This window comes from Hakea prostrata, chromosome 6 (genome assembly GCF_041222555.1).
Source record: "Hakea prostrata isolate BN-2017 chromosome 6, UWA_Hpros_2, whole genome shotgun sequence".
Classification (NCBI taxonomy): Eukaryota; Viridiplantae; Streptophyta; class Magnoliopsida; order Proteales; family Proteaceae; genus Hakea; species Hakea prostrata.
Window position 1 is genome coordinate 15,942,741 of NC_142605.1, and position 72,089 is coordinate 16,014,829.

Consider the following 72,089-nt stretch of genomic DNA (forward strand, 5'->3'; position numbering starts at 1 on the left):
TTTAAAATATTTAACTTACTTATATTAGTAACTGTGATTTACTAACAGTAAGGCGCTTACACCATGCATGCATCTGCTAGATAAATTGAATAACTCAAGAGATGGTACTTTCATTTTAGAGGTAACTCAATCGAGGGGGGCTTTGAAAATCTTTCCTTTTTTCCCCTCTTCGGTGGGAGTCCAGATCCTCACCCCGTCGGGGGAGCACAGACTGCTCCCCGACGGCTTCCCAACCACACAAATACGTGGGGCCCACAGGTGAAAAACACTTTTTTTTTTTAAATCAAATTTTCACATGTGGGCCCCACGTGTTTGTGTGGTTGGGAAGCCGTCAGCGAGCAGTCTGTGCTCCCCCGATGGGGTGAGGATCCGGACTCCTTGGGTGGAGGATTGAGGAGGAAGAAGCATATTTATCATGGCCTCAATACCCATTAGCCTTGTGTTCAGACATTCTGATAATATCTACCCCTAAATTCTGGGGATTCTCTGCCCATGAATGTAGATGAGAGTAGCTCTTCATCTAAGACCTCTAAAATGGGGGAGTCTATACCCTAAACTAAGAAGGGTTGTTGCCTAAACATATAACTAGAAAGAAGAGAGAAAGAAAGAGAGAGGTTTAGAACATCCAGAAAAACACTTCTCCAATTGCCAGTCTACCCATTGGGTAGCCAGCCAGGTTATGAACCACATTTCCGTAGCAATTCTAATCTCACATTGGTAGGTACATCATTTGAAGAACGCATTCCTTCTGTACGTACTTGCAGTAAATTGTTTTCAAACCATATTGTCCTCATCTTTTAGCCCTTCCCCTTATAATCCAGCTGGACCAGCTGAAGATATACTTGAAAATGGATTCTATTTAGAAACAACAGGGCTGGTGCAATTCTGAGTTCCAACAAGAAGATTTGGTACCGCATGCAGCACCTGATGGGAACTGAGACAAAGAAATCATGGCTAAACTAAAGGTTGTCTTGATTGGCTCCTTAATACACAATGTCAAGAAACTAAGCACATAACAATATAAATGGGATCCATGTAGAAACCCCAAGTCAAGAGATTGAATTGTTTCAGCTCAAATCTTTCAGAAGAGGGAAGTTGTGAGCTCCTTCACATCTGACACAACAAGCTCGTAATCAGACTTCAATTTCTCTTGTTCCTCCTGGGGCAACTCTCCTTTAGTGGGCTTAGTTAGAACCAAAATGCAGCATGTAGGCCTCTTGGTGGATCCAGCAATAGCAAGATCCTGGGAAATCAAAATAAACATTTTAATGATAATACCAGTAGTAGCATCAGACTCCACATTCAAAGATTACACATCAGGAGGAACAGGAGGGAACCTCAGAACCAAACATTTCCACACACACACACATAAAGCAAGCATAAGCCTTACAGTATCATTAATGGATGATATCATGACATAACATGACACATACGCATAAGTTACTGAAAGAAATTGCATATAACAAGAAGAACAACAACAACAACAAAAGAGGACTCCGCACCTTAAGTGTGGCATACTTTCCCTTGCCCACAAAACCCCCTCCCAGGAACAGAACAAGAAACATGCAAATCAAAATGCACTTGAAAATTGCAGAAACACTTGATTTAAGAAACTACTCCTGATCAAAAGCACAACCTGCAATACAACCCACATCCTGATCAAGCACAACCTGCAATACAACTCCTACAGAATCAATGTCTGCTAGACCACCACTTGGATAATCCTTAACTAAAAACTATGTACTCAGACCGATCAGGACATGTAAGATTTGATTGCACAATCCTTAGCACAGTAGTAAAAATTCAGCCATTGCAACTTGTTGGTTGCAGGTTCAAAAATTGGAAGCATCTCCTGCGAAACAAGAGCTAAGTCTGCAAATATTTTACCCCTACTTCACCGTTATATATAAATGACGTGAATTACAGATTGCAGTCAGTGATGGAAAATTAATTGAAGAGATGACAGGATCCAGGGCAGTTGCATGAGATTAGAGAACACCTTCAAGAGTTAAATAACACCACTATCATGAAGATCAGAAGAAGAAAGTACATAGAGATAAGAGAATCAGAGAGAATAAGAACTTACTTCCTTCGAAGGTACATATATGTATGGTATATCAGCCTCCTCACATAAGATTGGAACATGTGTAATGACATCGATCGGAGAAATGTTTCCAGCTATAATGCACAAACTGCAAGCACCAAATAGATAGATATAAAGATCCAACATTTTCACATAGCTGGATAAATTTACGGTACAAAGTGAGAGTGCACTTGCAAGCACTGCCGCATGTGTCTTTGAAGTAAGGCTAATCAATTGCTGCTCAATCTATACAAAGAATAGCAATTCTATACAAGCACTTACAAAGGAAAATCTATCCAAAAGAAAGGAATGGAATGCCAAAACAAAACAAGGTAAACCCAACTTACAAAAGTTAGGAACCAAAATATGATCCAAAAGAACAAAGTGAGAACAATAGACCAAAAAGGCCAGGGTTTCAATGACACGGTCGTTGGTCACTACAAATAATAGCAGGGCTGCAACAGGGGGGTTGGTTCATGCTTTTCAAAACCCTGTCCCTGACCCTCACTGTAGATACCCTAACCCAACCCTGACCTGATCCTACAAGGCCAAGTTAAACACTTAAGCCTGGCACTGGCCCTGATCTTGACCTTGACCCTTATCAGAAGCAATAAATAATCCCTAAATAACAAACTTTTACCAAATATAACCTATAAGGTGTCAGGCCAGGTCCAGCGGGCCACCCCTAGTCACACATTCAACCCAAAATCTTGAGCCCAAACCCTGCTGTGCAGGGAGGATGCAGGGCCATAAGGTTCAAATTTCTATCCCTAAAGATTAGGGTCTAGGATGACCCACAAATGAAACAATTAATTCCACCCTGAACTTTTTTCCAACCAAAGGTCAGGTTCATGTCAGGTTGCACTCTGATGAACGTATTAGGCACCTAGGTCCACTTCTTTAAACTTGACTTCAGTCCATTGGACATGCTATCAAATGTAGTAAGCCACATGCATCATTGTATACTTAGCAAAATAATAAACGAGGAAAAGGAGAGAGAAACTGATAAGCCCCTGATATCAAGAGTCTATATTCGACAAGGAAAGCACTCCCAAGGAAACGATTGACAGTTTGAAGAGTGAAGAGAGTCCTGTCGTTTTCAGCAGAGTCCTAGTGCATTCAGCGCAAATTTGAAGCATGAAGAGTCCTTCTCGTTAAGGTTATTAGAATTAGATTTAGAGAGTCAAGAGTCATAATACATCTAGGTTAGAGTTACATTACGTTAGGTTTCTTTTGAAGGTCCTACTCAAGTAGGCTGATTTTGATTAATTCGATAGGAATGTAATTGCTATATAGGGGGAGGATGAGTAGAAAGGATATAGAGAGAGTTTATGTGAGGCCATTGCTCTTGGGTGCCGTAGGAATCACCTCTGCTGGTAGATTATATTGTTTCTTATTCAACTTTTATTCAAAGTCTCATTTTTCTTCTTGAGTTATTCCACCTTGTTAAGTAACCTCATTCGGTACTTAACAAATTGGCATCGGCCATCGATTCTAGGGGAATGGTCAAGAGTCGAATGGGCGGGGTAGAGGAATTGGAAAGTATCGTGAAAGAGATTCAAGGTCAAGTGGGACTCCTAGCACAAAACATGAGAAGGAGAAAGGCCAATGCGGTTTAGAGATGAATTAAGGTTCATGTTATCGGGAAAATCAGCAGAGATGCATACCTTATGCGGAGGTGACTGAACCGATGGAGTTCGTACGCGCGTCGATCGAACCGGAGAAACCGAGAGACTTCCTTCCTGACATCTTGAGATGCCAATTTTCACGGGGAAGATCCGTGGGATGGATCGACGAGCTGAAAGGTACTTTGATCTGTACAAACTCAGCGATGAGAGAACTCGAACCGCACCCTTTGTTTTGAAGGTGCGCACTAGGATGGATCGCTTCCAGACTGCGCGCCATTGTCATCATGGAGAAACTTGAAAGAATCAATGATCTATCGATTTAACTCAGACAGCTGAAGACTCCCCAAGAAGCATTGATTAATCACAAGCAAAGTGGAACGTTTGGCATATAGAGAAGGGTTTGAGAAATTAGCAGCGCAGCCGGAGCGGTAGATGGAGAATGGTTGAAGGGGGTGTTTTTCGCTGGTTTAAATGAAGAAGTAAGGGCTGAAGTTCGATTATTTGGGCTCACCAATTTGGGCCAAATAATGGACCTGGCCCAAGCCGTGGAGGACAAAATGGAGTGGGGAAAATAAGAAACCTCTTTGGCCCAGCCCACTCAATCAGCCCAAAATCTAACCTCACGTGTTATTAACTTCAGCCCACCCAACACCAATATTAAAGGAACCAATACGGTTCAGGGAACCGGAATGAACCAAAGCTTTAACGGTTCGGTTCGGCCAAACCAAATAAGTGAACCCGCGTCTTCCTCTTCACAATCTCGACCGCAACTACAGCTGCGACGGGGAGCTCGGACGCTCACGTTGGTTATCCCGGAAGAAATCAAAGATAAAATGGACAAAGGGGTATGTTTCGGTGTGACGGCCCATACTCCAAAGGCCATCGATGCCCTCTGGCAACTAAGGTTGTCGTTACTCCACGACGATGATAGTCCGTGGTTGCGCGGGAGGAGTGATCAATGATGACGATATGGAGCCGGTGCTTGAGACGGAACTCTCGCATACCTCTTTGGTGGGGATCGATTCACCACACACACTGAAACTAACGGGACAAATAAATGGCTATGAAGTCATCATTCTGATCGATTGTGGAGCAACGCACAATTTCGTCGCTCAAGAGTTGGTGGAGCCGTTGGGATTGGAAATCCAGAAAACAAAATTTCAGGTTGCTTTGGGCGATGGGACGATTAGCAAAGGTACGGGGATTTGTCGACAGATTCCGATTCAGCTAGGCGGCGAGGTCTTTGTGCAAAATTTTTACCCTTTCAATTTGGGTAGCATTGATATAATCTTGGGCGTAGAATGGCTGCAGACACTAGGGGAAGTACGCAGTAATTGGCGCTTGAGAACCATGAGCTTTGAGTGGCAGGGACGACCCGTGAAACTAAATGGGGATCCAACCTTGCTGCGATTAGAAACAACATTGAAGAGTGTGCTACAGTCGGTTCAAGCAGGCGGTGATGGATACTGGCTACAACCTCAGCATCCCGTCGGAGACGATATAGAGGTACAAGAGAGTACAGCAGTGTCACATTTATTAACTGACTTTGCTCAATTATTTGCTGAACCAACTGAACTGCCGCCAAGAAGGAAGCAAGACCACCAGATACGGTTAGCCGAGAGGAGTAACCCACCTAATATTCGACCCTATCGTTACCCACATTCTCAAAAGAACGAGGTCGAAAGATTGGTACAGGAAATGTTAACAGCAGGATTGGTACGACCTAGTGTGAGTCCTTACTCCACCCAAGATCGTTGGTTCGAAAGAAGGATGGCGGATGGCGTTTCTGCGTGGACTATCGTGCCCTGAATAAACTCACAATTCCTGACAAGTTTCCCATTCCTGCAATTGACGAACTGTTGGATGAGCTAGGCGGAGCCACAGTGTTTACCAAGCTTGATTTGAAAGCAGGATACCACCAAATTAGAATGACGGAAGGTGATGAAGAAAAGACGGCTTTTCGTACACATAATGGGCATTACGAGTTCCCCGGTGATGCCGTTTGGGCTCTCGAATGCTCCAGCCACATTTCAATCACTAATGCATGAGGTATTTCGAGAACACTTGCGAAAATTTATTTTGGTGTTCTTTGACGATATTTTGGTGTATAGCAAGACCATGGAGGAACATGTGGCCCATTTGCGAACCACCTTTATACTTCTCACACAGCACCACCTTGTAGTCAACCGAAAAAAATGCATGTTTGGGGTTGCTACACTGGAGTATTTAGGACATATCATATCTAAAGACGGAGTCACGGCGGACCCACGGAAGATTAAGTGCATGGTGGAGTGGCCCCAACCTGCCAATCTTAAAGCCTTGCGAGGGTTTTTAGGATTAACCGGGTATTACCGCAGATTCGTCCAAATTATGGTAAAATTGCCGCTCCACTCACAAACTTATTGAAGAAAGATGCATTTCAGTGGGGTAACGAGGCAACGACGGCGTTTAATGCCCTCAAGACAGCCATGACAACCGTTCCAGTATTGGTGACGCCAGATTTCACGAAAGAGTTTTTGGTAGAGACTGATGCTTCAGGTTTTGGGCTGGGTGCGGTTTTGATGCAAGAGGGCCATCCCATTGCCTACTGGAGCCAAGTGTTGTCCCCTCGCGCACAAACCAAGTCTGTCTATGAGAAAGAACTAATGGCAATAGTACTTGCCATTCAAAAATGGCGTCATTACTTGATGGGGAGACATTTCAAAGTACGAACGGATCAGAAAAGTCTGAAATATTTGCTGGAACAACGCATTGTGGCTACTGATCAACAAAAGTGGGTCTTGAAACTTTTGGGATTTGATTTTGAGATATTGTATCGTCCGGGTAGCGAAAACAAAGCCGCCGATGCTCTCTCGCGAAGGTCGCAGGATGATAAGCAGCTTTATTCGATGACAACAAAGAACTTGGCAGGAAAGTGAGGGACTAGATACAGCGGTACACGCCTCGGACCGTTACCAGAAGATCATTCAAGCCTTGCTGAAGGGATCCCAGGACTACCCCAGCTACCAGCTTCAAAAGGGCACCTTACTCTATAAGAATCGGTTAGTCATCCCCGATGGGTCACCATTAATTCCCAAATTACTTTCAGAGTATCATTCTACCCCATTCGGTGGGCATTCAGGGTTTTTGAGGACTTACAGGCGATTAGCAGCTGTGGTATACTGGGTAGGAATGAAGGCTGCTGTCCTCGAATTTGTGGCTAGTTGTGATGCTTGTCAGCGCAGTAAATATCAAGCCATGAAACCCGCTGGACTCCTTCAACCGCTACCAATTCCAGATCGCATTTGGGAAGACATTAGCATGGATTTTATTGGTGGGTTACCCAGGACTAAGAGTGGAGATACCGTGCTTGTTGTAGTTGACCGGCTATCCAAATACGCGCATTTCATCGCTCTTTCACACCCTTATTCCGCCAAGGATGTGGCTATCTCGTTCAGCAAGGAGGTTATCCGCTTGCATGGGTTCCCTCGAACCATCGTCTCCGATCGAGATCGTGTCTTCCTTAGTAATTTTTGGATGGAGCTTTTAAATTAGCGGGTACCATCCTCAAGTTCAGCAGGCCTACCATCCTCAAACGGATGGTCAAACAGAGGTGGTAAATCGCAGCCTTGAAATTTACCTACGATGTTTTTGCGCTCGCCAACCGAAAGACCGGATTAATTGGTTACCGTGGGCCGAATATTGGTTCAATACGACGTTTCATTCAGCCACAAAAATGACTCCCTTTCGGGTTGTGTATGGACGAGACCCCCTCTCTTCCCGTGTTGGGAGGATGGTCGATCTAAAGTGGATGAGGTTGATGTGTTCCTCCGAAAGCGCAATCGGGTGTTGGAGGATCTCAAAACAAATCTGCGGGTGGCCCAAGATAGGATGTGCAATCCGCGGATTCAAAGCGTAGGGAAGTGCATTATCAAGTGGGGGATGAAGTTTTTCTTAAGCTACAACCTTATCGCTTCCGAAACTCGCCAAACGGCCCAACGAGAAACTCACCATCGCTACTATGGGCCGTACCGCATCATTGAGCCGTGGGACCGCCGCCTATCGTCTACGTTTACCGATGATTCACGGATCCACCCGGTGTTTCACGTTCCGCTTGAAGCGTGCACTCGGGCAGCACATTAGCCGCAGCCGCTTCCAACTTGTTTGCGGAAATGGCGAGTTGCAGCTCACACCCGAAGCCTTGCTCAACATTCGTTTCTCTACTCAAGGGTTGCTGGAGGTTTTGATTCAATGGAAAGGACTGCCGCCTTGGAAAATACTTGGGAATCTTATGCTGAAATACAGTCCCACTTTCCGATTTTCACCTTGAGGACAAGGTGAAACTTTTGGAGGGGAGTATTGATAAGCCCCGATATCAAGAGTCTATATTCGACAAGGAAAGCACTCCCAAGGAAACGATTGCGTTTGAAGAGTGAAGAGAGTCCTCGTTTTCAGCGAGTCCTAGTGCATTCGCGTCGGCAAATTTGGCTGAAGAGTCCTTCCGTAAGGTTATTAGAATTAGATTTAGAGAGTCAAGAGTCATAATACATCTAGGTTGGTTACATTACGCTAGGTTTCTTTTGAAGAGTCCACTCAGTAGGCTGATTTTGATTAATTCGATAGGAATGTAATTGCATAATAGGGGGAGGATGAGTAGAGGATATGAGAGAAGTTTATGGAGAGCCATTGCTCTTGGGGCCGTAGGATCACCTCCTGGTAGATTATATTGTTTCTTATTCAACTTTTATTCAAAGTCTCGTTTTTCTTCTTGAGTTATTCCACCTTGTTAAGTAACCTCATTCGTGTTAGAAACTATCCATTATGATATAGGGGAAAAAGTTTTCAACCGTCTGTAGACTTATTGATAATCTTACAAAACACTCTTAAATAGTGTAGTCTCTCGTAAGGATGGAGAATTATTGGGGCAAGAATACCTTTCTAAAATAAAAGAAAAGGTATTGTTATTATTATTTTTTATTTTATATATATTTTTATGAGTATTTTTATTTTTCTAGAAATTCAAAGAAAACTTCTTTTCCTTGAATATTGGTAGCTATTCCTCAATTAATGATAGTGAAAGGCTTGATCATCACTAGACAGGGTTGTCCTAGGATAACATTTGTAACAATATCTCTAACAAGGATAAAATTTTGCTCAAGACATTTGATTTTTGCAAATGTAAACATTGGATAATTTATAATTGACACCAAGGCTTTGCCCATTGGCTCCAGAGAGTTGGTGAGTGGTTTTTTTGTAATATTGAGTTGGAACAAGACCTTCTTTGATGCAATTTGAGGATGCTCCAATATCTACTAATACTATGGTTGTAGTTTAAAAGATTGATTTATGACTAAATTGATTGGTACATGCCATGACCATAAATGTATCTGGTTGATTAGTTGGACATAATCCAAATTTTGAGTGAAACAATTATAAATTGTTCGGTGGAAGTGTTATCCTTGTTGGATGTACTGGGGAGTTGTCTTTTAAGAAAGATTAACTCTTGTTTAATTTCTTTGACTTCTCTTTTAATATCAGAGGTTGTCACCTCTAATGTTCAGACTTTTGAATCTTGATTTGATTGTTGAGGTTGGGGTTCAATCCCACAAAGCATTTCAAATTCGCTTAATTGTTTTACAAAAGCTTTAGGAATTTGGTATGGTTTAAACAAAGGAGTATCGAAAGACTATTTTTGTTCAAAGATGGGCGTGGTTGGTTCTTTTTGTTGCTGTTGAACTAAGTTTTCAACTCTAGTTAATTATTCACTACCTGTTTGGAGATTTGAATTGAAAAAATTTAATTGCTCAATTATTTTAAGTCTCCAAGTCTCCTTCCTTTGAGCCCTTCTCTAATGGCATAGCCAAAACTCTTGAGTTAACCAATATGACCAAACCAATAGAAAAAACAGTGTCTTTGATAGATGGAATGCCCTAGAAAGGTTCTAGAAGAATACTTGAATCAATGGGTAAGATATGACCAACAAATCTTATGACCACAAATGAAAATGTTTTTTGTCACAAAAATCGATCAATCTATTGGCTAGAAGTCAAAGCAACTTTTGACCACGGTAATCCATCAATCCCTTGGCTAGAAGACAACCTTTTGGCCATAATAACCCAACCAATAAAGACAAAAGGTGCTTTCAGCAACAGTGTTCCAACAAAAACGCTATTCATTTACAGTGTCGTCCACACTGTAATCTTGTGTCTACAGTGAACACCGTGCCCATGTGCACGTACCCCAGGATTCGAAACATTGTGCAATGCTAATTTCTTCTATAAATTGAAGAACACATGCAACATTTGGGGAGGCCACTTCGACAGAGTATTCTTCTTCTTAGAATACCCGTTCGCCAAGAACAACTCACAAAGTTTTTCATTTTATTTCTATCATTGTTCACCATTGAAGATCCAACAACAACAACAACAACAACAATAAGCCTTTTCCCAACTAAATGGGGTCGGCTACATGGATCCTTGCCCTCCAATCAGTTATGTTCAAGGCCATGCTAGATACAAGGCCTAAGCTATACATATCCTTTCTCACCACTTCTCCTAAGGTTATCTTAGGTCTACCCCTAGCTCTTCTAGTTCCTTCAATATGGATTATATCACTTCTCCGACAGAGCATTTATAGGTCTCCGTTGACGTGGCCGTGCCCCAAACGACTTTCTAAGCTTATCACTTATGGGAGCACTCCCACCAACTCTAATATGTCGTTTTATCTTACCATCCTAGTTTGCCCTCATCCATCTTGCATTCTCATTTCGCCCCGGTTTTCGATTGATTCTTTTAAGCCCCCTCGCCCGTACTCTGCTGGTCGCACGGTCCTATAAATTTTCCTTGCTTTAATGGATCGGATCCTAAGCCCGGTGCCCTCTCCCTTCATCCACCCTATTTTATTCTTTGGGAAACCTCTCTTCTAAATCACCTCTTTACTTTGTTGACCTGGTCCTAAAACAATCACTCGCGTCTCTTTTCGTCGTATCCCCTTCATCATCGCCCGATCTGCTGTTCACTGTATTCGCTTCGTCTACTGTTTGCCTTTTGATTCCAGCTACTCTCCATGATTCTAATTTGGTATTATCCCCACTTGGGTCTCATCTCCACTATCATCCGCGCTCACCGGGGCCTCATCTTGTGTCTTTGGTTAATTCATCCTTCCGGCTGTTGGGCTTGTTGCCCTTGTGTGCCCAACCGTTATCGGGTTCCTTCTTTGTCCCCCACGTTCTACACTGTCACCGACCATCATACATTCCTTACTTTCTCTTTTCTGCCCTTCTTTCTCGTACTTGCCTTCGCTCGGGCTCTTCTGTTTTCTGGTCATTCCATTGGGTCTTTCCTACATTTTCTTACCTTTCCATGTCTCCTATTAGTATGCCTCCGTTGTGTCTTCCCGCTCCCATTGGTTCTCCGCGTGTTGTGTCTCCCGGGTTTCTTATTCTCTCCCATTTTCATCGTATGGCTCATCAATTTATGCCTCTATAGTTATTCACTTTGAATATCTCCTTTATTTTTGTATTGGCCACACACTTCTCCTCCAATCATCCGGCATTTTCCGGCTCGTATCTTTTAACAACTTAGTCCCCTGTCCCCTGGGTTCCTGTCTTCCATACTTCTTGGGATTTCTCGGCCTTGTGTCTTGCCAAGTTTCATCCTCCTTAAAGCTTCTTTTACTTCGGACCTTGTTCACCATTGAGGATCCGTTTCATATAAATTCTAAATTGTTCCATTTCATTGTACCAAGCAATACGGATTTTAGATTGTTCGTCTAAATCAAAATTGTTCAAAAATCATTCCCTTTTGGATTGTTTGTCAGGAATGTTAAAGTCTTGCCAGAGCAATTCTTTACAAATTGAAAAAGGTTTATCAGACCCAATCATCATCAATGAAGAGTTCCGGCTGGGAACTTCCATTGCCTCTCAATTGTTCTTGGCCAATGAGTATTTTAAGATGAAAAATGCTCTGTCGCAGTGGCCTCCCTAAATGCTGCAAATGTTCTTCAATTTATAGACGAAATTAGCACTACACAGTGCTTTGCAATTGTCCATATATCGGGGTCCATGCAAATGGGCAGGGTGTTCACTGTAGACACACAAGATTACAGTGCGGGTGGCATTGTAAATGAATCATGTTTTTTGTCGAAATATTGTTGCTGAAAGCACATTTTATCTTTATTGGCTAGATTATAGTAACTAAAAATTGTTTTGTCTTATAGCCGAGGGATTGATGGATTACTATGGCTGAAAGTTACTTTGTCTTCTAGCCAATAGATTGATGGATTACTATGGCTGAAAGTTACTTTGTCTTCTAGCCAATAAATTGATGGATTTCTGTAACCGAAAGCATCTTAATTTGTGGCCATAAGATTTGTCGATTATATCTTAACCATTGATTTCAGAATTCTTCTAAAACCTTTCTAGGGAATTCCATGTGTCAATGACATTGTTTTCCCTATTGGTTTGGTTCAAATTGGTTAATCTTATTTAACCAGGCCAAGTTTTGGCTAAACCATTCTTAACCCAGAATGATGAACAGGGTTGTCCTTTCACTGATAGGATTATCAAACTAATATATATATATATATATATATGAGCTGAAGGGGAAATAACAATCCTCAACTCAAATATAGAAGGAAACAAAGAAACATTAAGTTGACCATACATTAAGCTACTGTTTAGTGTTTACTGTCTAAGCAACACATGGAGGAGTTCATATCTTAATATAAAAGAGCAAAGAATCTGAATCCAAAACATGAGATAGCATTAAGCAAATAAATGAGCAAAATCATACTCTGACAAGCAAGCTTGTTAAATATCAGAAAAAAAGAGCAATGCTAAGTGGAAAAAAAATTTAACTACTATAAGCTTGGTGATTTTATACACTCATAAAAAGACAAGTTATCAAATAACTCAATATGCAAATTAGCCTAAAATGCACAGAAATTAGGAGATTATAAAATGCTAAATTTATTATGCACGCAGCATGGGCACTGAAAACGTTTAGAAATAAAATCTATAAAAATTAAGGTGACAAAAGAGACAAAAAAAAGCATCAAGCATCACAAACCATCACTTTCCATCAGCAAAAGAGAATCGTAGAAAGCAAGACAAACAAAACAAAACAAAACCTAAAAAGGAACATCAAACTAAACAAAAAATAAAAAAATAAAAATAAAAATAAAAATAAAAAGAAGCACATGAGACACAAAAATTAAGGAAAATGGTAAAATGGAGACTGGAGAGATCATGAACAGAAGATCAGGCCTAACTAACTTACTATATGAAAAGCCCCACGAAATTATTTTGACATCCATCAATCTAAAGTTCATTTGGAGCAGTTAGAACATCACCACGGTCAAGATTAACTTTCAGATCAATAAAAAATGAATCTGGAGCAACATCTTGCAACACTCTGATCATATTCTTTTAAAAGGTCTCAAGTATAAAACATCCCTATGACGCCAGTCCCATCCCCAAGTTCACTCATCAGCTATTAAGGTAATGACATTAGATTAGGGGCCCATAGCTAGATTCATCAACCACCACAAATAGAAAACAATGTCATGGCATTCAAAGTATTCACCTTTCATACTGAAGTACAGAGGGGCCCATAGCTAACATTTTGAAATGTAACGAAGTCAGCAAAAATGAATATTGATAAATGCATGACAAAATCAAAATCAAGAAACTTGGTGACACACGGACTTCACACACAAAGAAACAGAAGAAAGCAAGGTAAAATCTGGGCAACAAGCAAAACAAGGAAACAAACTGCTCAACCACTCAACTACTGCTAAACCAATGTTTATTCAATCTGTACTTTCTCAAGTCAGAGATGAAGGACTATCAGATACCGATGAACAGTCAACTGAAAACATGCACCAAGTGATGTTTCACCAAATCCCATAAGTTAACAAGGAAACTCTGGAACTCACAGAGTCATAAATGTGAAATTATACATGAATGCATATATACAAACTGATTGTACATCAATTAAATAACATCGATCCTACCCCAAAAAAATTAACATATAAGGCATAATGCATGGTAAAGGATCATGACATTATACATTTGAAACAAACTACATTCGGTGGCAACACATAAGCAGCTATCAATGTCAAAAGGAAAGGTGAATCTCAAGATCATAGATTCCGCATCCATAGTTTTTCTTTATCAAATTCATGGAAACTGCAAACTTGGATGGAGTTTTACTGCATCAGATGCATATGCACACAGAAATCCAAATCTCAAGATCATGAGAAGGCATCTCAAACACTGCTCTGTTTGGAAACTGAAAATTAAGTCACACCCATTTCATTAATGATACAAAATATGAAGGAACCTAAGAATCTCAGTATTTCAAGAATTCTCCATATGAACTTAATTTCTAAATCCTTAAAAGAAAATATAAACATCAACAAAATTCCCATGCTGTCAATCATTACCTTCAGTGCATATAAATAAGGAAATTACAAAACACAATGATTTTCCTGGTGATATCAAACAATTATTAACTTCTACATGTCACATAAAGAGAAAACCAACAAAAATCCCATGCTATCAAAGTTATCTAAGCACGTGTTACGTAATTAACAGATCAAAAAATACTCCAATTTTCCCCTGGTGTTATCGAGTAATTATTGACCTCTAAATGGCAAATTCATCTATCTAATGGTAAGATGACAACATGCAGATATAGTCTTTGCAGGAAACTTCTGTACCTACTAAATAAAATTAGTTTTACCCAAGAATTGCCAACGGACCATTTCATCTATTCAAAAACCATGCTAGAGGAGGTGCAACAGGAGTTGATCCTGAGCCATGCATCTTTTTTCCCGTCCTTCAAAGACAATTTTTACAGTGGTTTCCACATATTTACTTATAAAAATAAGGACTCTCATGCTGGCTCTAACTATTGTAATAATGACACATAAGGTGAGAGGACTGAAGAAAAATAACTAAGTATTGTATACAGAGACAATTCTGAAGAAAATAGACAAGTCTTTGTTCAATAAACATTGACTACAAAACGAATTAGCAAATGCTTCTTTTCATTACGTGCGTCAGCTAGATGCAACTGTGTCCTAGGGCATGAGGAGCATTCCACCAAATCAATCGAGAAGCTCGACCAACAAATGCTTCCTGGTGTCCCTCATATTTCAAATACACATGAATCTCATGCCATGGTAGTTGATCCACTATGCATCCTAGGAGAATACTTCTTTCATATTAATCCCAAACAACAGATGCTGTATTATGTATCACGTACTCACATACAGAAACTGCAAAATGCCCGCAAATACCCCCTTGCTTCTCTCCAACCCCTTTCTCAAAGGCAGACAAATAACACTTCAAGCAACCGGATAAGGGTATAAAAAAACATTTTCTCTGGCGCCTTTACTGGCAAGTGTAATCACTTAACCACTTCTGCCATCACATTCAAAAAAATTATCTATACAGTTGAACCATTAAGTTTTCATGAGTCTAGTCAACAATATTTTATCCACGCATTACCCCAAAAAAAAATGCAAAAAATCAATTGTTTTTGTTTACCCTTTGTTACCACGACGGATACTTTTAACAACCTCCTTGACTCCTCTTTTCAAGCATTTATGTTCAGAAGCTGATAAAGAACAGAAAACTAAAGTTAGAATAACTAGCAAAGGAGCTAAGTAAACCCGGATTTTCTTGCAAAAGTAACAAAAACGAGGACTTCACAGAACAAACACTAAGCAGCCAAGCAAGTACATATTAGGGCAAGGGGTTGAATATCGTGAACCAATAAAAGTAAACCACATGATGGAAGCACGTACAAGCAACTTATGTGAGTTGAATGAAAGATGAGCAGATACAAAGACAAATACAGAGGTGTTACAACAGAGAAACATACCTACCTACCCAATGAAGGAGATGTGAATGAAATGGAACTAATGAAAATGAATAAAACAAAGAACAGAGGAGAAGCATTAGCAAAAATTATACCTCTTCTGACGAGCTTGAGAGTTTTCTTGCAGAGCTTCTTCCCTGCCAGGGGTTTCGCTATGGGGGCGAGAGCCTGCAACTTCTTCCTCTCCTTCTGTGACGATTTCTCCGCTTCACTGTCGCTTCCCATCTCACCCTCTTTTCTTTCTCTTGCTGGAGGTGGCGGAGGAATGTAGTGTTGAGACCAAACAAACAAAACAGAGAAGAGAAAAGAGAGGGTTTAGGAGTCGAGAGACTAGAGAAGGGAAAGAGAGGGTTTACGAGTCGTAAGTCTCGAGAGTCTCTTCTCTTTACCATTCCGGTTTAAGGGTTCTAAGCAGTGAACTGTTGTGAACCAATCGGTCTACTATGCTCCCCTGGTTCTGGACCGTTCGAGCCAGTAGGAGGAAAACGGAAAAAATACACATTAAAAAACATGTGGCTGCTGGGATTCGAGCCCAGGTCTCTACGGCCACAACGTAGAATTCTTACCACTAAACTACAGCCACGTGGTTGTAAAATTTTGGTTTCTTTATATAATAAACCTTTTATAATCACATGGTTTTAAATTTGTGAAGTTTTGGTTTCTTTATAAAATAAACCTTTTATAATCACATGGTTTTAAGTTTTTATTTCTTTTATTTCTTTTATTTCTTTTATTCCTTTTTTTTCTTTTTTTCCTTTTTTTTTTGGTCAATCATAATTTTACCTCTTAATCATGGTGTCGTGTGTCGGCGATTATTCGACGTGTCGCTGGGGGGCGACACGATTTTTACCCTTTATCAGCGATATATCGCCGACAATCAATTATTCGGCAGGAGAACAGGCTGAACAGTCCATGGTGGCAATGCAGAAGCCTTGCCTCCACCAGTTTCCACACCAGCTCCGACTATTGTACTTCTGTACCACCATTGTCGTCGCCCCCTAGTGCCCTCTCTGGCCAAAACACCACATGCACCAATTTAGGCTATCAACGGTCTAGCACTAGCCGTAACCCATCTGCGCTAGCATCAACACCAGTGAAACCATTGCCCACAGCCCACGTCGAACAGTTTTGGTGTTGTTGCTCTTGTTGCTGCTGCTGTTTCGAAATCCCAGAAAAAATCATTCAAAAATGGCAGTATCTTCCATGCCTTCTTCTTCTTTGGGAGATTTGAAGATTTCTCTCATCTCGCCTTCACAAAATCGCAGCAACAACCACCATTACTGCTTATCTTCTGCTACTGCTTCTAATTTTACTATCAAAACAACCTTCAGGTAATCATAGAGGTGATATTGAAATCGAAACCGCCTCTTCTTTAACTTGTTCTTGCCGGATTTTGGACTCCGGCTCTTCGTTATGAAACTCGAGAACAGAGGTTGGAACTGTTTCCGGATTTTTCATTTTTTCCGGCTCTTCAAGAAGTCGCCAGACATGTCGCCATGTTGGTGGTGTCGCCAGGCACCGACACGGCGACACAGGCGACCAACATGGCGACACAGGTCGATGTGTCGGACCATGCTCTTAATACAACATGTATCGTCAACTTGGAGATCTGGTACAATATTAAGTGAGTTTGATGTCATTTTTTCCTCCTTTATTTCTTGTACATATCATACAACTAATATACTATCATAATGGTATCAATATTAGCAAAGTGTATAACAAAATTGACAACGCGATATCAATACATAGAACCATGGGGGATTTTGTGCTTAGTTCCATTCCATGTCTTTCATTGTTTTTTGGTATTTCGTGTTAATGTATAATTAATTTTGACAAGTAAAAGGTAAGATTAAAAAAAAATCAAATCTTTACTAATATCCAATGGTTAATAGTGTAGAACCCAATGAATCAGATAATATTATTCATGAAGGAAATTAAAATGTATAGATAATAAAGAAGGGACCAAGTACTAACATTTTACATATAACACAATGATTTTTCTACTCATTTTTACTATTAAAAAAGTTCCTCTAATCGAGGGCCAAGTATTGAAATCAAGAAGAGGAAGGAGAAACTTTAGATGCCACAAAAGAAGCAAATGTTGAGTAGTCACAAGATTTCCCAAGACATCTATTAATGAAACGTTAATCAAGAAACTCCAAAAAAAGAAAGAAACCCTAACCAAATTACTTGGAACAAAAGACTTACTACAAGAAAAGGGCTTTTCGGTGAGGGTTTTTTCCTCGATAGTTACAACTTACAAAAACATTATGGAAAATAATATTCACTAAGGGCCTGTTTGGTTACACGAGTTTGAAGATTTCAAATATCTAGAAATTTCAAACCTATAGATTTCAAATCTATGGAGTTATAATTTATAAAATTAGATGTTTGGTTGTGGAATGAAATCTGTGGATTCATCCTAAAAACTATTTGATCGCGTGATTTTGTGAATTTTGCAAATGTATTTTTTGAAATCTCGGATTTCATCCCTTGCCCATAAATCTGCGGATTCCGTTTTAGTATAAAAGGGAATCTCAGTTTCATGTCTGTTTTTACAACCAACGGGTCGTCCAATTCAGTCGGAGATTTCAAATCTCGGATTCATGTCCACGCCCCGCTTTCTCACAACCGAAGATATGGCAATAGTCCTAGATATTGTGGAAAAATATTTATATCAGTAATGTTGAATGAAAAGCGTTGCAGTTTGTATGTCTTTTCAGAAACACTTTCTCTAACCGTTGGAAAAAACAATGTTTGGCGACCTTTCTGGATAGCCGTCAGAGAATATTGATTTTGGGCAACAACAGAGGCGAAACGTTTTTGGTGATGGTTCTAGAGAAACACCTGTGAAAATGTAAAGGTAGATTGCAAATGTGAATATTTTTTCCAACAATTTTATTAAAAGCGTCGGGAAGGCATGTTCTTTTAGCAATAATTGTCAAATCCACTGGGGAAACTTCATTTATAGCAACGATGTTAGCCGGTGTCAAGATAAATATATACTTGCAGTGACGCATTTTTATTGGCGTCTAATAAAAATTCAATTTTGGAGTCTCTATGCTTTTTAAACATAAAGTGGGGTGTCAGTGCTTTAAGACCTCCATTTTGGGGGTGCCAGTGCAATTTGCTCTTTTATTTGAATTTCAGGTGTAAAGGTTTACCAAAATCACCATGTAAAAATTTACTTACTTATAAAAAAATCCAAGATAAATTTTATTAGGAAAGAAAACATTATAAAAAAACTTTAAAGATATAAGATTCAGCTTCTTCTTTTTTCCCCTTGGGCGCGGGGGTGAGCTGGGGTTCTTTTTTCCTTTTGACAACCGCATAAAATCTTGCCAAAACAAGAGATTTCAAATCATGAACTAGTGAGAGGGAGAGAACCATAAAACCTAACATGGCCGCAAAGTATAACAAACAGTTTCCCTTCTCAACAACATAGAGTTTCACCTGCAGCACTCTTGACAATACCAAAATAAGAGTTGTGTATACAACAATAAACAAAAATGACCGCTGAATTGGAGAGTAAGAAATTGAAAAATAGAACGGATAACGTTTAGCCATGCCATCTGACATAGCACACAATGTTTTTGATCTTTGGAAAGCACAAACAACATCAGTTGCTACGGAACAGAAGACTTGTTATGAATTACAAACACTACGTTAGTTCCATGGTAAACCAATCCTCTCTGCACAATTAATTATGCCGTGATTCTTGATCGACCCTTTGCTACCCTCCGAGCAATGACTCTTCGTCCACCTTTGGTTGCCTTACTGCCAATACAGATGCACATTGGTCAGACACACGATCACACTTGCGGAGAGCAGATATGAGAATTTGTACTTGCTCAGTAAAAAAAATGATAATATTATTAAAATGAAAAATAGTTGACACAACAAAGAATGTGTAAGCTGAAACCTTCAGGTAAAGAGGTGGCCTTGACCATAGGGCAGGCAGGGTAGCCCTTTCCATGCCAGGCAGGCTAGGCAGACTCAGGGATGGCGGGCAGAGTTTGCAACCTTTGCCCTGAAAACAATTCTACTCTAACATGGAAAGGCATTATCTTTGAAAAGACTAGGCGCTTGCATAACAAGTGTGAGATCTCAAGACAAGCTACAACTTGCAAAATGTCAAAATCGCATATTCAATTGTTCACAAACAGCACATCCAAGTACAACATACATTAGGACCCAGTTAAGAAGGAAGGCATACCGAGCGAAGAATCCATGGGTCCTCTTCCGTTTTACATGGCTAGGTTGGTAGGTCCTTTTGGGCATTAAGAGCACTGGTTCAGTTGATGTGGAAGTGTCTCCTGTAAAATAAATGAGGAAATCACAATAATGCAACACAGCTCAAATTAGCAAAACTGCAAACCCAATCCCTTTCTTCAAAGATTAAAAGAAAATCAAATTCCAGGGGGATAAAGTCAAATTAATGGCATTGCTATAGATGGATTCAAACGAGGCCATAATAACACTTTAATATATCAATTATGGCAGGTTCTTTACCAAAATAAAAAATCATAGCAGGTTAAATAGTAACTGTTCCTTTCTAGAAAAATTCAAGGGCACCAGAACCCTTTTGCTTGAGAGAAATGGGGTGTAAGGGAACTTGCACATCTAACTCTGAGTTTGGCACAGCTCTTGTTCACCAAGAAACAGTTTCCTTATATGATGCCATTAATTTGAATATAACCCTTTTGTCATGTAGTAGCATGGTGCAAGAGCTCAATGTAGTTCTGCAGGGCAGGAAACCAAATAACAGATTGAAAAAAAGGAAAATTTTATTTTTTTATTTATTCATATTATTATTATTATTTGCTGAGGTGGGGGATGGAAGAAATAAAAATGAAAAATAATGATAGGGCAAATGACTGAAATGCATTTATCTCATTCCTCAAAATTGATTTTCTTTTCTCGGCATCCAAACATAGCCTAAATTAAAAACTGCCATACACTTAATTACTAAAACCCAAGGTCTAAGGTATTGATATCGAATATCATATCGGTCAGGTGATTTTAAGAGCCTTATTGTCTTATACCGGGATATTGTATCATACTGACAAATGCATTTTGGTGCAATTCAATATGTGCCCTTTAAAAGAGTCATACTGACGTATTAATATGTATCGTATCAGCTACTATCATGTGGTATCGTATCATGGGATATAATACGAGGGATCCTACTCCTCCAATCAGCTCTATGTGAGGTCATACTTGATTCAAAGACTGAGCTATGCATGTTTTCAAAAATACTTATCCCAAGGTCACTTATGGTTGGCCTGGCTCTTTCAGTTCTGACTCCCTCTACTGAAGCATCCTGAGAACTTTGTTGGACATGCCATCTAATCTCAAGCGACTTAGTCGTAACTTATCATGTGTAGGAGCAACTAACAAATTGGCACTGATATTATCATTCTTTACTTTATCATTACTAGTTTTCCGACTCATCCATCTCAACATATTCATCTCTGCTACATTATGCTTATCAATATGATAATTCTTAATGGGCCAGCATTCTGCACCATACAGCATAGTTGGTCGTATGACTAACTTATAATATTTTACTTTTGAGTTTTAAACGAATATATTGATAAGACAACATCTGGACACACCTCTCCACTTCACCATCTTATTTTAATTCTCCAGTAAACATCATAAATATTTTAGATGAACTTTTTTTAAGACCTTTTTTATTTTTCGTTGAAATACACTTTTGCACCATAAAAGCTACACTGAACCCACATCTTTCTCCATATTAAACTCCCAGAACTATAGGAATCAAAAGCTTCAAATTTCAGTTACTATGAATCATGTTACTACTGAGTCTTGTTGGAATCTTAAAACACTGTAGCACTATCTGATCCTTAGCTGCTAAGCAGATATGCTAGGGAAAAGAAAGACAGAGTTGGATCAATAATTAACCAACCTCATACCAAGTGTATTGATAACATCTACAACCACTAGCCAACTCAAGTAAACAACACTTACATAAAATTATAAATGGATAGACTGACTACCACCATAAGAAAATGATTCAACTAATTAACTAAGGTGGCCTACAGAAAAAGCAACAGGAATGGTATCTAGCATACTGCCTTTCTCAGACACCAAACGTGTTAGACCTTGTTTTTCCTATTTCTCTTATGACCTTCCAAATCAGAAGGTTTTTAAATATTATTGTTTTTAAAGCTAAAGATTCAAAACAAAATTAAAGGAATTATATCATGTCAGTTACCAGTGGACACCAACTACCCCCATTAACCTAAATAAACAGTATGTGTGACTACAGGACACTTGTTTGAGTGGTCAAAAACAAATAGTTTCGAAACATTATTTTAAATTTAGCTCTTGAATTCTCCAATACATCTACTTTTCCAATTGCATTAGACACATTGTTCAGACCAGTCTTTACTAACCCTAGACCTGCTCTCCTAATTAACCAAAGCTCGTGAGTATAAAGACTCTGATTCATGGTTGGGTTATGTTGGAGGTGAAGTGCCAAAAAACCTTAATTGCACTACTATAGGAAGCGTGTCAGGTCTCAAGGAAAGAATCCAACTGGAGGCAATTTAACCTGTTCACAATATTGTTTGTGAATACCATAGAAGTGCATCTCCTTGAGAGGACAATTTTCGTAAACATTTTAAAATTTATCATTTCTTGCAACCTGGTAACATTATTTCTCTTATCCGAGCCTCTCTAAAGAAAAATCTGATTACTCTGAACTCCATTTTCTAATAGAAGGCAAGAACCCACAACTTCATTTTCATGTAACAGGGATCAGAAAAGTGAAGCGGAAGGAAATGAGAAGACAATGGGGAGAAGTGGGAAACCTGAGAAGAATCATAGTTGCAGAGGGGGAAGAAAAAATCAAGACATAAAAAAGCAGAAAGAGTTCGCACAAAAAGAGGGCACAGAAGATGAAGTACTTGGTGTAAGCAATTTGTTGATGATATTGTTAGGACAAATGAGACACAAGTAGGGATTGATACCAAGTTAGAACCACGAAGAGCAATTTTGGAATCTAAAGGCTTTAAACTAAATAGAATGAAGACAAAATATCTAGTTTATAACTTTGGTTATGACTGGGTAGATGATGAGGTAGTGAAACTTGATGAGAAGGAGATTCCTCAAAGTGGTTAATTTAGGTACCTTGGCTCAATCACAAAATAACAAACATGATATAGATGATGATGTTTCGCAAAGAATTAAAATAGGGTGGATGAAGTGAATAGGAGCATCCGAGGTCTTGTGTGATCGATGTATGCCTTTAAAGCTCAAAGGAAAATTCTATAGGACTGTCGTATGACCAGCTATGATGTATAGTGAAAAGTGTCAAGCTGTTAAGAACCATCATATGGATAAACTCAGTATAACAAAAATGAGGATGCTAAGAAGGATGAGTGGAAAAACTAAGAAGAATAAGATAAGGAATGATCATATAGAGCTAGTCTAGGAGTAATTACGAGAAAGTCGTTTGAGGTGGCATGGCCACGTTCGACGGAGCCCTGCAAATGCTCCTGTACGGAGAAGTGATTCCAGATTGAAAGAATTAGAAAAGCTAGGGGCAGACCTCAGATAACCTTAAGAGAAGTGGTGAGAAAGGATATACATGCTTTAGGCCTTATATCTAGTATGTCCGCAAACAAAGCTGATTGGAAGGCAATTTAGTTGGGACGAGGCTGCTTCTTCTTCTTGTTGTTGTTGTTGTTGAAGATGAGGAGGAGAAAGAAGAGAATGAAATCTCTCTTCTACTCTGAAAAATAAACAAGAGTTACACGATTAACTAAATATAAATGAGAAAATTTCAAAGACACCCCAACACAATTGACAAAAATTAAATACACCCTACAAGTATGCCACATTGACAATCACCCCCATCTCCGTTACAACAGTGAATTAATTATGAGAAAGGACGAATTTACCCATAGGTATCTATTTATTAAAAACAAAGCTACAATTGTACCCTATTTTAAATAATCTAACATAAAATAACATAAAAAGACCAATATATCCTCCTAATTACTCATCTTCTTTAAAATCATAAATCATGATCAACTTGGTTCTCTCCTATCTTTTTGAGAGGGAACTCAATTTTTTCCTTGATATTGAAATTGGTTTCTATAGGGAAAAAGAGGGATGGCGAAGGTTGAAACCAGACAAGATCATCCTCTCAAAGCCTTACCAAGCTCACCAAGTCTGACCAATCGAATAATTCCACCACTCAAAAAACCCAAACTCTCACAGCATTGATCTCTCCTTCACCTGACGTGAAGTTGCCGACCTCGAATTCCCATCCATTCAAGACGCCATCGAAGTCTGATCCTCAACATCACACAATCCATCCTCTCCTACTCGAGCTTCTCCTTTGATGTTCTTGCCATGGCAACGTTAACCAATTCTACATTTCCAAGCTTGCGAAGAAACCATTGGGTGAAGCGATTAAAGGAGAGACTTGAAACCTGAAACTGAGAAGACACAAAGAAGTTGCATCAGACCTCAACAGAGAAGGGGTTGCATGAAAGGTCTAGGTAATGGAGGTTGGGAAGAAGATTAGGTGGGATTCCACCAGAGAGTGTGAGGTTGTTGGTTATGACTTATGACGCTACGTACATTCAATACGATGAACTCTTGAGTGATATAGAATCTTAGAACTTGTTGAGACGATCTCTATCGACAGGCAGTGCATGGCTTTGCTGTCGCCACTACCATGTCCTCTTCTCAAAATTTTCTCTTGATAACCATCTCTCCAGCTCTATTGATGGTTTACATTTTCCAATGGCAACTACCGTTTTGCCTTTCTGAGATGCCTTCTCAAAGCCATGAATATATCTTCTTCTGCAACTCAAAAGTAAGATATCTGCAAACTATACAAGGGAAAAGTTTCTTTTGTGTTCCATGCTATGTTCACTCCCAAGATGGACATTCAACACCAACCAGTTCATAGGAATAATCACAAAGAAGATCTACATAACACAAGTCTTCACACAAATGAGAATTAGAAGTTCCCACCCTTAAGAGGTTAGTAATGGTTGATCTATTTTTGAGCTGTGATTCCAATTTCTTCTTCTTTTACTAGAGGCAGAGGAATGCATTCACTTAGAAACTTTATTGATTAAATTCATGTGTAGAGCCTTTGAATCTTCCGGCCTCCAAACTCAGGGTACCTCTCCTTGGTCTCAAGAACTTGACTGCCACTGAGAGTTGCAGCAGGCAATGACCCTTGGGCCATCAGCGATGGCTTATTGTTGTTTGGGTATTAATGGAATTGATGGAAAAGACTGACTGAGATGGGCCTTCATTTTTTTTCCTAAAGTTTTTTATTTATACTAAAGGGTAAAAGGGTAAACCGACAAGAATATAGGGATAATTTAAGGATTAGAAAAATTATATAACCATGACTTAACAGGAAACACTAATAGAGTAGGCTATTATGCAATTTCAAGTGACATCTCGGGGTGTCCTTAGGGTGTCCCTGAAATTTTCTAAAGTCAATAATGAAACTCCTAGCCCAAATAATCCTAATCCTTACTTAAAACCCATATGGGACTTTAAAATAAAAATTACAAGACAAACACAACGAATAAATAATAACAACTAATGTTCTTGTTGATCCCAAAATTTAGTTGGACCTAGCTCATCTATGTTTGGATATCCAAGTGACTTGGGGGTCGGTCCAAGTGAAGTGAACCCAATTTCAGGGTTAGGGTACCTAGGAGGGTTTCCCTAAAATTAAGGGTTTGCTCAGAATCTTCCAGCAACTAACTCTAAAATATTATGGGATATGTATGGATCTCTAAAGAGTTTATGGAAAAGCTCAAGGGAAAAGTAGGATTGTCGACAAGTCACCCAAAGGATGGTTTGCGATACCCAATAATAATATGGGATGGATAATATCTATTAGATGGAGATCCAATTCTAGAGGTTATTGGTGGGGGGGGGGGGTATGGGTTCAGCAAAACTAGATGGGAAGGAAAGGGCAAGGGTTGAAGCTTAATAGGGGGAGGGGGAGGGAATGGGTTATATGAGTCATAAGGGGGGTAGGGGAGGGGATTGGGGGTAGGGGAGGGGATTGGGGGTGTTGTAGGTCCTAGGGAGATTGCTGCCAAGGTGCAGCAGCAGGGGAATGAGGGTGGGGGAGCCTGCGCATAACAGGTGAGGGGCAAGGAGGGTCTTGCGGGTGTAGGAGAAGGTGAGGGAGGGGCTGGGGCTTGCTGGGATTGAAGGGAAAGGGGTGGGGATTACCTGCAATGGAGAGGGAGAGAGAGGAAAGGGGTTAGGGCTTGCTGTACTTACTTGAAACTTGTGAATACTTGCTAGAATTTTCTGAAGAAGAGTGCTAGACAGAGTTGCTGATCATTGAAGAAGAAAGCTTTACTTAAAATCTGCCGTGGCCCTCTCAAACAAGAACCACAGTCCTCAATCTCAATATTCTTAATCAAATACTCAAGACTTAGAAAGAATAGGCTATTTATAGCCTACTAAAAGACCCTAACTCTAAGTGGGATTCCTTTATTGATTAGAATCCCACCACATTTATCAATCTCAACCGACCAAACAATATAAGATCCAAGGGACTCTAATTGATGCATGTTGAAATAAAACTTCTTCGACATAACCATATCAAGACAAGATAAACTACACAATAATCATGCACTATGACACTGAGAATAGCTAAGATTTCATCAGACAGATAGCAATGGATTTGATCATGTGCAACATTCTACATTAAGGAAGAGCATGAAGATAAGGAACACCACAAAAAAAGGTGCAAAACCAAGCAAGGATCTTTGAATCGCATTCAAGAAATATTGTCCTACAATCAGATGAACATAAAGAGACCATGAATGCAACCGAAGTCCCCATTCAAAAGAGGTCTGCAATACAATCAGGCATCAGGAAAAAAATAATAAAATCTAATGTTCATCTACAGTTTTCCTTGTCTATTTAATAGATAAAAGTCCCTACAAAATTAATTCTCTTTGTAATTCTCAAGAAAACCATAACTGTTTTGTAGTTCAAAGTTGACATTTTAGTAAGACCTAGCTAAACTAAAATGATAAAAAATAAATAAAATAAAATAAAAAAAGGTTTGCAATCTCTAATCTCTTCATTCTATTATCCAAGAAAACTGTATAAGAAAAGTACATGAACTTTTCACCATCCTTATTCCATTTACAGTAGAGTCAAATTCCATGAAGAAAAGGCTTTGAATTTAGTAAGTTAAGATAAAATTGAAAGCTTTTGAGTAATTCACCACTTTTGAGCACGAAGGGTATAACTTATCCTCACTTCCCAAACTTCATTTATATTGATGAGTTCTGCGTCAACTTTTACATGATCAACCATAAACATCCATAAGATTTGGAGTAACCATCGAGAATGTTCAAAGCCTTCATCCAAACCCTGAAAATTCTTTTCAAGTGTTCTCTATATCGAAAAAACTATATCTTGTTGATTTTTCATTGCTCAAGCAACTCTACGCAGTGGAATTTTATAAGAGTCTTAAGTTTAGAAAACATGTGAGTTTGACTCCAACGCGAAGTTCATCTAAGCAGTATACACAGATTTTTTTTTTTCAAGTTACAGGGAATTTGTTTATGGCGGTTACAGTATAGAACAGATCTTTTAAAAGGGACTAGTAAAACCGAATCACATGACAGACAAAAAACAATAAATGCTGATCTTATATATCTCAGGACTGAGATCAAAACATCCCAATAACCTGGTCAAAAGTGTTGTCGGATTCAGTAAAACAGAATTGCAAAACGTCCAGTGAAGAACAAGAAGTCAAGAACGGAACTTCACTGCCCTCAAATCTCCAATAATATCTTACCCCTACTTATTGCAAATCATACATTGAGGAAAACTTCAAAGCTTGGTTCATTAAAAATTGTGTAAGCTTTGGTTCTTATAGTCCATCTAAAGAAAACTGAATAAGAATCCTAATCTAAACAGAAACGTAGCATAACCGAAATGATCGCCACGCTAAAAATGACGGAAAACTAAAAAGTCTTACCATCGGGTAAGAAGAAGCGGAGCGACGGAAGGCCACATGGAAAGGGAAATTCTTCAGCAGCCACCTTTTGGAGTGTATTGGCACAGTTTTCCTCCGAACGCCGAGAATTTTGAAACTTGGAGATAGGAGGCAGAAGCTTAGGAGATAAAATGTTCAGGTTTGGATTAGAATGGCTTTGAAGGTGAAGATTGAAGAAGCGATTTATCAGAGGAGAACCAAGGCGAGCTAGGGCTTTGGACGACATTTTCCCCTTCCTCTTTCGAGTTTGGATTTTTCTCCAGACAACTCTCTGCGTTGAACACTAAACAGTTTAGCACCTATTTGAAAATCAGGAATTGGAATCGCAACTTCGGAACCCATTTCGATTTGAAGCTAGCCGGTTCAAAGTCCGTGGAAATCAACGAAGGTTGGTTGGACCTCCGTACTGTATATTAACTTTGAAAATATGGTTGGGTTTAGGGTTTAGGGTTTAGGGTTTAGGTTTCACAGTTTACGGCTTAGGGCTAAAAATAGGATTGGGCTATACAAATAATTTCATATTATCTTTCAATTTTATTTTGGGTAATTTTCATCTGGACCCTGAGGTTTGGTCCAGATCACTTTTACAGTTTTACTCCATTTTAAGTGTTTTTTTTTGCATATGACTCTCTATAGTTTCAAGAAATGATTAAATAAGGACATACTTAACATAAATTGTTAGTTTAATAAACTTTGTGACGAAAATACCCTTGTGTCCTTTGAATTTTTTTTTTTAAATTTTAATCTACTAAAAAAGATGCTATAAAATAAATAAATAATAAATAGTCATCGGATTCACTTTGAACAATTACCGGAAGGCTTCTTCTTCATCGTCGTCACTACCTCCAAAGCACAACCACCAATGCCGCCGCCACTTGTTAAACCAGTTTTGAACCCTAAATTTATAAAATAAATTTGAATTCCAAACAAAAGAAAAGCTTGATGACGATGGAAACATAAGATAATAAGCCATAAATATTAGAGGTGGAGAATTCATAAAACAATAGCCAGAGATATTAGAGGTAGAGAAATCAAATCGTAATCTTATCATTCTCCGATACAATCAGAAATCAAAGCATCTGCCACGAATTTCACTCTCGTGACAAGCATCAACATAAAGCTCCTTTTTTACGGACGCTAAATATTGAGTGCCAACATTGTGTAATGAGATGGTTATGATCTTTAATTAATATGGAAATGTGAATCACCAAAATTGCATTTTGAGGTAGTTGAGATCTTTAATTGGAAGTACAATCTTTTTGGGGGTAATGGACATCCATAAATAAATATTGTTTATAACAATGTTTTTACTCTAATTCAATTTACTATTTTAATAGAAAGGGGGTGGTTGCTATTTTAAGAGACATTTTGAGGTGTTTCTAAATTTTCTTTTTATTTTTAGTTGAGGTAAAATGATAATATACATTCAATTGTTAATAACTAAGTGACAATGTCAATCGTGGGGAACCTTTTTGTAAGGTTTGCCATGTTGGGAGGGGGTTTCATGAGTTTCCATAAAAAGTTGGAGGCATACATATGAAAAATGCTTTTGTGGTTTTGACAATCCACCCAACAATAACAAAAATGGATAAAAATGGAAACAAATCAAAACAATGTGGCTCACATACGAATGCGATATACTACATTTACACATGGTACCTTGTGTCGGCGATAAATCGCCGACACGGGGCGATTTTTCGCCATGTCGCTAGGGGGCGACATGAAACCCCCTAGCGACACCGATTTTACATTAAGTCGTCGACTTATCGGCATATATTGCCAATTGGGCGACATTCCGTCGAAGTTTCATCGACTTCAGCGAAGCAGAGACGAAAACAGACTAACAGAGACGGTGAGTGAGCCTTAGAGACCATTCCAGCAGCGATGCCACTTGCGTATCCGGTATCCCATAATGGAGGCAGGGAGATGTACTTGCCGGCGGCGATGGAGACTGTGTGGGTGTCGAGACTATCGGAATCCCTGAGAGAACGGTATTCATACCATTGGTGGCCTCAACGATTGTAGAGAAACCTAGCTCCGATGATTCTACAAAGTCGACCGAAAACCTTCCATCACCATCGACAAACCAAGAACGAGAGAGATAAAGAAAACCTGAGAACCTTCATCACCACCGGCAAAGAACAAGAGAAATAGATAAATAAAACCCAGAGAAGTCGAGAACCTTCATCCCCACCACCAAAGTCCAAACCAAGAATGAGAGAGATAAAAGAAAACCGAGATAAATGGCATTTTGTTTGTTGTGTTCACGCGATGACTGTCAGTTTTTAATTTTTAAATATTAAATGGGTACAAAATGCTGAGTAAAGACGTCCCATCAAATTTGTAAAGAGTGATATTTCAAATATTTTAAGTTTTTAATTTGTTTTTAATTGATAGAATATTAACGGGTACCGTGCAACTGAAGTTTCATCACCCCAAAAATCGCCGACATGTCGACGATATGTCGCCGTGTTGATGGTGTCGCCAGCCACCGACACGGCGACTTGGTCCGACACGTCGAACCTTGCATCTACAAGCAATAAAAGCAATGAAACAAAGCTTTTATTATGTATTGAAGAAGATTATAATAAAAGAGATCTCATAAAACACCACACTGTTATAACCCCTCACTCAAAACTCCAAGAAAAATCTCCAATTAATTTTACAATATTGTTAAGGTATATAAATAATTTTACAATCATATAAATAGGTTGAGTATTCAATCGCTCAAGGTCAGATCCTGCCATAATATTGGAGAAACCATTTACAATCTATCACAAATTTTAGAAAATGAATCATTTAGATCGTCTACCAAAATATATTGATGTGGATGAATTTTCAGAACAAAATACGAGAAATTGTGGCAGGCATAATAAACCTAATTAGCAACCCGTGCATCTAATGCACCTCCATTCCTGAGGTTGAATATTTTAGTTTCATTGGTTTAAACCTAAGCCATCTGAGTTAGCTGAGAGGACCCAGCACTGATGGGGAAAAAAAATAAAAAAATCCAAATTCAGAGAGAGAGAATATATATAAAACCTAGGTCAAAGGACCTTATATAGCAAAACCAAGAATACATAAAAACCAGGTCAAAAGGCCTTAAATAGAAAACTGTCAACTGCAACAGTGATCTGGGTAGAGGTGAAAACGATAAGATCCACATTTGTTCTTTAACATCGTTCGAATCTGACAAGTGTCAAGAGGAAGATCACTGGCGGAGACTATAAAGCTTCCTTTCCTTCAATGTGTTTTGCATCATCAATTCCCATTTTTGAAACCAAATTCTCTTTAGTTGCTTTTGCAAGGTGTTTGATAAACCAAATATGGCTGACAATTCCCAGTCTACAAATCTCAGTCACCAAGCTGGTGAGGCTAAGGCCCATGCCCAGGTAACTAATCAATTAGTTAATGTTTCATGTTGCATGATGAGTGACGAATAATGCTCATGCATGACGAATATGCTATGAGATGATGTTATTTGTATATATATGTGTGTATAGTCAATGAGATGATTCTTTAATGGTGCAGGTGAATAAAGACCAGATGATGGATAAGGCTACAAATGCTGCCAATTCTGCCCAACAATCTTGTCAAGAGGTTCAATGCTTTCTATCAACAATCAAACTACTTCGGATTTGGATGATCTACCCAACAGGAGTAGCACATATTGTAGCCCCTTGCATGTCCACAACACAAATATGAGGGGCTCTTGTTTAAGATCTAACAAGTGGATTCTAGATGTAGGGCCTCTATATTTGTGTTGGAAAGATGTAAGGATAATACACAGTGTTTTCCCTATGGGTAGAAGATCTAGACTTTAACTTCACTTGTAATTATCTTGCAAAGAGTAGCTAACTACATGAAAGACAGTATCTCAATCGGTTCCGGATCATCTATCCTTGTGGGTAGATGATTGTGCTCTCCACACATTCTTCCACTAAACATTTAGAAGGGGATCCATTTTTGAGTACTAACAAGGTAGACAAGAGATGAGATCTCCTCATAAATATGTGGTTGAAAAATGTGAGGAGAACACAACCCTCAACCCTTGCGGGTAGAAGATTCCAATGTGTCTCAATCCAACCCTTTGATAGAACCCAATGTTGTATGGCTTGGATTTCTCAGTAATAATTCATAGTTTTTTTGCAGACTGGCCAACAAATGAAAGCCAAAGCAGAAGGAGCTACAGATGCTGTTAAGAATGCAGTGGGCATGAACAAATGATAACAATTCCCCCCCTTCCTTTTGTTTGATTGTTTTGCCATATTTAATTGAAGAAGAGATGATCAGTTTTCTTCTCCTTTAGTATAGAAGTATGCTTTCCACAAAGATGGAGTTGTAAGAAACTCGTCATTCAATAAGTATATTTTAGCCTGCAACAGTTTGTTCTATAAGTTCCTCTCTCTACATCTAATTAACAAGCTTATTCAATGCATACTTATTGACAATTAGTTAACTCGAGTGTTTCCATTGTCCTCGATCCAACTATACTTTTAATGTGAGCTACAAATTTTTCCAACAAAGATAAAGACTGTGATTTCTTATGTGTATAAAAAATTATGCAAAAAAATGACAAATTTTAATTGAAACGATAGGTGTTTTGTGATAATTACTTACTTCCCACTTAAGCATTTGAAGGGTTTATTTATAATTGAGGTAGTACAATTTGAATGGAACTCTTTACAACAGCCAAATCCATCAAAACGACTACTTACATGAGATAATTTAGGAAGGATTCAAATTGAGTCAAATTTCAAATTCATCAGACTCCCATGTTTGACTGAGTCTATCATCCCCACTCAAACTATTAGGCAGAAGCCACAATAGTTTGGCTCTATGCTACTAAAATAATGGAGTGGTGAGTCCCTTTGTAAAATGTCTGCGATTTGATCATGTGAGCATAGAAATTGGACATTGATCTTCTGTTGAAGCACCAAATTCCGAATAAAGTGGTAGTCGACTTCAATGTGTGTAGTGGGACCATGAAGAACTGAGTTTGCACATATTTGAGTTGCAGAGAAGCTATCATAGTAGACTTGAATTGGTTTACTAATAGGTACTTGAAGATCCTTAAGAATGTAAGTGAGCCATAATATCTCAGAGACGGAAATTGGCAGTGCTTTGTATTCAGCCTTTGCACTTGACTGAGAGACGGTCGATCGGTTGCTTCTTGGACACCCAGGATATAATGTTGTTACCAAGATATGTGCAGAATAGAGTAGTAGACCATTGTGTGTCAAGGCATCCAGCCCAATCGACATCAGTATATGCAGCCATCGGTGTTAATGAAGTGGGTCTCAACTGAATGCGGATTTGTATTTAATGTAATGTGACATACGTTTACAGCCTGAAAATTGCTCATTGGTAGGTTGGTGCATAAACTGGTGAATTTGGTTTATTATAATGGAGGTTTCCGATATGGTAATAGTCAAGTACTGTAAAGCCCAGCTAGTTGTTGACACTCAGTTGGGTCTTTTAACGGCTCTCCGGTTGTAGCTGACAGTTTACTTAATTCTTAGTGGAACTAGTGTGGAGCATGGCTTGTAGTTTTCCATACCTGTCTGCTTGAGTAGATTTAGAGCATATTTGTTTTGTCTGAGTAAAAGTCCTTGTGGATTTTTGATCTTCAATCCCCAAGAAATAATGCAGAGAACCTAGATCACTCATGGCAAACTCTTTGGTGAGATGGGTAATGATACCCTTTATTTCTCTTGCAATAGCTTCGGTTAACATAACATTGTCCACACATAAAAGCAAAATTATAAAGCCTTCATAAGAAACATATGTGAACATTGAACTGTCAGCCTTACTTCGTTTAAATCTAGTGTGGCGTAAGTAATTTCTGAATCATTAGAAATAAGCCCGTGGAGCCTGAAGAAGACCATAAATAGCCCTCTTGAGATGAAAAATATGAGTTGGGTGTGTTTCATCTACAAAACCCTGTGGTTGCTCCATATATACATTCTCTTGGGGTGTTCCATTCAAGAACGCATTTTTGACATCCAACTGGTGAATTGGCCAGTTCTTGGAGATAGCCATGGTAAGTACTATGGATATAGTCGCAGGTTTTACCACTGGACTAAATGTTTCCGTGAAATCAATGCTTGGTTTGTTGATTATAATCTTTGGCAACAAGCCTGGCCTTGTATCTCTCAATGGAACCTTCAGTTCTTGCCTTGACACGGTATACCCACTTACATCCAAAACTATATTAATCCACTTGGGATCTCTTGAGGCCACCTCGTATGATTTCGGTTCTGGTGGGCATGGGGTAATATTGGCTAAAAAAGTTCATGGAAGGGGTTGGTGAATAAGGAGAAGGGGACGTTGGGTTGTCTAGAGCCAGTTTGACCATGGGTCACCCTATGATGCCGTGAGGGACCTGATAGTGAATTTTTTTTTTGGGGTGGGGGTGAGACTTGAGAGTGGTGGGGGAGGGGGTGGAGAGGGTGAGGGAAGGGGCAAAGATGGTGGTGATGGAGGGGGTAGAGCAGGTTGTTGGGTTGAGGGTGTAGGAAGGTGTAAAGGTTGGGGCATAGGAAAGGTTGTAGGGAGAGGTACTTGTGCTACAGGTGGGGAGGTGGATGGTGATAATGGTGGTATTGGTTTGCATATGGAAAGAGAGCCTCATTGAAAGTGACATGTCTTCATCTATATGAACCCTTTCAGTTATTGGATCTAGGCAGCGACAGCCCTTATGAGATAGGCTATACCCAATGAAACACAAACCTTGGACTTTGGTTCTAGTTAATCTATATGATACGATTTTAGATTTGGAAAGCATTGACATCCAAAATCCCATAAAAGTATTGCAGTCTAGTGTGGACCCAAATAAGATCTCATCTTGCACCTATGCTTCATCTTCATTGCCCATATAATGTGCCACCATTCTCTGCTAGAGTTTGATACCAGAGCGGGGTGCTCTTCTTCAGCTACTTGCTTCACATCATTTCCAAGAAGGACTAGTTCTTGGTTACTCTAGCCTTATTTTGGGGAGCTTTCATTTATGATTCTTCCTGCCGGTCTATGTTCTGATACTTTTTCTTCATTCTCATTTCATAGGCCAGGCCTTGTAATCTTCCGTACTTTGATTCAATTGATAAAGAGTGGGCCAAGGGTTCTTTGTGTAGTCTTGTAGTTTTGGTGGTAAAATGGTGAGATACGACTTTCTTTAAATTCTAGCCAATCTAGACTCAAGAAAGAGACAAAGCTCTTGTTACATGACAAGAGAACCAATATCTACATGACAACTATGTGATTGCGATGAACTCGAGAACCAATATCTACATGACAACTCTTGGTAATAACTCCATATATCTCAATTCGATTAATTGATGGAAAAGATCCTTACCTGGATTTGCTTTCCTAAATTATGGAGTATCTGCAGCCTAAGTAAATTGGATCCACGCCCTTGTTCCTCCACCAAAGCTCCACCGGGGTGATTCCACAATCACTAGGAAATGGAACGAGTTCTACAGCTCAAATGCCGTGTGGAAATGATGGAAGAGTGATCTAAAGTAAGGAACTCCTTTCCTGCATTTCTAGGAGAGAGGGAGAGAGAGATGGGAGCCGCTTTTCTGAAAATTCTCACGTACGAATTATGTAATCACCCAAGTGATATGGTGGTTACAAATATATAACCTATATTTTGTAACCGCCTAATAGTGAGTTTCCAATATTGCCCTTCGGCATATAATTAAATTAATAATTATAAAATCCCAACATTCACAAAGTAATGGGGTTGACGTCCTGGTTTCATTGTTTGATGAAGAACTTGGATTTTGCTTGGCAGCAGTGCCTACGTTGCACTGCTCCAAGCAGCCAACGGTTAGATTTTATTTTTAATGCTTAGATTAAATTTCCACTGTCCATTATAAACATGTGCACTAACACCAACTTAAGTGAGAATAAACCGTTTTTGTTTCAGACGAACCGAACCATTTAAGGTTGGATTCAAACCAACCAACATCAGTTAAAAAAATCCAAAAGCAAGAACCGCCATGGATGACAATGATCTAAATTCTATGGATGAATCTTATTACTTATCCGTCGAGGAGTCAATAGATGAAGGAGTTGTATTTTTTACCTGTGAAAATTGTTTAGAACCCAATGAGGGAGAACAACAAATTCAACAACAGAGATGGATGTTCTCATCCGTTCTGCTTAGATTGTATTACCAAGTATGTAGAAGCTATGATGGAAGAGCACATAGCAGATTTGTCATGCCCTGCCACCAACTGTGATAAGCTCCTGGATCCCCTCTCATGCTGATCAATTATCTCAGCCGGATTGTTCAAGAAATGGTGTGATGGGTTATGTGAGTTTTTTGTTGTTAGATCGCGTGTTCAGAGCTTGTATGCTTACTGCCCATTCACCAAGTGCTTGACGTTAGTCCTGAATGAGTGTGAGGGAGATATTGTAACAAGAACAGAGTGTCTCAACTCAATAAACTCTTTTTCTTCCAATGCAAGATTCCATGGCATGCGGGTTTCGACTGTAATGAGACAGAGTAGTTGAGAGATGAAAATGATATCCTATTTGGTGAGCTTGTTGCGAGGAACAAGTGGGTGAAATGTCCAGGCTGCAATTTTCGTGTAGAGAAAATTGAGGGCTGCCCCAACATAACTTGCAGGCTTGTTTCCATCATTTCCTCTTCCTATTACACCTAATTAACCCCTGTAAGCGAGAACTTCTTTGTGGAAATTGATTTTTCTGGTGCACTTTGTGCAGATGTAAGGTTTTTTTCTGCTATACATGTGGGAAAATCAAGAGTCAGAGACAACATGTAATGTAATTATGTAAAGATATCAAGTAATTCAAGACTTCAAGTTAATGAGTTATCATTTATCAACCATCAAGTATCAAATACAAATATACAATAACATTACACATCAAGTATTCAAGTCAACAAGTGATCAAAGTTCAAACTTCAAACTATCAAAGATTCAAAGTAATAATTAAATTGTTAAATGTCTTCAAAATTTTACAACCATAAGAATTATGAAGATTGCCCAAGTGAATTGGAGTTGATCTGGCCATTCATTTCCCTAGTTTAAGATGATGTTCTTGCTTGGTCGACTGGTCGATCAACCAAACAGTTGACCAACTAGTCTGCCAGCTGAATGTTAAGTGCAAGAAAATCTGGTTTTCTGGTCTTTTTGGGTTCTACTTAAGGGGACTTCGTGGCTTAAACCCTATTCTATTGCTGGGACTCTCTTGGAACGTGGGAAGGCTCCTCTTAGACCTCTTCTTGGCTTGGGTGAAGAACTCCTACAAGAATCATTGTCTCCCTTCTCTAATCTCTTCTACAAGGTATGTAATCTCTCACTCTCTCTCTAATCTACTTCTACCTCACCTTATTCTTGCTGTTGGGACTATGAAGAAGGTGATGCAGCCTTGCAACCACCTCTTCTATTGTCTCTTTTGATTTCTATAAACCCCCTTCATTCTATCAATGCTATGCATCTCATATCGATTCTTAACCTTGTCTTTCTTATGAAATTCTTTCATAGCAACATGATTTCATCTCCTAAACTGATTCCTATAGTATGCTAGGTCTGATTATATGTTAGTTATCATTCCTAATCTATTGCTTATCATTCTCTTGATTGAACCCCTGATTTCCCCTTGCAATTACAATTGATTTCATTGAAGAACATGATTTTAGCAATGTAAAAGTTTAGGTTTCAAATTGGGGATTCTCAATTTGACAATTGATTGATGTTAAATCTTTGCTAGATAGTCTTCATTTACTATTCCTAATATTCCCTCCAAATTTCAGAGTGATCCGAGCCCCGGAAGCTAGGTTTCGGATAAAAAATCCAAAATCTACCCTGTTCCTGTTCACCTGGTCAACTGCTTTGTCGATTGAGTCACTCAACCAGCTGAATATGATTTTTTACGCTTTGTCCGTTTTGATCCGTTCGACCTCCGATTTGCTTGATTTTTCTTCTGATATTGCACCTATGTTGTCTAGGGTTCAAGTACTAACCTTGGGACCATTCTCCTTGATATCCAGACCCTCTTTGAGTCGAGTTAAGGTAAGGACGGTTGTTACCATAATTACATAGATTATGTGAATATTGCTTCTATGTTGGAAACTTAGTAGATTCACCTTCTTTATCTTATTTCTTACACTATATGATTGTTATAAGTATTTCAAGTACAGTAGTGCCATGTTTATACATTCTCTTGGAATCATGAATAATCATTTTGTTATTTACATATGCAATTGATCATGTTATATTATATATCTTTCTATATGATGAAATATCATTTGTGTATGATATGATGGAATTGGGAATGTGATTGAATAGGTATAATTTGGGATTGGGGAATGTCCTTTTGACATTTTTGTCCTTGGACATTAGAGGGAATAGTATGGGATGTTTCCGATGGTGCCCATTGACGCTTTCCCGGATTATTGGATGTCATACATAGGACTTGTCTAGTGGTGTTGGCTAGGATGTCCTTGTTGTATCAGACATGAATCGGAAGGGCATTGTGACCGACAACCCGTGGTAGTAATGTGGATTTGTGGGCGCTCAAGACCGGTGAGTCATATCCGTGAGAGGACATAGATCGCATTGCGGATATTTGTCAGAGGCCATTTATTGGTAGGGTTGCAAATAGCTAGACTTGGGCTCATGGGCGCTCGAGACTAGTGAAATGATCCGTGAGAGGACGTGAGAGCTTCCTGTCTATTATTTGTGGATGACCAATAGGGTTGATGAGTCCGTAATCCGAGTTGGTTGTAGCCATAGGATACGTGACTCTAGTGTGAAGGATACTGAACCAAGTTGGTTGTAGCATAGGGGAAGTATATGGATCTGATTTGATACGATTGAGTAGATGACTTGCATTGGGCTAGGGTTTACCGTGACATGCGCCAATACTTATACCAAATGGTGATGTGAGAGAGCGGTGACTTAAAGCCCAGCCGTGGATTGTCCCAAGGGATGCAGGACCCATTGCCTACCGGAGCCGAGTGACTGGACTTACCCAAGAAAGTATGGTGCTATGACTTAAAGCATGTCTACCATAGAGACTAGCATACATAGAGTTAGATTCATACATGCATCGTCTATTTAATATCATCTTGCATCATATTATGTTTTGTATCATTAATCTATGTTATTGTGGAATAACTTGCCTTGTTGAGTTCTTTTAAACTCACTCCTTTTTGCAACTCCTTTTGTTAGACTTTCTTGCAGGTACTACTACTGTTGACTATGATGATCAATACTATGAAGACCAGGTTGATGACCCTTACGGTACTGATCATGGAGACTACGTCGGTGAAGACTATCAGTACAAGACTGATACTTATCAGGAGCAGTTTGGCTTTTGCACTTGTGTGCTAGCGATGGGATATCGTCCCATTCTCTTTTTGACCTTTTAGTTGATTCATTAAGACCGTAGTTTAGTTTGTTCCCCTTTCATTTGTGAACCAGTTGTAACCTTTACTTTTATTTGATCTACCTTCTTCTTTGTTGTAGAGTGGGCTTCCGCCTCTTTTCGCATGTTGACTATTTATTCTATTGGTATCATTTTCCGCACTTTGATGTTCTTTTGTGATCCTTCTGATATGCTTTCTTGACTTTTATTATTAAATTACTTGAAAACAATGATTTGTTATTGCTTTTGATTATATTATTGTGATAAGTGGTTATGATCGTTCCTAAACTGGATCGTCAGGACTGTGGATCACTCCTCCGGAATTCCAGATATCGTACCGGCTGGGTGGATTTTGTGGGATGTGACAGTTATAACCTTTAGAATGATAACATTGGTGTGAGTCACAAATGTAGGATCAATTATGTCCATTGTTTGCTTCCAGATGACAGAGTCAATGTCAACTAGGATGTATTCATAAAATTCCTAGGATTTTCCTGGATTGTGTGAATAAAACTCCCAAGCTTGCCAAAAGAGCTTTTGGGAAATGGTTAAGGGATCATTGTTTTGGGCCCAAAAGGGTTCAATGGTGAAGAGAGTTAAGATGAAAGGTCGAGTAACATACTGACTTCTCCCAGAGGTGTTGGTGGTGTTAGTTTGAGACCGGATGGTCATTTTTGTTTGCGTTGTTTTAGGGATAATAGAGGGAGTACCTGTGGGTTTGGAGTTGGCACCAACAACAATGTGAGTAGGGTTTGTTAGAGGCAACGATGGCCTCGGTGTTGTTTTTGGTTGCAGAAGAGGAGGCTTGAGATGAATTGTTGCCATAAAAGGTCTTGGTTTTGATTGCTGTACTAGAAGAGGTGGTTTTGGGAGGAGCCATGTTGGGAGGATGCAGATTCCTGAAAAATGGAGTTATAAATAGGTCAGGAATGCAATGATGATGCAATGATGCCTTGTTTGAAAATTTGTTGTAAACAAATGATGCAAGTTTGGAAAGTTGTAATGGTGGAAAATGATTTTGAATTGGTTAATTGTTGAAAAAGCAATGTTTTTTAATTGATTTATTTGAGAAATTTGGGATTTTTCCAAAAATTCAAAAAATATCTCTTTTCCTTGAATATTGGTGGTTATTCCTGTATCAGTTACCGTAAATGGCTGGATCATCTCAAGAAATGATTGCCCTAAGATGACATTGGTAATGATATCTTTAACAAAGATAAAAACTTGTCTAAGACGTATTTGATTGTTTTTTTTTTGTACTGAAAAAACTTACTATTAGTTAATGTTAACAGATACAAAGTTTAGTAGTATCTAGTACAACTAAAGTCTTATGATATTCTACGGAGGATATGGATGCTACATACTTCAGCCACTATTGGAGTGTGGGCTGACTAAAATCCTTAATGTTAATACCCTTCATATTACCTATTATATTTACCAAAAGCGAGAAATAAGCTAATTGCCACATGGTCAGGTTCGAAGGTGAGAGTAGGTCTCGCACATCCTTTTCATCGCACCTGACATATTTGATTGTTGTAAATGCAAACATTTGACAACTTCTAATTGACACCTAGACTTTGGCCACTGGCGTGCAGAAAGCCTATGGATAGTTTTTTCATAGTATTGGGTTGGGACTAGTCCCTCCTTCATGCAGTTAGAGGCTGCACCAGTGTCGACCAAGGCAATGGTAGACAGGGTAAAGGAATCTCATTGATGACGAGATGAACTTGAACATGCCATTGTTGGAAATGGATGCTATTGATTAATTGGTTGAAGTCCTGGTTAGGGACAAAATGATCAGGGAATTGTTTAGCATTCTTAGGAACAAAATTGTTCAAGGAATTGTTTAGCATTGTTAGTATTTGTTTGTGTGGAAATTTTGGAGAGTTGGCCTTGAAGAAGGCTTAAATCCTATTTTATTTGGGTAGCTTCTCTTCTGAGACCATTGGTCAATGTTTTAAGAGCTTGAATTTTGAAATCATTGTTTGAGAGAAAAGGTGTTGTTGAAGACGGTTTAAACTGATTGTAAATGTTGTTAAGGTTGTAATTGGAATGTTGTGTGGGAATATGTTTCAGAATTAAAGATTCTTTAACCTGTTCAAGATATTATTTCTTTAATTCTGGATCCTGTATTTGATCAACAAATTCCAAAAAGAAACTTGGAATAGTTTCATTCCTAATCATATTGATGGTATTTGTAGAACATTCACATAGTCCTGATCCTTCGCAAGGACATGTGAAGAGAATGGCTTCAAAGTCGTCTGAAAGACTACTCAGATTTGTATTGATGTTAATGATTTCATGTTTGGAATCAAACGAACTATGTGGTTCAACAAACACATGGAGGATTGAACTCCGAATTTTTTCATCATCAATAATCAGATTGGCCTTTTGTGCCATGCGACAGTATTTGGCCAAGTGACCAACTTTGTATCATTTGAAACATTTTTCAGTAAATGTTCTTCTTTGTTCATCTGTAGTTGGTTTAGAATGTTCTTTATTTTTTGTTGGTGGAGTATTTTTTCGGTATTTGTTGTTGAAGTTGTATTTATGGGATTTGTAGTAGGGTTCAGAGGACTTGTATTTTTCATTATACTTGTCTCTATGCCTATGGAATTTGTGGGTTTTAGTGGATTTTATTGGGGTGAACCCAAACTGTTCACAAGATCCACCTAACTCCTCGCTATATGCCTTGGATTTTTTTATGTATTTGCTTACGTAATCTCATGTTTGTACATATATAATCTCATGTTTGTACACGATGCAAGTGCTTCCTCATGTATAAGACTAATGATATTACCGTAACTACGGTTGTTGTAAGGAATTTCATTGGTATGGTCTTTTCTTAGACGTTGTTTCAATTTCTTAGAAAACATTGTTTAGAAAACATTGTTGGTAATCTTGTGATGAATTTTTCTTTCCAAAAAGATGAGTTTGCATCATCTCTGGTCAAGACTTTGGAGATGAAGGTGTCTTTGTACCATTTGAATTGGTGAAGACCCTTGCATTTCAGATTTGATAATTGTTCAGAAGTTCTATCTTTTAAACGGGACGGATCTCCAATAAAATGAATGGTGATGGTGTGTATCAAAGTATTTACAGCATCAGGTATTGGTTGATTATGTTCAAGTATTGGTTTGGGTAGCATTTAAGATTCCTAAGTGCTGGGAGAGCTATAATCAATGATGAAGGTTCACATTTTTGTAATAGGTATCTTGGACCTTTACTGGCTAAGTATGGGGTTCGTCACAAGGTTGCCTCAAGCTATCATCCCCAAACAAATGGACAAGCTGAGGTTACTAATAGGTAGATCAACTTGATTTTGGAGAAAACAGTTTGCCCTATAAGGAAGGATTGGTCTACAAGGTTGGATGACTCACTTTGGGCTTACTCAACTGCTTGCAAAACCCCCCATTGGAATATCACCATATCAGCTGGTGTTTGGAAAGGCTTGCAATCTACCCTTGGAACTATAATATAAGGCATATTAGGCAATCAAGAAACTCAATCTTGAATCCACTCTAGCTGCCGAAAAGAGAATGTTACAGCTAAATCAACTTGATGAATTCAAACTTCAAGCATATGAGAACGCTAAGCTCTATAAGGAGAAAGTTAAAAAATGGCATGATCGAAAAATCATGAATAAGGTGTTTGAACTAGGACAACAAGTTTTATTGTTCAACTCAAGGCTTAAATTATTCCAGGGAAGCTAAAATCTAGATGGTTAGGCCCATTTAAAGTAGTGACTGTTTTCCACATGGAGCAGTGGAGTTGCAAGAAAGAAGCTCTAACATGCAATTTCTAGTGAATGGGCAGCGAATCAAGCATTATTGGGGCGCACCATTGGAGCGTAACAAATCATTAATCATTAATCATCCTTCAAGATGCCTAAAAAGGGAAGTAGTCGGGCTGTCGACTTAAAAACAAGCGCTTGTGGGAGGTAGCCCAATTTAATTTTTTTAGTTATATTGTTGGTCATTGGTCAAGTAGTTGCTTAGTAGAGTTAGCTTTTTGTTAGTGGGTAGTTTACAATTTTGTCTTAGAAATGAAAGATGACAAGATGACATGTATTTTGACTTGTAGGGATTATGGGGAAACAAAGAGGATGAGTTAGTGTTTTGCAACTTTGAGCAATAGAGTAAACTAATAAATAGAGCATTTGTCATTCCACAAGAAAATTCACTAGCTCTGCTCCAACAAAGCTATAGCAAAGTTTGTTTTACAGTTATAGGAATGCATTTTGTGACTTGCAGAAGTTACGTGATGCTATAACCATGCTACAAAAAAGCTACAACAACACTTGCCCAAGAAAATTCACTAGCACTATTACAGCAAAGTAATAGCAAAGTTTGTTTTACAGTTCCGGGTATGCATTCTGTGACCTGCGGAAGTTATGTGATGCTATAGCCATGCTACAACAATGCCACAACATCTGAGCAAAACAAAAACAAGGGCCACTCATCTCAACCCAACCTGGTTTCCTCTTTAAACCAACCAAACCATCACTCCCACACCTCTAAACCACCCCTGACCCATTGCACCTAAACCATCTCGTTTTCTTCCTCTGCTCCGTCACTCAGCAACATCCAAGGGCGCCACTAACTACCATTGCCCACAAACCTTCATCATTCTTACCCCTTCTTGCCTTACACAACCTGACCCCCATGCTAACACACCATCATCTTCACTTCTTTTTCCTACTCTTCTCTTCTTTGCAGCAACGGAGTTCTTCTCCAGCGTCAACTCCAGTGTCATTTTTTGTGTGTTGTTGGGATGCTCTAGCTGCGCTATGGCAAAGCTGCAACAAAAATCTCATGTTCTACAATAGCTAAGTGCGCTTACTCTCCCTTCTCAATGGTTGCATCACTTTGGTTTTTTTAAACCTTGGTTATATGTTAAGCTATAAGGACACTACTCACTTAAAGTTTGGGGGGTAGGCTTTGCATGTTGCATGTCATATTGTCATCTTTATTTTATATGTGGTTTTAGTTTCTTAATGTTTTGTTTGCTCATTTGTGAGTAGCAATCTAGGGTTAGTTTTTACTTTATTTATTTTTTATCTTATATTTTTTCTATTCTATTGTTTTTGTTGTTTGATGTTGTAGCAAGGTTTGTAAGTCATTTAGCGTATGTGATGGCTTAGGTTTTGTCTGCTTTGCTTCTCTGTTGCTGCAGCAATTTTAGTTTGATGATTCGCGTCTATAGTGTGCATTTCTATATATGTGATAAAAAAAAATTGTAGTCAATCTGGGTTGTTGTGTGATTTGGATGGCAATTAGTTGACAAGGATGTCAATGCCTCTTAATCTGATTTTGGTGGGAGGTTTTAGCACAACTTTGCTATAATGATCTGATGTCTTCATGTACTCATATTTGTGATGTCCTATTATTAAGCACCAAGTGATGCTTCGAGACTTGGAGAACCCGGGAAGGTTGGATCAATGTGAGAGTTTAGGATTTCAGAATTGGTTGAACGAGAACCTTGAGACTGACATATTAGGGAATTTGGGTGTGTAACTGAAATTATGCTTGTAATATGACTTGTTCCAAAAAATTTATGCATTGTGTATATTGACAAAGGTTTGACCCCCCCTCCCTTCCCCCAAGAGAATAATGCTTCACTGCTTTGGGTTGCCTAGTAACTAGGAGTATACATGTAACCCATGTTTACTTTTGCGTCAAAAAGTGGCCCAGAATATGAGCGTGAAAAAAAAAAAGAATAATACTCCACTGCTTTTGGCTGCCTAGTAACCAGGAGTATGCATGTAACCCATGTTTACTTTTGCATCAAATAGTGGCCTGGAATATGAGCATGCATGTGCACTTTTGTTTGTGATCTTGTTGAGTAACCGGATACCTTCATCACAAATGTTGGTATTCGTGTAAAAAGGCAGGAATGACAAAAAAAAAAAAAAAAAAAAAGAAGAAGAAGAAGAAAGAAAGAAAGAAGAAAAAAGAAAGTTCATAAAGATAAAGTTTCGGGGTCAAACACTCAAAATGTTGAAAAACGGGTTTTGAGGTTGTAAAAGAATATGGGTTCCTAATTAGTGGAGAGGTAATCACTTGGTCAACTTATAAGATCAATGAACTAAGCTTGATGACCATAATTCAGCTGAACTAGGGTAATCAGGGGTGAGATCCTTAACTTTCACACACACACTTGAGGCTATCCTTATGAGTAAAGTTATGACATCTAAGTGTTATTGGCAAGAAGTGTTGGAACTAAAAATTTGAGAAAGATTGAGAGGCAACTTCTGTCTTATTGCATGACTAAGCTAGGTTGTTGTCTTTTATTTTCTTTTGGTCTTTTAGTATTGTCCTTTGCATTTTAGTTTCGTGTTTTTCTTTTTATAGCTCGAGGTCGAGCAATATCTTAAGTTTGAGGGGTGTGATTTCATAGAGTTAATTCTAGTAATTTTATACTTGAGTTAGCTTGATTCAAGAGTATCTTCTCTATGTTTTAGTGTTAATTCTCATTAATTTTTGTTTTAGTGAGTCTTAGTGTTTTAAATCTTGTAAAGGTCTTTTATGTCATTTATGCATGAATTTCTCTTGAATTAATGGATGGGGAATTGATCAGCCCTCTTTTTATTGGCATTGTAGGAAAAGAACCATAGAGGATGAAGATATGACATGAAACATAGAAGAGGAACAAATAACAAGTCTTCACAATTTCTGTGTAAAGATGTTGCAGCATTGCAATAGCATGATTTTCCCAGATTGAGCAAATTACTGAAAAGGGCTAACTAATTAGATATTCCTCTTGTCATTACGTGAAGGATCTCAAGTGTTGATATCAGAAGGAAAGGTTCTAATCCTACAATCCATTCTACCCTATCACTTAAGGAAAGTTTGGAGAATTCAAAAGGAGGCGGATGAACAACTAAACACGAGAAGAAAGAGGAGAACCAGAGACGGAGAGGGAGCTCATGCATGAGGAAGAGCGACTAGAGATAGGGAGCTGGAGCATTGTGGAAGCATTCTCCTGGTTCTCTATTTGGTTTTATAGTTCTTACTTCTTCATATTCTAGCTAAACTCTATTAATTGCTACATTTATTTATCTGTATTTGAACTTTAATATGAGCTAATTTTTTATTTTGTTGGGACGATAATAGTACCCGAACCTATGATTATCCAGTTTGTTGTAGCTTTGTTGTAGTACAATTTATTATTAATGTATTCAACATGCATGTTTTTTTGAGTAATTTCATTTATCAATTGACCATCCATGAGTGAATGTTGTGGTTTTAATTAATTGGAAAGTTAATTAGAGCTAGATCAATATTGAATAGCGTGAGTTAGCTTTATCATTATGTGGGTTTAGCTAATTAGTGAGTAGGGTAGGAATACTCACCTGTCTCACATAACCATTATTGGAACTCGGGCATAATTCGCATCGACAATTCAATTCTCCATAGGAATATGAGGGTTTTGAAATAGAATGTTAGTGCATATATGGATTGGAAGATACCTGTGTGCAATTTTGTTCCAAGTTTTTTGATATGCTTAGTGTTGCAGCATGCTGTAGCATTCATAGCCAAAATTTAGGGGAGGGGAAATTGATTCCCAACATTCATACCACTTATTATAGTTCCTTTGCTCTCCATTTAGGATCTCTTGTTTAATTCACCTATCATTCGTTTATTTAGTTCATTAATCACAAAGTAATTTTGTCAAGTTTAATTAAATTAGTCTTCCTTTTACATTGAGATTTAAAGATAAAATTCTTCGTGGGATCGATACTCTACCTACTATTCATTCCTTGATTGCGCACTTGCGTAGCATTTTTAGACACAAGCAAACAATCTCCTCATAGGAAGTCAATTTTAGGTTACTGTACCTTTGTTGAAGGTAATTTAGTTACTTGGAGGAGTAAGAAACAAAATGAGGTAGCTTTATCTAGTACCGAAGCTGAATATAGGGCTATGGTTTGTGGAATTTGAGAGCTACTATGGTTGAAAGGCTTGCTAGAAGATATTATAGTCCAAGTTCCAAACCTTATGATGCTATATTGTGATAATAAGACTTCCATTAGTATTGCCAATAATCCTGTGCAACATGATAGAACTAAGCACATTGAAATTGACAGATTTTTTGTCAAATGAAGCTAGAACAAGGGCTCATTTGTATGCCTTTTGTGAGTTCTAGAGACCAGGTGACAGATATTTTCACTAAGGGTTTGAAGGAAGGAGATTTCCTACCTATTGTAGGCACATCAGGCATAACTAATATCTATGTCTCAACTTGAGGGAAAGTGTTAGTTGAGTTTTACTAGGAGTTCAATTCTATTAGTGTTTTCATTCATGTAATTTTCTATTTCTTGTTACCCAAGTAAGGTATTTATGTAATAGTGTTCTTTTCACTTTATTATGAATAGAGAGCTTGAGATCACACTGATCAATACAAGCCATTCTACCAAAATCGTGTTTCTCAACAACTTCCTCAACTAACCTCATTAATCATAAACCGGTTAATCCGGTCAAACAAAACTATGCATATCACAACATAAAATCATTGTGCTTCATAAAAAAACAAAAAATTAACCCATATTGAACAAACCAATGGCAATTTGCATTGCAATGGCATAACCAATCATGGTTGAAATAGACAATAAGCATATATGGTTCAAGTTTACCAGTACTACAGGAGGTAATATCATTTAACCTTAGCTAAAATACCCTAAAAAGTCCATAAACGTGTCCCATATGCAATCAACCTTAAACAAAAAAGACAATTCCAACCACTTGTCCCATGTTCACCAACCACTTCAAAGAAGCAAGCTCATTCCCAAAAGTGTTTTTAATCCAACCAAGACACTTAGGAACTCGGAAAATAAAAAGTGAGGGTTAAAACTGATGAAAGATTGCAATAATACATAATAAATTATTGGCACAACCAACGGGGGTTGGTCCAAGTGGTAAGCAGCTTGGTCCGCTTAAGCAAGGTTCTAGTATTGAAACCTTGTGGATGCAAAAATCCCCGCTGGGAGACTCACCCACCACAGCCAGGTGTGCTACTCGGGTCGAACACCAGATTAGTCAGGGCAAAGCCTTGGAAACCGGGGTTGGCAACCCAAAAAAAAAATTATTGGTACATACCCACTGATTTGTTAGGGCCAGAGGCAAAACCTAAGTGGAAGTAGACGATGTAATAAGTAATCATACCATAAGGGAAGATGACAACTAGGAGAATTGAACTCAAGATCTCTTGATGAGGATGGTTGTAGGAGCACAACTCACTACTTTATTCTAACCTAATGCTTCTTTAGTTCACATTCTATCCCAACAAAACACACTATTTTCCATCGACATCAGAGAGATTCAACAAGCTCCTGTATGAGTAACCCACATGTGATCCAAGGATATTGCATCTGGAACTGGAACTCACGTAGCTTACAAGGAGAACACAATCAAATCATCAAAATCTAAGAAGCCACTAAATCCCAAAACTAGAGTATTACTTCACATAGGAGAGGACAAGAGAACAAGAAATAGGCAAGTTTTTATGATAAATATCAGCGTAAAATGGACCAACACCAAGAAATCTTTTGACAAAACATCAACAACTACAAGAAATATGGGACAAATATGAAGGCAGAATGCACCCAATCAGAACTACAAGAAAGCTAGCAGCTTAAAATTCTTGAAAACAACTCTGAAACACATGTGAATCAAAATTTTTTGAAATGCAACACAACAATATAGACTCTCAAGATACCTGCTTGAATAACTTCCAATTACCACGATGCACTTAAATATCAACAGATCATCCGAAATTGATAACCCAACTCTAGAGCTACCCATCCAACCTGTATTTATTATTAATATATTTCATATGCGAATGTTTTTTATTAGAAGGGAGAGGACAGAAAAAGGCAGTCTCCTTAAAACCCCAATATAGGGAGGTAGTCTAATGCAACACAACCAAAAGTTACTAATCATGCTATAGTAACTTGAACCCCAGTAGATGATTATTCATATTTAGTGGGTCCCAAGTCCACCTTGCAAAGAGGTAAATTAAGAGATGTTGTTCTACATGGGAGTTTTAGAGATAATGTAGGATTTGTTTTTATTTATTGGGAGAATCATGCAAGTATAATTTTCGTCTGGATGAATTACATAGGAACACCTTTAGTTAATGTACATTGTTACGAGTCCTAGTTTTATAGAATTATGCAAGCCCCAGAAGAAGATGCAATACTCTCCATACCACTCTTGTATGAGTGGGGATTTGCTGCTGCTAGTATCCAGTATCTGGTTGTGAAGCCTCTGGATTCATCTAGGCTCCTAGACCCTATGGAGCCTGCTAAGCTACTTGTTGCTTGTGTACCAAGATTTTACGCAAGTGCACGTGTCGCAATCAAGTAATATATAATAAGTAGAGTATCGATCCCATGGAGAATTATATCATTAACTTTCAATGTAAAAGTAAAATTTAATTAAACAAGATTAACAAGATTGATTTGTGATTGACTAACTAAATAATCAAATGACAAGTAATTAAAACTAAGGAACTAAAATATAGATTAAGCAATAGAGGGAACTTGTGGTGAAAGAGTGTTGGGAATCAAGTTTCCCCTCCCCTGAACTTATAATGCAAGTTCTAAAGTAATACTACAACCCCAAGATAAATAAAGAACTTGGAATGAATGGCAATATGGTATTTTCCAATACACATAAGCTAGCATCCTAAATCAACATCTGCATGTTCCTATGAAGAATTGAATTAAGAATGCAATTTAAACCCAATCCAATCAATGGTAATGTGAGGTAATTGGGTATTCCTACCCAACCTACTAATTAACACAACCTAATTAAAGATTATGCTAACTCACACAATTCAACAAACACCTAGACTCCATTAATTTTCCAATTAATGAAATCGTAACATTCATTTAAGAAAGATCATTCAAGAACTGAAATTAGTCAATATAACATGCTGAATTCATTAATAGAAAAGTGGATTGCAATAAAACTAAAGAACACATGATTAGTTACATCTCAAAATTCAGGTTTAGGTACTATTATCATCCCAACACAGCAGATTTAGCCCATAACGATTCAAATACATAAAACCAAGTATAGTTGTCATGAGACTAGAAGTAAGAAGATAGAGTTATAAAAACAAGAAGAAACTAAAGCTTCAATGCTTCCACACGAGCTCCAGCCTTCTTCTCCGGCAAATCAGCAACTTCGCGCTCCTTGCTTCCACAAGAGCTCCAGCATTCGTTCTCTCTTCTCTCCTTGCCTTAGCTGAGTCTCCTCTTTTCTCCTCTTTTCCCCCAAAAGTGCTAGGTTAAAATTGGCTTGTAGGATTAGAACCTTTTCCTTTGATATCAACGGCTGAGAACCATCATGTATTTACAAGAATATTGTCCACTTAAGTTGGCCATTTTTGGTCATTTCCATTTGAGTTAGATCTGAGAATATTTTGCTCCGTTCTGTAGCAATGCTGCAACAACTCTACATCAAAGTTAGAGGACAGGTTCTTCTTCTATTATGGATCTTCACCTACATTTTCAAGGGAAAGAGGATTAATCAAATTCATCCATTAATCTGAAGGAAAAATCATGTAAGAGTGACAATAATGACCTTCATAAGATGCAACATGTTAAGACTTAATAAAACAAAATCTAATTACTACTAACACTAAAACAAAGATAAAACTACTCCTAAATCAAGCCATCTCAAGTATAAAGTTATCAATCTTAACTCTATTTCATAGAGTTATCACACCCCCAAACTTAAGACATTGCTTGACCTCGGGCAATAAAGACAAGTGAAAATACCAACTAACTACTAATGAAAGCATTAAGAAATCAAAAGAAAAGAAAAGAAATAACCTAGCTCAATCATGCAATAGGATGGGTGTTAGGCGGTTGCCTCTCAATCTTTTTCTAATTTTTTAGATCCAACACGTCTGGCCAATAACACTTAGATGTCATACTTTACTCATCAGGATGCTCTCAAGTGTGTGTGTGTGTGTGTGAAAGTTAAGAATCTTGCCCCAGATCACCCTAGTCCAGCTGAATCATGGTCATCAAGTTTAGTTCATTGATCTAATATGTTGACCAAATGATTACCTCTCCACTAATTAGGGATCCATATCCTTTTACACCCCCAAGAACTTGTTTCATACTCTTTTGAGCATTTGACCCCCAAACTTATCTTTATGAAACTTTTTTTTTTTTTACAGTTGTTGTCATCCTGCCTTTTTACGCGAATATCGCTCATTTGTGATGAAGATACCCGGTTACTCAACAAGATCACCAACAAGAGTGCCTTGCATGCTCATATTTGGGGCCACTGTTGACGTCAAATATACACATGGGTTACATGCATATTCCCGGTTACTAGGTTGCCCAAAACAGCGGAACATTATTCTCTTTTTGTTTTTATTTAAAATTTTTTTTTTATTATGCTCATATTTCAGGCCACTGTTGACATCAAAAATACACATGGGTTACATGCATATTCCTGGTTACTAGGCAACCCAAATCAGCGGGGCATTATTCTTTTGGGGAAGGGAAAGGGTCAAACCTCATTCAATATTCACAATGCACAGAGTTCTTGGAAACACCCAAATGGGGACCCCTAATGTGTATGTCTCAAGGTTCTCATTTAACCAATTCTAAAATCCTAAAACTCTCACATTGATCCAACTTTCCCCGGGTTCTCCAGAGCTTGAAACATCACTTGGTGCATCAATAATATGGCATCACAAAAATAAGTAAATGCAAACATCAGATCATTATAGCAGACTTGTGCTAAGATTTCCAATACAATTAGATTAATAGGCACTGACATTCACATTCATTAACAACCATCCCAATTACATGACAGCCCAGATTGACTACACAAGACATTTACCCAAAACATCTACTAATATTGCTTTCAGCATCAAACATCAGAAACGCAGCAAAATAGAATGACCCAACAATAAACAAAATCCTAACTCTAAAATGCTGGACAACAACTTACAAATTAGCAACTAGAACAACCTATGCAGCATTTAAAGTAAACCACAAAAGAAAGTTGAAGAAAAATTAAGCAACTAAAAACATCTATAAAATAAGATGACAAGATGACATATGCAATGATTGGAATCAAGACCAAGCATACCCCAAACTTAAGATGAGCGTGTCCCCAAATAAGAAAGAAAAATAAAGTACTGAAAAACGAGAAAGAAGGGAACAAGACTTCCTTGAACCGTTCTGGGCTGCTGCATCATCATGAGTGTGAACACTTAGCTAGGCAGGGTGCAGCTGGGCAGCCCTAAGCACACAAATCGAACGCAACATCGGTCTTGCAGGATGACACCGGAGAGGATCAGTGGAGTGGAGGTTTGGGGTGTGGTTGGTGGCGTAGGTGAGAAGTAGCACGGTGCGGTGGGAACTTTTTTTTTTTTTTAGGTTGGTTCGTTGGTGGTTTATGGTTCGTCTTGGGTCCTTTTGGTGGGCTTGGTGTGGACTGATGGGTTGGTTGGTTCGGTTAAACCGGTCCGTGGTGGGTTTAACCTTCTCCTTCTCACCGGACACTGTATTTTCAACGATGTAAGACCCGTAGCTGCTGAAAATCTGTGTTGTGCTTCTTGCACATCGCTCACCGACACGTTGTATTTTCCGATATATGACCCTGGATCAAACTTTGTTGCGCGCTATGACAATGATAGTAATCTTTGTCTACATGCTCTTCCCTTGTCTTTGCCATTTGGCAAAACAACCACTTAATCTCTTTGTGTTCCCCACACTCCCTGCACATTAAAAATACATGTCATCAGTCATCTTCCAATTTTATTATCAAGTGAAGATTAACAAAATTGGAAACTACCCACTAACATTATTAAACACCTAATTAACTAATAACCAAAACATAACTAAAAACATGAAATTGTTGCCTCCCTTTTAAGCATCTTGGATGTTGAAGATTTGTCATGCTCCAATGGTGCACCCCATAATGCTTGATCCACTGCATGCTCTAGTTCCCAAGGCCATTTATGATTTCTTCTTGTGCACCTTCCATAATTGGACTCAAACTCCTTTGTTGCTTCACATACCTGTTGCAACATTTTTCCAACCAATTTTAGCTTGTCATTAGGATTGATCCCGTTGATCTCTACAATACTCCACCCCATTGCTCTTCTACACTTCTTCGCACTTCGTGCATTCTTCCTGCTCCTTTGTTGCCTTTGACAAAACTGGGTGTTTTGGCTGCATCCAAATGGCATACATAAGTGCTCTTCATTGTGGTTTAGGGGCTTTGTTTCAGCTCTATACAAGCTCAATCTACTCCCACTCATGCCTTCTGTTTTGCCTCTAACCAATCCATATATCTACTTGCTTCATCATCCACTTGTTCTTTCTTTGCTGGAGCTCTGTGGTTTTTATACACTCGTCTCCACTCTTCGGCCTCTTCTGCATCCCACGCACTCTTCTTTGCATCCAGATCTAGTTTTCTTCCTTCTGATCCTGATCGTTCTTGCACTAGCCGCTGTCCAACTTGATTCTCCATTTCTCATAGATGCTTGCTCTCTTGCTCTTCTTTCCATATCTCCTTCATGGCTCTTTGTGAGGGTTCCCCTATTTTCACTTCTGTTGCCTTGCTTCTGATGAGATGGCCACATGCTTCCTTGCTTCCAGTTTTCTCCTCGTTTAGGTGTTGTATGGACTATTGGCTTGCTATTACCACATAGTAGCATTCTTCCCTTCAGACATGCTCCCACCCTTGTTTGGTTGCTTTTTTTTGTTTTCCTGCCAGTTTCTGTTTTACACACTAGTTATGACACTTTCTTGCTTCACTTCATCTACTCATATCCTCCACTCTCTTTTTCCCTCTCTCCTCCTTGTTTTTTGCATTCTTTCCAGATCTCTGCTTCTTTCTTCCTTCTCCATTTGTTGATGCTCCCTTGATCGTTTTCCACTTAACCATGTGAAGTCTCCATTTGATCCATGATTTTACTTTAGCTCCTTAATCTTTCTGCCTCTCAGTTCCCATCCCTACTGTGTTCTTTTACTTTTCTTTATTTGTCTTCTCGACTTCTCTACTATCTTCCTTGCTCTTTTGTTCCCTGCTCTCTTCCTGTGTCTATCTCGCTTCTCTTCTTATCTTGACCTACTTCAAGGTCGTGGAGATCTCCCCACCGAACCTGTTAGCTTGTGTACCAAGATGTTACGCAAGTGCACGTGTCACAATCAAGTAATATATAATAAGTAGAGTATCGATCCCACGGAGAATTATATCATTAACTTTCAATGTAAAAGTAAAATTTAATTAAACAAGATTAACAAGATTGATTTGTGATTGACTAACTGAATAATCAAATGAAAAGTAATTAAAACTAAGGAACTAAAATATAGATTAAGCAATAGAGGGAACTTAGTGAGTGAAAAGAGTGTTGGGAATCAAGTTTCCCCTCCCCTGAACTTATAATGCAAGTTCTAAAGTAATACTACAACCCCAAGATAAATAAAGAACTTGGAATGAATGGCAATATGGTATTTTCCAATACACATAAGCTAGCATCCTAAATCAACATCTGCATGTTCCTATGAAGAATTGAATTAAGAATGCAATTTAAACCCAATCCAATCAATGGTAATGTGAGGTAATTGGGTATTCCTACCCAACCTACTAATTAACACAACCTAATTAAAGATTATGCTAACTCACACAATTCAACAAACACCTAGACTCCATTAATTTTCCAATTAATGAAATCGTAACATTCATTTAAGAAAGATCATTCAAGAACTGAAATTAGTCAATATAACATGCTGAATTCATTAATAGAAAAGTGGATTGCAATAAAACTAAAGAACACATGATTAGTTACATCTCAAAATTCAGGTTTAGGTACTATTATCATCCCAACACAGCAAAGATTTAGCCCATAACAGAATTCAAATACATAAAACCAAGTATAGTTGTCATGAGACTAGAAAGTAAGAAGATAGAGTTATAAAAACAAGAAGAAACTAAAGCTTCAATGCTTCCACACGAGCTCCAGCCTTCTTCTCTAGCAAATCAGCAACTCCAGCAGCTCCTTGCTTCCACAAGAGCTCTAGCATTCGTTCTCTCTTCTCTCCTTGCCTTAGTCGAGTCTCCTCTTTTCTCCTCTTTTCCACTCCTTGCCTAAGCCGAGTCTCCTCTTTTCTCCTCTTTTCCCCCAAAAGTGCTAGGTTAAAATTGGCTTGTAGGATTAGAACCTTTTCCTTTGATATCAACGGTTGAGAACCATCATGTATTTACAAGAATATTGTCCACTTAAGTTGGCCCTTTTTGGTCATTTCCATTTGAGTTGGATCTGAGAATATTCTGCTCCGTTGCTGTAACAATGCTGCAGCAACTCTACATCAAAGTTAGAGGACAGGTTCTTCTTCTATTATGGATCTTCACCTACATTTTCAAGGGAAAGATGATTAATCAAATTCATCCATTAATCTGAAGGAAAAATCATGTAAGAGTGACAATAATGACCTTCATAAGATGCAACATGTTAAGACTCAATAAAACCAAATCTAATTACTACTAACACTAAAGCAAAGATAAAACTACTCCTAAATCAAGCCATCTCAAGTATAAAGTTATCAATCTTAACTCTTTTTTTTTTTATTGTTTTCCCCCCCCCCCCCCCCGCGGGGCGCCCCCCGTTGTTGTGGTGCCCCCCCCCCCCCCCCCCCCCCCCCCCCCCCCCTCCCCCTTCCAATTGTAGGTGGAGATGCTACTCCACCGCGACTGGCATCTTGGGTAGCATGATTAAACTGTCTTTCCCTCGTGAACCTCAGTGGCCCTCTTTGTGTTTGACTCTTAACTGGGTCATTGTTCACTCAAGGGGTAGTGACAGTCTCTTCCTAAGATCAGTTGAATCCTGGTCACCAGTTCCATCGTCATCATCATCACTCCCACTGTCATCCCTATTACCAGGTCCAACGTCATCATCCCGTGCCCAAGTAGTGGGTGGTTGAGTAACATCATCATCATCATCATCGAACCACACAATATTATCCTCACTGACACAGAATGCATCGAGGTGTGGTACAAAGGGATGGCTAGGTTGGGTGTGCACTCTACCATTTGTCGCTAAGAACTCATCCACATTAGCTCCCATCTGTCGTGCAATATGAATGTTGGTCGACCTCCTGCCTCATCTAATGGCTCTCTGACCCACTCGAATAGGGGGTTCTTCTCCTCCTCATCATCAATGGCAAAGATCTCAGCCAACTCAATCTTGTCCCCATTACCTACATCTTGACCATTCTAATGTGTTCCTCTCTCAACCTTATACTATAGTGCACTGTGCACATATACAAGATCTTCTGGCCGCTTCACCCCCAATCGGTTCTGCCTCTTAGAATGTATCAAATCGAATGTGCTCCAGTTATGCTTGCAATATTTGTTAAATTAAATTTCTTTTATATACTATACAACACATTGCCATCATTTATCCAATTTATTCATGTCTTTTGTTAAATATGAATTGCTATAATTTATGTTTATTATTACTTATGATGTTGATCCTTGCTTTGAAATCTATTATTGTTGTTATGGAATGGAATGTGATTGTATGAGAGGAGAAATATTATTATTTCTTCTACCTTGTATTTTCTACTAGGGTTGTGGGTTCACTCATTGCCCTAGTGACATTATATGATTGCTTATATTGTGGTTGGGAATGGGGAATGCCTTTTTGGCATTTCTGCCATAGGATACTAGAGGAGGCGGTATGGGACGCATTCCTATGGTGCCCTTGGCTCTTTCCCGATTACTGATTTACATATTTAGGGCATGTTTAGAAGTGTTTGGTTAGGTGACCTCATGAGTACTACTACCCTTTCGGCAGGGGTATTGAAGCTGGTTAACCCGTGATGTTAGTGGTTGGGTCCTGTATGTCAAGCAGGCCCACTATCATCATAGAGAGGTAGGGTTGCATATAATAGATAAGGGCTCATGGACGCTCAAGACCGGTGAAATGACCCGTGAGAGGACATGGAGATCATCCCGTCCATTATATGTGGATGACCACCGGGTTAATGAATGGGGTCCAACGGATGCCTCCATTGAGGATTCCATTCATAGGTGGGAAGGTATTGAACCAACGGCACTAGGCGTGAGGGGAAATATCCGGACCATATGTAGTACGAGACCATATGACTTTGCATTGGGCCTAGGATTATCCTTGACACGCGCCAGATTTTATACCAATGGTGATGTGAGAGAGTGGTGACCTAATCCCCAACCATGGCTTGACAGGACTTTACACAACAACCGCGGAGAACCCAACAGACGTGCATCAGAGCCGTGAGGGAAGAGTGATGAGACCGCCCAAAGAAGACTGGTGTATGACTTAATGCGTGTCTACCATAGAGACTTCATGATAGAGTTAGGAGTATAATCATTCATATATCATATCATTGTCATTAATTTCATTATCGATATTTATGTTATATGTGTGGTGTGGAATCTTGAGAATAAATGTGTGATATAATGTTGAGTTGACCTCACTGAGTTCTGTTGAACTCATTCCTTTTATATGTCTTTTTCTATTAGATTATACTGCAGGTTATGAGGACTTCTTCCAAATGGAGGATTCGTTGCTAGTATATCTTCTTGAAGGAGTGACCGAAGAAGAAGTGGACGCACATGGAGCTTCATGCCAGTATCAAGACTATTCTTTTGGGTGGGATTCCATTAGAGAACTAGTCTACTTTAGTTTTCCGTTGCGTTGAAAATTACTCTCTTTTCTTTTAAAAACTCTGATGTTATATTTTTATTTTGAAGTAATGGATGATTGTAACCATTATTTCGGTTTTGATAACTTAGTATGATAAACTTGATTTATTCTTGTCCATTTAATTATGCTATATCATGTTTTGTATGGATTTGTCACTGAACCTAGATCTTGCGGTGTATCACCCCCACGGGTATTCGGGTATGACCGGATCCGGCTGGGTGGGGTGTGACACCCGGTGGCAGAAGATGTTTTGGGAGAGCACTTTAACTATAATATGAATAAAGTACTCCGACTCTAACCCGTATTGTAGCCACCACTCAGCTCCAAGAAACACACCCAACCCAATTAATAAGGCTTAAAATTAATTATATAAAAAACTAAAATTGAGTATGTAAGACTTGAACTAAGTGACTAATTAGGAGTGGTGGTCTCCTGAGCTTAAACACACATTGAGGGACCGAATCTACCAATGGCATCTCTAAAAGCCTTAACTACAATAAATAATTACAATGTTAGTAAAAAATAAGTAATTATCATATGTTTGTTTTGTCGAACTTGTTTCTAACCTTTCCACTGCTTGATGGACTTCCCTGGTCAAGTCTGTCCTCATCCCAAGTTCTTTACGGTAGTGGTACATGGGATTCAAATAATAGGCTATCCAACAAACTAACAAATAAATGGTAAGAAACTACATAACAACATAATAAGTATCAAGGAATAAGTTGGAAATTTAATAACTTTCATCTCACCAGCCAAATATGGAGGCCCGTGTGCTGCTCTCCCTGCCAATGAATCTGACTGGGGCCAGTCGAACCACTCTATGATGCAAACACCAGCCAAATGCAGTGAATGTTGCAACTGCCTCTCCCACCTCTCTGGATGACATCAAGGAATTTCTAATTGAACTTAGGATATACCTTCCCAACCATCTCTTTCATCATCTCCAGCCCATATATATGGTAAAAGTTGGTTTCTTTTTTTGATCTACCAACTTCAAAACTGTCATCACAGGGTCTAGAAGCTTCACAACAAATTTCAGATTTGCTCAAAAAAGATGCTCGTGTTGCTCTCCCTACTGATGAATCTAACTGGGGCCAATCGAATCACTCTATGATGCAAACATTGCACGTAATTGATTTTTCTTCTTCTCAGAACTCTTCAAGGCAATCCAATTTATAGCAAATTTGGTGAACCTAGGCCTCACCAAGTCACCAGCACATATCCTCCTCAACATATCCAATGCATATCCATGGTTATATACGAATGTGTTCACATGTCGAGCCCGCTGAACAACCTTATTCACAAAATTTGATTTGCCCCATGTCCTTCACAATCAAATCAATACAATGTGTCGCACAAGGAGTCCAAAACAACCTATAATTGGGGTTCTCCATCAACTTCACCCCAGCCTTCTTGAAGTTGGAGCCATTATATGTCACAATCTACACCATGTGCTTAACTCCAACCTCTTTCATGACACTCTTCAACAACCCATATATGTATTTCACATCCTTCTTGTGACCGGATGCATCAATAGACTTGAGGAACACCATCCTCCCATCACAATTCAATATAAAATTAATGATAGATTGGCTAGTGGGACCAGTCCAACCATCACACATCATTGTCACCCCATAGTGCCTCCAAATCGATTTAAGGCCATTAATGTAGGTCTTCAAGTCTTCCTTATGTCATGGGAGATATACATTATATATCTCATATGGGTTGGTCTAACTACCCCATATCTAGCACCACTAATCTCATCCGCCATCAAATTAAAATAAGGTCCTTGTGTAGCATGTGCAAGAACACTGTGATACAACGCACACTTAGAAAAGGCCATCCCCACCTTCTCCTTCACATCACCCCACAAATGCCTTAATTTCTTCTTTTTTATTTGTGGCCTCTTGCCCAAGTTAGGATCAGTGCAAAGTATCTGGACATCAGGATAGGTAGAACTAGGTCTAAGTGCAGAAGATGTAGCACTAGGTTGGGGCCGTGGAGCTCGTGGAAATCGTGGCAAGGGTGCTGACTCTCTGACACTCTGGCTCCTCCTCAGACTGGAGCTGCCTCCCCCTCCCCTCTCAAAATCCATATCTCTAGATGACCTTGCACCCATGGCCCTCTGTGTCCTCTTGATCTCATTGAGTCTATGAGACTCTCTACTCATCCTCAATACTCTCTTCATCTCTGTCTCTAGGGATGATGTTTTTCTCATTTGGATCCATATCTTGCTCTCCTAGCTCCTATAAGCATACTGCATGGCTCATCTGGATCCATGCCATGCTTTCCCTGCTCCTTTAAGCATGTTGTGTGGAACTCATCCCTTTTTCACCTCTTCTCTTTCCCTCCTTTTACATATTTTGTCATTGCCACTTTAACTTCATAAGGGACATTGGGGAATCCAAGCATATTGCAGCCCCTCCCACTAAACAGACCTTCCATCAAGTGGCCCCACCTAATCAAATCTTTTTCAAACAATATTTACACTTTGACTTCTCCTTGTCATCCGTCAGAGGCCTACCATGTTGCCAAACTATGTTTGACATAGTAGTAACATAGTAGTATCCAACTTAAGGTGAGTGTTTAATGCAAATATACATAATAATCATCGTTAAAACACAAGATTCACGGCTCTAATTTTAGCTTAGAGACCCTAAACACACATTATTCATAAACTAAGATATTCACAAACATTGGGAACTTTTTTCCTAATTCAAGATTTTGTTTTTAATTAAAATATTATTTATAGTAATTATTAAATACATGAAAAATCAGAAAACTTAGTAGAACACTTTAAAAATCAGATTCAATCAATTATATTTGTAAATATATCTATTAGAGACAACACATAATGGGATCAACTCAATCCAAAATCATTTAAGCTAATTTTTAGGTATTTTAAAAAAAAAAAGTAGAACACTTCAAAGATCAAATCCAATAATATGCATTTGTAAATCTACCTACTAGAGACCATGGAAAAAAAAACATTTCAAAACAACCCAACACCATTTGACCATAAAAGAAAGGGAGAAAAAAAGAAAAATTGGGGAAACTTAGGTTACCTAGCAACAAAGCTTGAAAACCCTTGAAATAATCCTCAAAGAAAGGGGGAAAAAATTAAAAAAAAATTGGGGAAACTTAGGTTACCTAGCAACAAAGGTTGATAACCCTTGAAATAATCCTCCAAGAAGGGCCGAAATCAACAAAGGAGTACTTAAAAGTGCTTGAAATGATCCAAAAACATGCAAAAATGATGAAACTTGGGGGGGGGGGGATGAGGGGGAAAACACTTGGATTCCACCTTTGTATTGTGCTCTAAACTCTGTGCATGATAATAAAAGGAATTTAATGAAATGAAACCTAGTTGGGGAATTTTTGCAGTTTTGACAGGTTTCATTGAAATTTCCCGAATTTTGATCGAAACCTAGGACTTCTTTTGTTCCCTCATGGTTTTGTTTCAACCTCCCGAAAATTCTAGCGAAATTTTGAAGTTTCGATCGAATTTGTGTTAGAAAGCTTTGCAGCATGGTAGATCTCCAACGGGTGACAGGAAGAAGTCAAAGTGTAAATATTGTTCGAAAAAGATAGGATCCAATGGGGCCGCTCGACTAAAGGTCCATCTAGCGAGAAGGGACTGCAATGTGCTTGGATGCCCCAATGTCCCTTATGAAGTTAAGGTGGCAATGGAAAAATATGTGAGAGGAAGGCAAGAGAAGAGTGCAAAGAGGGATGAGTTCCACCTAACATACTTAGAGGAGCTAGGAGAGCAGGACATGGATCCAGATGAGCTAAACTATAATGTATCATCCTTAAAGACGGAGATAAAGAGAGTATTGAGGATGAGTGAAGTCTCATAGACTCCATAAGATTAGGAGGATATAGAGGGTCAATGATGCCAAGTCATCTATTTTGAGAGGGAAGGGGGACGCAACTCCAGTATGAGGAGGAGCCATAGTGTCAGAGAGCTCCTTTTCCATGGGTCCCACGGCCTTGACCTAGTGCTACATCTATTGCACCTAGACCCATTGCTATAGATCCCAATGTCCAGATACAACGCACTAATATTGACTTGTTTAGGAGGTCACAGACAAAACAAAAGAAATTAAAGCTTTTGTGGGGTGATGTGAAGAAGAAGATGGGGATGGCCTTCTCTAGGTGGGCATTGTATCATAGTGTTCATGTGCACATTGCACATGGGCTTTATTATAAGGCAATGGTGGATGAGATTAGTGGTGCTAGACATGGGGTATATAATGTATGTCTCCCATGACATAAGGAAGACTTGAAGACCTACATTATGGTCTTAAGCCGATGTGGAGGCACTATGGGGTGACAGTGATGTGTGATGGTTGGACTGGTCCCACTAGACAATCTATCATCAATTTTATGTTGAATTGTGATGGGAGGATGGTGTTCCTCAAGTCTGTTGATGCATCCAGACACAAAAAGATGCAAAATACATATATGGATTGTTGAAGAGTGTGGTGAAAGAGGTTGGAGTTGAGCACATGGTGTAGATTGTTAAAATAATGGCTCCAACTTCAACAAGGCTGGGATGAAGTTGATGAAAAATCCCAGATATAGACTCTTCTAGACTGCTAATGTGGCACATTGTATTGATTTATATTGAAGGACGTGGGGTAAATCAAATTTGTGAAGAAGGTTGTTCAGCGAGCTCGACATGTGACCATATTCATATACAACCATGGATATGCATTGGATATGTTGAGGAGGATATGTTGTGGTGATTTGGTGAGGCTTGGGGTCACCATATTTACAACAAATTGGATGGCCTCAAAGAGTTTTGAGAAGAAGAAAAACCAATTACATATAATGTTTACATCATAAGAGTGGCGATTGGCCCTGTCATATTCACCAGTAGGGAGAGCCGCACAGGCCACAATATCTGGTGATCTCTTCTTGGCAAATCTAAAATTTATTGTGAAGCTTCTAGGCGTTGTGGTGATAGTCTTGAAGTAGGTAGATCAACAAAGGAAACATAAGGTATATCTTGAGGTGGTGTGTTCATTTGGTTGGTGAGTTGAAACTTATTAAATTTTTTCCAAGTTATTACTTAATACTTATTATGTTGTTGTGTAGCTTCTTACCATCTCATTTATTGGTTTGTTAGATAACCCATTATTTGAATCCCATGTATGACTACAACAAAGAGCTTGGGATGAGGATAGACTTGATTCGGGCAGTCCATTAAGCAGTGGAAAGGTTGGAATCTAATTTGATGAAGCAAGCATTAATTAATAACGAGGTAAGATTATGACTTGTGAGATGACTAGTACTTAAGATAATTACTTATTTTTTATACTAACATTGTAATTATTTATTGTAATTAAAGGCTTTTGGAGATGCCATTTGTAGCTTCAATCGCTCAGTGGCTATTCAGGCTCGGAGGACCACCACTCTTGGTTAGTCACTTAGTCTAAGTTTACACAATCAATTTATGTTTTTTATACAATTAATTTTTAGCCTTATTAAAGGGTTGGGTATTTTTCTTTAGTTGAGTGGTGGCTGCAATATGGGTTTGAGTCGGAGTACTTTATTCATATTGCAGTTAAAGTTTTTTCCCAGACATCTTCTACCACCAGGTGCAAGCGTAACTGGAGCACATTCATTCAAATTAATACATTCTAAGAGGTGGAATTGATTGGGGGTGAAGTGGCTAGAAGATTTTGTATATGAGCACAGTGCACTATATAATATGAGGTTGAGAGAGAGCACATTAGAAAGGTCAGAGTACTTTATTGAGTTGGTTGAAATCTTTTCCATTAATGCTGATGAGGAAGAGAACCCCTTATTTGAGAGGGTTAGAGAGCCATTGTTAAATCAAGCGGGAGGTCGACCCAACAGTCATATTGCACAAGAGATGGGAGCTAATGTGGAAGAGTTTTTAGCGACAGATGGGAGAGTGCACACCGAGCCTAGCCGTGTCCCTTTATATCACTCCCCGATACATCCAGTGTTAGTGAGGATAATATTGTGTGGTCAGTTGATGACGATGATGTTACTCAGCCACCCGTTACTTAGGCATATGATGAAGATGATGATGATGTTGCACCTGGTAGTGGGGATGACAATGGGTGTGATGATGATGATGATGGACCTGGTGTTAGGATTTGGCTGATCCTAGGGAGAGACCACCCCCCCCAAAGCAAACAGTGACCCCACTTGAGAGTTAGGGAGAGGAAGGGTCACTGAGGTTCACGAGTGAGAGTTAGTTCAGCCACGCTACCGGGGATGCCGATCATGATGGAGAAACATCTCGAGGTTGTACATCCACCTACATCGAGAAGGGGAAGGGGAGGTAGCATGGACACAGGTATGAGGATGAAACCTATCGTACAAGTCTTACCATCCTATGGATGTGGGTAGCTTTATAGGCTCCATGATATCTATAAGTTTAGATGATTCGAGAGGCTCCATAGCCAGATACTGGATATCAGCAACAGTAGAGTGGTATGAAGAGTGTTGCATCTTCTTCTGGGGCTTATGGCCATGCACCTTATGGTTATAGGTTTCCTCAAATTATGGGGGACATACACTAGCGGGATAGACTATGATGTATTATCCATGACACTTGACGGGAGGACAGTATATGTGCACAGGGGTGTAACTTATGTGGATACTAGCTCTAGGGTACAAACCTTTGTGGAGCAAATCTTTTGTGTGGAACCACCACCATCAGGATTTCTCTATCCAAACTGGATATCTTATGCATGTTGATGACCAGACCTATAGAGCTGCAGTTGTTGATTACCTGACAACTATAGGCATAACATGTCATAGGATGTCTAATGTCCCTTGGTCAAAGGAGAGGATGTTACAAGCACAATACTACTTGAGTCAAGGGATGGATCCATCGAGGCACTCCTCTTGGCACTAAGTTAGTGAGTTTTACTTTCCTTTTATTTTTATTGTTAGTTACATTGTATTTGATGTTTTGAAATTGAAGTTAGAAGTTATATATTGAAGGTTATGTACTCAAGTAGTTAAATTTATAGTGTACTTCTCGGACAACTCTACATTGACATTACGTAATTTGAATGACATATCTAGGTTGATTTCTTTGGCAAAATACATGTGCCAATGTTTTCTTTATACTCTATTTACCTTAAATGCAGTGTCCCACCCCAAAATACTCCCTAAAACCTATAAAACTTGTAGGAAAAAGTCCCAAGTTTCCATAAACTTTCCCAGGTTTCCACCTAAGTTTCCAATTTTCACATGGTCAAAACTTGAGTTTCCCTCGAATTGTTTTCCATGCTTCATTCAAATGCGGCCTTATTTAAGAGGTTGGAGCATAGGTAGAGGAAGTTGAAGCACATGTGGGGGAGTGGGAAGGAGAAAGTGGGGCTTGCTTTGTCAAAATAGGCCTTATACCATAGCATTCCAGAAAATGCAGCCCTAGGGCCCTACTACAACGATATATTTGAGGAGATGGACAGGGGTAGGAGTGGTATACAGGGGCCCACCACACATGAGACCTATAATGTGTACTTGCCTAAGCATAAGGAAGATTTGAATCAATACATTACAGGATTGAAGCCTATGTGGGCTCATTATGGGGTTAATGTTATGTGTGATGGTTTGACTGGTCCCACTGGACACTCCATCATCAATTTCATATTGAATTTTGATAAGGAAGATTTGAATCAATACATTACAGGATTGAAGCCTATGTGGGCTTATTATGGGGTTAATGTTATGTGTGATGGTTGGACTGGAGGATAGTGTTCCTTAAGTCAATGGATGCATCCAAGGAGAAGAGGGGTTAATATTGTGTGTGATGGTTGGAGTGGATCATGTGATCTAAATTGTGACAGATAATGGATCCAGCCAAAAAAAAGTTGGGCTGAAGAAGATGGAGAACTCCAGATATTAAATACATAGTTGATGCTCCTAGGACTAATTTTAAATACATATATGCTTCATGATTCATTGCTTTTCGCTTCTAGCCTTCTACTAAAAAGCTCTTTTGGACATGCTTTTTCTGGGTAGTTATAAGCTGTTTGGACTCCATTGTTGCTGAAGGATATGGGTCAATGCAAGCTTGTGAAGAAAGTGGTGGACTAAGCCAAACAGGTCAACAGTTTCATTTATAACCATGGAGTTGCACTCCAGATGATGAGGGACCAGTGTGAGGGTGGCTTGGTGAGGCTAGGCATAACCAAATGTGCAACCAATTGGATTGCACTACACTTTGAGAGCAAGAAGGTTGGCCTCAAGTCCACGTTTGCATTGGAGCAGTGGTTTGGAAAACTTAGTTCTGTGACCGAAGCCAGAAAATAGAGATTTTTAATGTAACTCCATAAATAAAACTTAGAATAGGGAGACACCTTGGTCGAACGATTCTCTTGAGTGGTTCCCCTTAATGCTTCAAGCCTCAACCCTACCAATGAAGAACACTTGTGTACCCTAGATTCACAGTGATCAACAATGGGCGAGTACATGAGGACCTAGTATGAACCAGCCAAGTACAACTAGGTCAGAATATACTAATAGCGTATAGGGTCGACTTGAGGAAACGAAAGTTGAAGAGACAGCAATACATGTGCAGCCACAGCTCTTGGAAGCAACAACAGCAAAACCTTTTTTACTATTTCAACCCTGAAGTTAAATGGTTAAATGCATCGAAATATAAAGACTAAAATCCTAATCATACCTTGGAACTCAAACTGTATTAGATTCGCACTCTAACACAGACTGAAACAAGACCACATGTTAAATGATTATGATAACCCATAATAGGCCCCTATTGAGGTGAATCCTACCTTGCAAATGGATCATCAAGAAACAGAAGCAACAATTCTTAAATGAGCCAATGAAAGTAAACGTTCCATGTAAACTTGAGGCTGAAGAAGAAAGTGGTACAAGCAATACTTACTGAAGATGGTTCAGCATATCCGAAATGCAGTTAAATTCCACAAGTAATACAAACCGGATGCTGCCCAGATCGAATATGTATTGAACGGGTTCATCATCATCCACAAAAGTTGGACAGACATAATTCTGCAATATATACTTCCAAGAATAAAAATATAACCGAACCATCCAACAAGTAACAAATTGACATGAAAAAAATGTATTACACTAAGAAAGAGATCAGTTATGACAGAATTAACCTTTTTTCTCGAAAGGATGGCAAGTGAATGCAGACAATCCAAAGCAGCCGGGGCTTGTACAACTGCTTGAAATTCAGGATAATATTTTACAGAAGCACATAAAGAAAATATCTCATGCAGCCCGACAAGCAATGGCAAGTGACAATTGATCTAAAGCTGCCAAATCTTCAGGAGGGTGATAATGAACTGTCTTTTTGGTACTACTGACCTCAATCCAATTTAGTGGAACCTTTACATTTGAAGGCAACTGCAGCCAAAGCTGAATCAAGTTAACCTCCAACCAAACAACAAAATGATAAATAAATTACCTGGAAATTTTAGATCACCACGTAATCAGTACTCACTGAAACCATAAGCCTTGCAAACTTAAGTGAAATGACTGGGACTGAAGCAATGCCATCAACTAATAGTAATTTATCTATAAGAAGATAATATTATCCTAAATGCATAAAAAATAAAAAAGATAGAGTGTAAATAATTAACAAACGAAGAGGCAGATCTTCTGTTGAACAAAGTCACCTACTAACTTTGTTGAAAACATTAGGAAGGAAAATTAATAAATAAAAAACGGTCCAAGAATTCTACCTCAAAAGGAGTCCAAATCCTCATCCCTGAAGTTGTTCCATGATAATCAGGCATAAAAAGAACAAACATCAACTAAAACCTGTATCAAATCTGAAATTTGAGGCTGATCTCCCCAGCATATTAGTCCACTAACCATAGGCCCTGAAATTTGAGGCTGATCTCCCCAGCTAACCTCAGTTTGACCCCAACCCCGAGACCGAGATAGGCCATGTTTCAACCATATCTCGATCAAAGCCAGGAACTTTCTTGAGGCCAACTTGAAACTCAGATTCAATTCCCAAAGGTTTTCTGTTTTGCCCATTGACATTTTGAACCCAGACCATGCATTGGTTTCATAAAACAAACACTCAAAGTATTACTTGCATGTTTTACCCAAGTTTGATAATTGATACTGTATGGAAATGGTACCAAACCAGAATTGACACATCTTACTTATGAGATTATCATTTAATTGTTTTTTCATTTAATAATTATTATCAAGCAACTGAACTTACCTTGTTATGTCTACCAAAAACCAGACCCCTCTGTAATTAGAACCAGCAATTGAATGGGCTGTCAAAGTGTTAGGATTTTAATTATGGGTCCATTTGGATATGTTTTGAGAGGAAAGGAAACTTATGGGTATCCTATGGGATGGTTTTGGTGAAGAAAAGGATTCATATATTGTGTATCTTGGTTTTGGGAGGTTTAGGGTTTTAAAAAAATAAGGTGGGCTGGTGGTTTTGTGATTACTAGGATTTGGGTTACCCAAAGATCCTAAGGACTGAACTAGGGTTGGAAGCATGGAATAAATTTTGGTCTAAATTGGGAAAATTTTGACCAAAATGCTTGCATTTTTTAAAAATGAAACAAAATTCTCAAAATTTTGTCCCAACACTTTGTTTCACCGAAACATGAGAAAATTTCAGTTGAAACTTGCCAAAATTTCGGGACTGACATGTATCGGCTGAAACAACACAATCCCTTATTATATAAAGTACCTAGTTTTGATTGGAATTTGTAGGTTTTGTAGGTTTCCCACTTCCGCCCCTCAGGATCTCGACCCCCTTTTGAATTTTTTTTTCACTTTTTGTTGATTTCTTCCCTCATTTCACCTAATTTGTGGAACTCCATTGCATTCAAACACCATATTTGATCCTCCAGTGATGAGTTTTTGAGATTCTTGCAAGGTGAGTCAACAAACTTTCTCATTTTTTATTTTTGTTATGTTTATGTCTCAAATCATGTTAGATTGCTTTCAAATTAAAGTATGATTAGTCTAGAGTGTTGATCTATGATTGTGTGGTGTTAAAATTAATTTTTGGCTCTCCCTACTATTTTTTTTGACTTTTATGTTTTTAAAAATTATTTTCCATATTAGATATATTGCTAAAATATATATGTATACATGATGTATGAGCTTCAACTTAATGTGAGATACCATCACTTGATCTATGCTATGATGGTGTTGAATTAAAATTTTAGTCGTTAATTATTTAAAAAATATTAAGTATTTAAAAAAATGATTCAAATATTAAAAAATACTAATTAATTGATGGTTTATATAAAAAATAGGAGAATATTTGTATGTAACTTTTAGAGCATGCTATGATGCTTTTTAAGATATATAGTGTGTATTTTGTTGTATCATACACACACTGAAAAATGTTAGACACAACTTGGCAACACAAGAGGCCACTGACAACTAATAATAAGAAGAGTGAGTGCAATTATTGCAAGAAAAAAATAGGAGGTGGGGCCACTAGAGATTTAAGGTTCATATAGGTGGGGGAGATAGGAATGTAACAGGATGCACCAAGGTGCCCTCAAAGGTGAAGAAGACAATCACACAATACTTGGCTTGGGGAAAGCAAAAGAGGAAAGAGAAGAGAATACAGTGGGAGGAGTTCGAGGATGCTTGTTTATATGCCCTTCTAGATCTGGGAGAGCAGGATTCTAATCTACATGAGCCTTAAGAGTAAAGAACCGACCTTGATAGAGAGGCACACAGATGAGGAGAGTGATGAGGATGAGTATGGAGCTGCGGAGGCTGGATGATATGAGGAGGTAGTAGAGAGCTATGGGTTGTGGGTCCTCTAGAGAGCCAATAGGTATGGGGGCAGCTCCCAATCCCCTATGAGGAGGAGTCAGAGTGTGAGGGAGGAGATTCTTATCCCACAGGCCCAAACACGAGGCAAATCTTCATCAACACATGCTACAGATCCTGATTTTGAGATTCTTTGTAATGATTTGACACAATTTAGGAGGTCAGAGCATAAGCAAAAGAAGCTAAAGCACTTATGAGGGAGTTTGAAGGAGAAATGGCTTTCTCCAAATGGCCATTATATACCATAGCATTCTAGCACATGCAAACCAAGTGTCTAACTATAGGGATATGATTAAGGAGATAGGTAGGGCTAGGATTGGTATACAGGCCACCCCACATAAAACATACAATGTATACCTGCCTAGGCATGAACAGGAACTGAATGACTACATTGAGGCATTGAAGCCTATGTGGGCTCATTATAGAGTGACTGTGATGGTTGATGGTTGGATTGGTCTCACTAGATAGTCCATCATCTATTTCATATTAAGCTGTGATGCAAGGTTGTTAAATCATTTGCCTAGGCGCCCCTAGGTGGCAGCCTTATTGCCTTGCTTGGTGTTTGGTTTCCATTGTCCTCTATTGCCTCGCCACCCCTTGTCACCTTAACAACCATGCTGTGATGGGAGGACAATGTTCCTCAAGTGAGTGGATGCATCTAGTGAGAAGAAGGATGTAAAATACATTTATAAATTGTTAAAGCAAGTGGTGAGGGAGGTCGGAGAGAAGAATATGATCCAAATTGTGACTAATAATGGCTCTAACTTTAAGAAAGTTGGGTTGAAGATAACAGAGAACCCCAGGTAACAAAACATTTACAAAACATTCTTCTATTTTTTGGTATTAATTTAAGTACATATTACATTTACATACATACTTAATATTGATGGTTTATTACTAATTTGGACATTCTTATCTGTACAGATATAAGCTCTTTTGGACTCCATGTGCTGCTCATTCCATTGACCATAAGGGTCATGTCAAGCTTGTGAATAAGACCATGGAGCAAGCTCAACATTTCAGCACCTTCATCTATAATCATACCTATACACTAAAGATGATGAGGGGCCGATGTCAGGGAGAGTTGGTGAGGCCCGACATAGCCAGATTTGCAACCATTTGTATTGCACTACAGAGCTTTGAGAGTGAGAAGGTTGGCCTTAGGACTATGTTTGCATCAGAGCAGTGGTATAATTGGGAGGGTTCTCACTGAATACTATACTCAGTGACACCTTTTGAACTAATGTGAGGATTACTATGAAGATGCTTGAGCCTGTGGTGCATGTTTAGATGATGGTGGATCACCAAAGAAGACTTATTTTACCATACATACGGGCCGCAATAGATAAGATGAAGTAGCAAGTTACTCAGACCTACCCACAAGGCAACAGGAAAATTCTTGATATCATTCAAAATGGATGAGAAGTAGCTGCAGCATACACTACATAAGGCTGGTGAGTTATTTAAGTCCAGTGGTGGATTTAGTTTTCATTTTATTATCACACTGTTCACTCTTAGTCTTGCTTTTTGTCACACAACATACTATCTAAATCCCAAGTACCACTACAAAGACATGCTTGGGATGATGCAAGATTTGATAGATGCTATCTAAACTATAGTGGAGAGGATGGAACCAAATCCATCTAAACAGGCAGTCATCATTATGGAGGTGAGATTGTGATTTCATAATTCACAAATCATAGTTTCATACTAAGTTATTAAATATTAACCTAGTTAATGTTTTTACTTTATATTAGATGAAGGCATTTAGGGATGCTACTGAGAGTTTTGGTCACCTCATCGCCATATCGAGACAGGAATCCACCTTTGGGGATAAGTTATTTCATTATATATTTAATTAGTTATATTTTATATTTTAGTTAGTTGCTTAAGTATTGACTTTGAGTCTATGTTTATTGGAGCTGAATGGTGGTTACAATATGGCTGTGACTCACCCCATTTGAATGTGATTACATGTAGAGTGCTCTCCTAGACATGTCTTGCCACTAGGTAAGAGCGGAATTGGAGCACCTTCAGCCTCATCCATTCAAAGAGGCGCAATTGAGTGGGTGAAGCATCTGGAGGACTTTGTCTACATACACTATAATATGAGACAGTGGTAGGAGCATATTAGACAATGGATGGAAAGAAAGATTAACGTGATCGAGTTAGATGATGATGATAACCCAATGGTTGAGTGGATCAGGGATAGTGGAGAGACATTGTTGGATGAGGAGGGAGGTCGTTCCAGTAGACATATTACAAAGTGGATGGGGGTTGATGTGGATGATGACTTCTTAGCGCAAGAGGGAAGTGCATATGCAGTCCCCACTTGTCCCTTAGACACCCCGGTGCATCTACCTAAAGCGAGGATTTAATTGTGTGGTCAGACACTAAGGATGATGCAACTCAAGCATCCCTCACTCAGATGATGATGAGGATGATGACAATGATGATGATGATGTTGGACCTTGTGATTAGAATTTGGCCGAATCTAGGGAGAGACCTCCACCACCAGTTGAGAGTCA

The 72,089-nt window shown here is 38.8% G+C and overlaps 3 protein-coding genes, 1 non-coding gene and 1 pseudogene across 4 annotated transcripts; 2 read left to right on the forward strand and 3 right to left on the reverse strand.

Annotated features, from left to right (window-relative positions):
- Positions 1 to 661: 661 nt before the first annotated feature.
- LOC149012355 (Ribosomal protein L7Ae/L30e/S12e/Gadd45 family protein) lies at positions 662 to 15,958 on the reverse strand. Its single transcript, XM_089158050.1, has 4 exons — positions 15,674 to 15,958; positions 15,245 to 15,314; positions 2,087 to 2,192; positions 662 to 1,243 (listed from the first exon to the last, which is right to left on the reverse strand). The coding sequence occupies exons 1-4, from the start codon at positions 15,801 to 15,803 to the stop codon at positions 1,082 to 1,084; spliced, it is 468 nt and encodes a 155-aa protein (XP_089014176.1). The 5' UTR covers positions 15,804 to 15,958; the 3' UTR covers positions 662 to 1,081.
- A 131-nt stretch (positions 15,959 to 16,089) lies between these two features.
- TRNAH-GUG (transfer RNA histidin (anticodon GUG)) lies at positions 16,090 to 16,161 on the reverse strand. Its single transcript has one exon. It is a non-coding gene; the product is annotated as a tRNA-His (tRNA).
- Positions 16,162 to 18,896: 2,735 nt separating this feature from the next.
- LOC149012357 (Ribosomal protein L34) lies at positions 18,897 to 27,935 on the reverse strand. Its single transcript, XM_089159729.1, has 3 exons — positions 27,604 to 27,935; positions 19,795 to 19,894; positions 18,897 to 19,355 (listed from the first exon to the last, which is right to left on the reverse strand). Exons 1-3 carry the CDS (start codon positions 27,845 to 27,847, stop codon positions 19,283 to 19,285), a joined length of 417 nt encoding a protein of 138 aa, XP_089015855.1. The 5' UTR covers positions 27,848 to 27,935; the 3' UTR covers positions 18,897 to 19,282.
- Positions 27,936 to 30,947: 3,012 nt separating this feature from the next.
- LOC149012358 (uncharacterized) lies at positions 30,948 to 31,848 on the forward strand. Its single transcript, XM_089158042.1, has 3 exons — positions 30,948 to 31,013; positions 31,153 to 31,221; positions 31,774 to 31,848. Exons 1-3 carry the CDS (start codon positions 30,948 to 30,950, stop codon positions 31,846 to 31,848), a joined length of 210 nt encoding a protein of 69 aa, XP_089014168.1.
- A 3,776-nt stretch (positions 31,849 to 35,624) lies between these two features.
- On the forward strand, positions 35,625 to 36,293 carry LOC149012359 (uncharacterized; annotated as a pseudogene).
- Positions 36,294 to 72,089: the final 35,796 nt, after the last annotated feature.

Coding starts and splice junctions, on each gene's coding strand:
- LOC149012355 (XM_089158050.1), bottom strand. CDS start 15,803: ATGGGAAGCGACAGTGAAGCGGAGAAATCGTCACAGAAGGAGAGGAAG. Junction 2,193..15,244: donor ATCCGTCGTGGTAACAAAGG/GTAAACAAAAAC, acceptor TGGTGCTTGCAG/TTTGTGCATTATAGCTGGAA. Junction 1,244..2,086: donor TATATGTACCTTCGAAGGAA/GTAAGTTCTTAT, acceptor TTGATTTCCCAG/GATCTTGCTATTGCTGGATC.
- LOC149012357 (XM_089159729.1), bottom strand. CDS start 27,847: ATGTCGTCCAAAGCCCTAGCTCGCCTTGGTTCTCCTCTGATAAATCGC. Junction 19,895..27,603: donor CCGCTTCTTCTTACCCGATG/GTAAGACTTTTT, acceptor TTTATTTTACAG/GAGACACTTCCACATCAACT. Junction 19,356..19,794: donor ACCCATGGATTCTTCGCTCG/GTATGCCTTCCT, acceptor CTGTATTGGCAG/TAAGGCAACCAAAGGTGGAC.
- LOC149012358 (XM_089158042.1), top strand. CDS start 30,948: ATGGCTGACAATTCCCAGTCTACAAATCTCAGTCACCAAGCTGGTGAG. Junction 31,014..31,152: donor AGGCTAAGGCCCATGCCCAG/GTAACTAATCAA, acceptor TTAATGGTGCAG/GTGAATAAAGACCAGATGAT. Junction 31,222..31,773: donor CCCAACAATCTTGTCAAGAG/GTTCAATGCTTT, acceptor GTTTTTTTGCAG/ACTGGCCAACAAATGAAAGC.